Here is a 72,089-nt window from a genome sequence, read left to right as displayed (position 1 = left end):
GAACAGACACACAAGTGGAAAAAAATACTATAGTAATGTTTATTACATATACACTGTTTTACAACCATACTATATTAAAGTACTGGAGTTATCTGATGTGGTGATTCTGCAGTTGCTATGGTAACACAACAACTATAGTAATATAAGCAAATAAATCGGTTGTGGTGATTCTATAGTCGCTATGGTAACACAACAACTATAGTAATGTAAACAAATAAATCTTTTGTGATGATTCTGCAGTTGCTATGGTAACACAACAACTGTAGTAATATAAGCAAATAAATCGGTTGTGGTGATTCTATAGTCGCTATGGTAACACAACAACTATAGTCATGTAAACAAATAAATTTTTTGTGGTGATTCTGCAGTTTCTATGGTAACACAACAACTATAGTAACGTAAACAAATAAATCTGTTATGATTCTATAGTTGCTATGGTAACAACAACTGTAGTAATATAAAAATAAATATGTTGTGACGATTCTACAGTTTCCATGGTAACCAACAACTATAGTAATATAAACAAATGACCAAATACTGTCGTTTTTTTCAACTATACGATATATTATACTACAATACACCACAGTTTACTGTAGTAAAAACTAAAGTATACTACAGAATTTATTACAGTTTGTCAGCTCACTATAGTTAATAAATAATTACGTATTAACTGATTGATAATTAATAAATTATATAATATGTACAGTATAATACGCTTTAGTATGGCTCAAAAACAGTAATATTTACTGTAATTATTATAGTATGTATTTCATGTGGGCACACACAGGATGTACACTAAGTAGCCTACAAATTATTAACTATTTGCAATGCGAATCCCTGTGTTTACATATATAACAATTAATTAACCCTTTATTGGGGAAGAAGAACCATATATGGTAGCTTCATTGACATTGATTACAATATACAATTGTTAAAACAGGAGAGTCCAAACTCAGTCCTGGAGGGCCGGTGTCCTGCATATTTTAGCTCCAACCCCAATTATACATACCTAAACCAGCTAATCAAGCTCTTTCTAGGTATACTAGGTTTGTTGGAGCTAAACTGTGTTGGACACCCCTGTTTGGGCACCCCTGTGTTAAAAGCTTAATTTCTTAATTAAGGGAAAAAATTAATAAAAATAATATATATATATCACATGGATCGTTAATATCATGTGAAAGTCTTAATTTTATGCAAGAAAATGTAAAAGATGCAAATTAGATAACTTTAAATCTTAATTTTATGCAAAAATATCAGCTCAAAAAGCTTTTTAAAAAGTCAAAATTAGACACTAAATTTGAACTTGCAAAAACACATGCACGCTGGAGAAAGCTAAACTGCAAATGTCACACCAAATGTTAATTTCAAAGCCAAATAATAATGAATGAAAAAATGAGACAAATATTACAATTAAACTTAATTTAATGCAAAATATGACCTTTTTAGATGTGATTTCATAATAAAACATTTGCAAAAAAAAACTAAATAAATAAATAAATTCATGCACAGAAATCAAATGAATATTAGTTTATGTGAAAGATGCAAAAAAGAAAAACACATTAAATCCTAATTTAATGCAAAAAGAGTCAGTTGAAACTATAATTTTATGCAAAATAACAAAATTGCTCACATTAAACCTTAATTTTCTACTCAAAAAGCAAAACGGCAAATGTTAAGTTTATGCAAAAAAAAAATATCTCACTACATCTTTACTTCATGCAAAAACACATGCATGCTGGAGAAAGCTAAAGCGAAGACCAAATTAAATCTTAATTTAATGCATAAGAAAGTCCATTGAAGCTTAAATTTTATGCAGACATCATAATTCTGAATAAGTGCAAAGAAAGATCATATTAAATCTTAATTTAATGCAAAAAGTCGACTAAAACCTTAATTTTATGCAAACAACATTTAAAAATGCTCACATTAAACCTTAATTTTCTACAAAAAACAAAACTGCAAATTAATTTAATGAAAAAAGGCATCACACCAACTTCATGCAATCAAATAAAACCCTAATTTAATCCAAAACAACAGCAAAATAAACGTTAAAATCATGCAAAATTAATAGATTTAATAATGCAATTACTAATCAAATCCAAGCAAAACCTTGCAGATGACAGCATTTCTGTCTTTCAGATCTTATGCATGATCATTTGCATGTCTTTATGCCTGTCAAACATACCTTCCAATGGCCAGAAAACTTGGTGCAATGGTGAGTCATCTCGTCTGCTTGAAGAAAAACAAAAAAACTCTCATTAAACACAGAACTACTATCAAAATAAAAAAGAAAAACTGACATTAAACAAATAACTACTATCAAAATATTAAAAACTCTCATTAAACACATAACTAATGTCAATAATAAATCAACAAGCCGATCCGTACATCTCTAAACAGCAACATGCACACTACAAACATCCTCAGTTTGAGCATGTGCAAACTTATCAGAGCATTCTCACATTATCACACCAAACTCAAAGGCTTCTCGGTGTCAGTATGAATAAATGAGGGAGGTTTTTTGGGGACAGAAACAGGGCCCGTAGCGGAGCAGAACTCACCTCGCTTCGATGCCCTTAGGACGTCCTGATGTGAGAGTGAAAGCTGGGCATGTGCATGGTCCCTTTTAAAGCCTCCCCTGGCAAAGGGCCCAGTAAAAGCCCCGGGTCAGCAGCGAGGGAGGAGTCTGCCATTGTCCCACGCACAAAGCAGGGGTTAAATGTATACAGACTGGAGAAGTGCAAACGCCACACTATCAGCTTCTACATCCACAGCCGGACACACATGTACAGTCCTGAGCTCAATACATATCTATAGGGAGGAAGATCTACAGTCAATATCTGAAATATTCTCGTCACTTTTTAATTCGTCTTTTTCATAACCCTTGTGTGCTGTTCAGATTGACTCCCCTTACATTATGTTGGGGGCTGTTTTTGCCCTATTGACTTCCATTATAATCACATTTATTGATTGCAAAGCCATGACAGCATATAATCATGCATTCCTGATCATTGCTGGTTTTCCCCGTTAGGAAGAGGTTTAATTTTCTAAAGCATTTCCCCAAAATATGTGTCAAAATAAGATTTGTGACCAAAAATTATTCCATTTGCTGAAACACAGAGAAAGTTGTGGCCAAATTAAGACTCAAAATCACCCAAGAGTGGATGAAAACATCCCCAACAGCACACACAAGGGTTAAATCTATGTTAAAACTGTCGTCTTTTTAAACATATAACATGTTCAAATTGAAAATGACTGTCAATCTTTAACATTTTAATGCATAGATTAATGCTTGGTCTCATTTTAAAGGGTACCTATGATGAAAAATCTACTTCTCAAGCTGTTTGGCCAGACATATGTGCATGTATAGTGTATACACTGTCATATTGGGTTGAAATAAACACACCCAGTCCTTTTTTTTCAAATTTAACAACATAAAAACGGTGGACCAATTGGATCGGTTTTCAGATCGACCGCAACTTTACGAAGGGGGGCGGCCCCCCCGCCCACCAATATTGATTGACAGCTGCGTGCATTAACATGTCCGGTAGTCACGTGTATAATCATATCAACAGGAGAGGACGAGCGCAAAGCAGCCGGGAATAAAAGGTGTGTTCAGTTCACTAGAGTCATCAATCATCATCAAACGTGATCAAGAGTGAGTTTCACAAGTTTAACATGTTTTAAAACAGAGCATGTGTGTAATGAATTACAGCGATTTAGCTTAGCTTTACTTCATCAGCACAGCCGCGTGTCAGAACAATTATAAAGTAAGACGCTTCAATCGCGGTTTGTGGACGTTAAATCAGGTTTATTTTGTACATTAATATAAGAGATATCCATACAGCAGTGGAGATTAACCGTATCATGTCACATATGCGTGCAAAACGAGTGCAAAGCTTAACACGCTGTCTCTCTCTGTGTGTGTGTGTGTGTGTCTGCGCTAAGTGTGTGTGTACATTGTGTGTGACTCATTGTTGCAACTCCACAAAAAATGCATCAAATACTGATTGTTAAAGTTCTTACTGTAGTATTTCTCACACACGTTACGTGAGATCTGCTTCCTGAGGCAGCCGAGGGCGGCGATTGCTGACAGGCACGTGGGAACGGTGGGAACGGTGGGCGGGGAGGACTAGCCTTAAAGGCCCAGTACAAAAAAACAGCAAAAGCTTTTTTCCAGCTATAATATAGACACTTCAAACAGCTATAATAAATAATCTGATGGGTGTTTTGAGCTGAAACTTTACAGACACATTCTGGGGACACAAAAGACTCATATTAAATCTGAAAAAAGGGCTAACCTAGGTGCCCTTTAAAGAAGACCCTTTTCAGATTGTAGCTGAACTTTAAAAAGTTCTATTAAACAAAAGTTATGTGCATTTGAGTTTATGACAATAATAAAACAGTAAATGTACACTATCTGACAAAAGTCTTCTATCTAAAGTCGCTTACCAAAGTTTTAGGAACATTAAATAAGAACTTGGCTTCTAGTTGATCATTTGGTATCAGAAGTGGCTTATATGAAAGGTAAAGGCCTCTAGATGAAGCTTATTTGAGCACAATAAAATCTGATCATGTCTTGATGTTGACTGATTTGATTAGGACAGTAAGGTCTGACTCTGCTTAGACAAAAGTCTCATCACTGAACCTTCAATAATGTCCAGTATAGAATATGTGGTCATGCTGCAGTGGAAACAGAATGAATATTGTGTCTGACTCCATCATGAGCTTGGAGGACTGCATTTATACATCTCTGTTGATCATCAAGATTCTGTGGGTTCATCTTCATTGCCTCCTCCTTCATCTTACCCCAGACATGCTCAATATTGTTCATATCTGGTGACCGGGCTGGCCAATTCTGCAGCACCTTGACCTTCTTTGCTTTCAGGAGCTTTGATGTGGAGGCTGAAGTATGAGAAGGAGCGCTATCCTGCTGGAGAATTTGCCCTCTCCTGTGGTTTGTAATGTAATGGGCAGCACAAATGTCTTGATACCTCAGGCTGTTGATGTTGATCATCCACTCTGCAGATCTCTCGCACGCCCCCATACTGAATTAAACCCCTAACCATGATTTCTCCTTCACCAAACTTGACTGATTTCTTATGAATCCTGAGTCCATGCAGGTTCCAGTAGGTCTTCTGCAGTATTTGTGATGATTGGGATGCAGAACAGATGATTCAGCAGAGAAATCCACCTTCTGTCACTTTACGAATGATCAACTAGAAGTCAAGTTATTATGTGTTGCTTTTACAAATGAGATCCATGACAAGACCTTTGTCAGATAGTGTATTATTTAGTTAAATGTATACAGACTGGAGAAGTGCAAAAGCCACACTATCAGCTTCTACATCCACAGCCGGATACAAATATACAGTCCTGAGCTCATTGCTCAATATAGGGAGAAAGATCTCATGCATTTAACAGTCCATATCTGAACTATTCTTATCACTTTTTAATTCGTCTTTTCTTCGTCTATATTAGAACTGTCCTCTTTTTAAACATATGACATGTTCAACTTGAAAATTATTGTCAGTCTTCAATGTTTTGCTGCATAGATTCATGCTTGGTCTCCTTTTAAATAAGATCTCTGTCAGATTGTAGCTGAAGTGAAAACCTTTGAAAAAGGTAAATAAAAAATATGTTTGTGCAATTATGTTTTATGAAAGGAATATCACAGTAAATGTATATTGTAATACAAATCAATAAATATATATTTTGTACAAAATTAGTTTCAGCCTAAAATCAAAAGCCAAATATCTGAACTAATTATATTCCAAATTTGAAGTTGATATCTCAAAAAAATTGAGAGGGGTCTGGCTGCAGAGTTGGTGCAGTGCAATCTGAGCTGCATCTAATGCTTTTTAATAGGCTGACCCAATCCCACCCCTAACCCTACCCCTCACAATGACGTCACTCTCTCCATTTGAGTGCATTGTGTCTGACATTGCATCACTGAGTGATGCAATCTCAGCTTGCATCATAAAGGCTGCATCTAGATACTTTTGAAAAAATGAGCTTTCAGTAGCATTTTGTTTGTGTGCAGTGCTAGACATGAACACCAGGTGACATTTGGTTAACATTGGTGACCATATAGGCGCTTCCTAATTATGCGTATGTTTTAAGGCATTCATTCATTTTCTTTTCAGCTTAGTGCCTTTATTAATCAGGGGTCGCCACACCGGAATGAACTGCCAATTCCAGCACGTTTTACGCAGCGGATGCCCTTCCAGCCGCAACAGATCTCTGGGAAACATCCACACACACTCATTCACACTCATACACTACGGACAATTTAGCTTTCCCAATTCACCTGTACCACATGTGTTTGGACTGTGGGGGAAACTGGAGCACCCGGAGGAAACCCACGCAAACGCGGGGAGAACATGCAAACTCCACACAGAAACGCCAACTCTACAACAGAAACGCCAACCGAGGCTCGAACCAGCGACCTTCTTGCTGTGAGGCATAAGCACTATCTACTGCGCCACTGCGTCGTCCTGTTTTAAGGCAAATAAACCATATTTTTTATATAGATACTTTTGGCCATATTAGTAAAGTAGACATCAAATTCTAAAGTTGTATGGGTAATTTGGTGATATTTACATATGGGTAATTTGGTGATATTTGATTTGAATTTATCCTCTAAAAAGTTTACATGTGGATTTCAGTGGAACATGAATGCTTTATGACTCTGATGAGTATTCTTGTTGCAATTTAATAAATAACTTGCTCAGTAATATCTATCAAAATCTAAAAAAATTCCCACCAGATATGAAAACTAGACATATTATGCTTTCAAAGGATATGCAGTTTGTCATGATTGTTTTTTTTTAGACTACAATATTGTGATTTTTAAAATGTAATTGTGGTCCCACATGTTGCAGGGTGACAGTAAATGAGTTAAAAGAAAAAATATGGGCAAATATGTTTTCACAAATCTCAGACCTTTCCAGAAATATAAAGGATTTATATTTATATTAGGATTTAATTGCGATATAGGGACGTAAACGCAGGCGTCCAGCTGGGTCAAGCTGTTTTGACACATCCACTTTGTAAAAAGCTTTATAGAAATAAACAATAAATGAACATTTGGACTGCACAATATATATAATTTCAGCATTAACTGGAGTGTGTGTATTTGCAAGTGTCACAGATGTTCAATGTGGAGTCTGGATTATAGACAAGACAGTTCACAGCTTTATGGTATCACTGCAAAGTTTAACGAATCATTCCTCTATTGGAATTAGGTTAATTGTACAGCTCTCCTAGAGTTAAACAGTTGAGTTCTACCATTCCTGTATCCATTCAACCAATCTCCGGGTGTGGAGAGAGCATTTTTAGCTTAGCATAGCATAAATCATTGAATTAGATTAGACCACATGCGCCTAATAAAATAGTTATTATTTTAAAATGCAGGTACACTCTCAGAAATAAAAGTACAAGAGCTGTCACTGGGGTGGTACCTTTTCAAAAGATACACATTTGTACTTAAAGGGTCCATATTGGTACCTCAAAAGCATATATTTGCACCTAAACATTTTAAAAGGAACAGTTTTGTACTTTTTAGGAACTAATATGTAATCTTTATGTATTAATATGGACCCTTTAGGTACAAATGGGTAGCTTTTGAGAGTGTAAACTGCACACACAAAATTATACAATACATTCAAATTACAAAATACATTACATTAGATTAGATTACATTGTTATATTTTGAAATTGTGAAAGCTGTAATTAAACGATGTAATTAAATGTAATCACAGGCTTTCATTTAGGTCATAGATATTTACCTGAGGGGAAAACTGATTTGGGAACCTCTGATCTTTACAATATCTGAAAAGGATCAATAATGTTTAATAGATGCAAATGTCTTCAATATTTGTATTCTCCAAAGTAATGAGAAAAAGGACCAGGCTATGTTCATTTACTCAATATATTTAACTTTAGATGATCTGGATTATGCATTTATTGCACTGTTGCTTACGGTGAGTTGATTAAGGCCTGCATAATAATGTTTTGTTTTACTCTGAAGACAACATTATTCTTTAATTCCTCCTGTGAAATTTTGTGAAAGTGCTTATTAACAGAGAGATTTTTTCAACACATTTTTTAAACATAAAATCTTTAATATCTCATTTCTTTTGTCTTTGTCCTGATGCCAGTGCTTATTATTATACTAGTTATTTTGTAGGATATTCAGCTTAAAGTGCAATTTAAAGGCTTAAGTAGGTTGATTGGAGTAAGGTTAGGTTAATTAGGCAGGTCATTGGACAACAATGCTTTGTCCTGTAGCCAATTGAATATATATATTTCTTAAAGGGGCTAAAAACATTGACCTTTTACATGTTTTTTAATGTGTATTTTTCATTCCAGCCAAACTAAAAGGCTTCCTCCAGAAAAAATATTTGAATAAACACTGTGGAAATGTCCTTGCTCTATTAAACAGCACTTGGGTATTATTTGAAAAGGAATTAATATTTCACAGGAGGGTGAATAATTTTGTCTTCAACAGTAAATGTGTTATGAATAATATTGCACCAGATGGCATGAATAGCTGTGTTAAAAAAATATTAATTATTGTAAAAGAGCTGGAGCAGTTCATCTGCATAAAATAAAATAAGCAAATTAGCACAGACATGGTATAAAGTGAAATAAACTGCTTTATGGTTTTCTAAGGCGTTGATCACACTGAATGTGCTTTTTTGCGAGCTGCTCGTGCGCCCTGCATGGCTCGAGTTTTAACCGTCTGCTGTGCCTCACCTTTTTGCCATTGCTCTCTGTGCACTTGCAGTTTTCCATTGAGATGGAAGCAGCATTTGTGTTGTCAAGATGACTAAGGACATTTAAAAAAAATGGAGGAGAGACTTGTCACTATTTCAAGTTATCCAGAGCTGTATGACTTCACTAATTGTGAACACAACAATATTATTAGACATGACAGTTATGTCAATATCAACAGTAGTGGTGTAACGAATCACAAATCTCACGGTTTGGATCACACTACGGATAGGACCATTTTTGGCATGGGCAAAAACAGAGGAGACAAATGTAATTTATTGTATTTAAATTAAACTTGAATGTAATTTTTTCATTTATACAAAATATTACTGCAAAAACATTTGGCTTTAACAAACAGAACTCAGAACCTGTAATTTTAATGAAAATAAAAATCAAGAAAGAACAAGCTAAATAAAAGGAAAATATTCAATACAAAAATTATTTTGCTAGTGTTGCTGATAATGCTAAATATAGAAATCTCACATCATGTACAACAGATCATATTTATTTTCAATTAATGATTCAACAATTCACACATCAAACTTCCTGTTTCATAATAGGTGGATCATTTTTGAAAACCGATTCAGTGGCGTGATTTTGATGGTTGGTCGTCGCCACCTGTTGGTTACACAATGTAATTGCTCCAACATTTACCAGCGTCAAGTTCCATTAAACTGTGATATTAATCAGTGTTTATATCTGAATTGTAAACTGTTCTCCCAGTACTTCTGTATTATTTAATTGTTTGTAACCATCTGAAAAAGTGTAAAAACACAATCTCTCTCGATCAAACGCAGATTTGAATGCAGCGGTTGGAAGGATTAATAAACAAATGCAAATCATTATCATTTATCATTCATGTTGCGCGGGTTACACTGAATGCATAAATGCAGGCTAAACAAACCGTGACAGAAAACACCTTTGATAACCTAAGAAAGCATTTAGGTGCCACCACGACTGCTTCGGTCATCATAACATTTTACAGGGAAGCCAAAATGCTTTCATACATGTGATTGTGATTGTGAATGACGTGTGAGACGATCTTTCTGCATAACAACTACAAGTTAAAAAAAGTTATAAATCTGCGGGTCACATGCGTTCCGAACCGTGGGTTGTGATCCATATGGATGAGCCGTGATCCATTACATCCCTAATCAACAGCAGCACTTTCATACAATACACAGCTGATTCTGTGGTAGCAACATAAAAAGCACAGCACACTTCTTTTTTCGTCAACAATTGCGGTGCGCCTTGCGTTCTCAGTTTATTCATTCTTCAAATTTCAAACAAAATGCAACTCTCATCAGAAGATAAAAATCAACAATTTCGACATGAAAACAAAATAGACAAAAACAGTAAATGCCTTCTCTAAAGCTCCACCCACATAACAAATTATAGTAATTTACTCATTTATAGTAAATACTATAATGTTTCTGAACCATACTTTAGTGAAGTATTTAAATACATCTGTTGTGGTGATCCTAGAGTTTATATGGTAACACCACAACAACAGTAATATAAACAAATGACCCAATACTGCTTTATATATCGATAGGGTATATTATAATCAGGGCTCGCAAAATCCCTGGCCCTCGGGCAGCACTCTTCAGTTTTTGTTAGCCTGAATAAAAATTTAAGTAGCCCAAATAAAAGTACATTATTTATTAAATTAACAAAATGTTATAGGTTTTATATTTATTTTTAAAATAACTAAAATGTTATTTAACATTTTTATTTGATTAATATTTTTTTAATCACCAAAGTGAACATTGTTTCAGGTTATTTTTAACTATAAAAAACGTTACAGAATGTTAGAGGGAAGTTTTTTTTTTAATAATAATAAAATATTAAAGGGCACATAGGTTAGACCTTTTTTCATATTTAATATAAGTCTTTTGTGTCCCCAGAATGTGTTTCAGCTCAAAACACCCATCAGATTATGTATTAGAGCTGTTTGAAGTGTCTATATTATAGCTGGAAAAAAGGTTTTGCTGTTTTTTTGTACTGGGCCTTTAAGGCTAGTCCTCCCCGCCCACCGTTCCCACGTGCCTGTCAGCAATCGCCGCCCTCGGCTGCCTCAGGAAGCAGATCTCACGTAACGTGTGTGTGAAATACTACAGTAGGAACTTTAACAATCAGTATTTGATGCATTTTTTGTGGAGTTGCAACAATGAGTCACACACAATGTCATTACAAAGTTCACGCACACACACAGCAAGGACACAAACACATAGCGCACACACATACACACACACACACACAAACGTAGCGCTGACATACACACACACACATAGCTCAGACGCGGACACACACACACACGTAGCTCAGACACGCAGACACACACACACACACACACAGCTCAGACACGAAGACACACACACACACACACACAGCTCAGGCACGAAGACACACACACACACACACACACACACACACACACACACACACAGCTTAGGCACGAAGACACACACACACACACACACACAGCTCAGGCAGGAAGACACACACACACACAGAGAGAGAGAGAGAGAGAGTGCGCGTTAAGCTTTGCACTCGTTTTGCACGCATGTGACATGATACTGGTAATATCCACTGCTGTATGGATATCTCTTATATTAATGTATATTAATAAGCGCGATTGAAGCGTCTTCCTTTATAATTGTTCTGACACGCGGCTGTGCTGATGAAGTGAATCTGAAGTGAATCTCTGTAAATCATTACACACATGCTCTGTTTTAAACACGTGTTAAACATGTACAACTCTCTCTTGATCACGTTTGATGATGATTGATGACTCTAGCGAACTGAACACACCTTTTATTCCCGGCTGCTTTGCGCTCATCCTGTCTTGATGATATGATTATACACGTGACTACCGGACATGTTAATGCGCGCAGCTGTCAATCAATATTGGTGGGCGGGGGGACCGCTCTCCTACGTAAAGTTGCGGTCGATCTGAAAACCGCTCCAATTGGTGTGTTTATATCACCCTAATATGACAGTTTATACACTATACTTACACACATTTCTGTCCAAACAGCTTGTAAAGTAGATTTTTTCACCATAGGTGCCCTTTAATATTCAATATATTTACTCATAGTTATTTTGGGGTTTGTAATATATACATAACTAACTTACTACTACCTGTAAAATCTGAATGAGTTCAGAGCTGCATCAGAAAACACACCTAAATTGATAGTTCACCCAAAACTTTAAATTCAGTTTGTGTTTCTTTCCCTTTTTTGCTGAACACATAAATAGATATTTTTAAAGAAAGCATAAAACATTTCAAAATATCTTTATCTGTGTTCAACAGAAAGCAATTAGAAATGAAAACCGCTTTGAAACAAGTAAGGGAGTAAATAGTGGGCACATTTCATTTTTGGCTAACTGCCCCTTTAACTATTCCTTTAAGTGTAAACGTAAAAATAAATTTAAAAATAAAGGACATTTCCTTTTAAAAGCTGACTGACAATTCTTTGCTGATCTCGTTGAATGATAGGGAAAAGTAGACAAAGCATTAACTTTAACAGTCATTAACTGTATTCTATCTTTCATAACCATGTCCATCAGACCTGCATGCCCTCCAGCACGCTCATAGTTAAAAAATGAACCGTCATTTATTTACTAACTAACTTATATTGATCTTAATATTGAATAATTGCATAAAGATATGGTATTTTAGATTTCGCTCAGTTTAGACAGGCCCCATGACATAATGCTGCTTGTTTACGAATCAAAAGAAAGACGTACCATTAGACTGTTCAGCTCTGGACAATTCTGAGGTAAGAAGTTCATGCATGTTTATTAATTTTTTAATCATCCCTGAATAAATGTCATGTTTTCTAAAACCTTACATACTTTGAGTCATTATCTGGTGCTGAGGAAAAGAAACATCTTGGATTGTGAAAGCTAACAGGACGAATCAGGATGTTCAGTTTAACGTTATGCTGCTGGTATAGACGCATGTTAAATTGATTTTAAATATAACACGCATGATTATTAAATTTAAAGCCTGGCTTAGACTAAATCTGTATTTGAATCTTTGGGTCGCTGCGATCTCAGTGATGGGTATTTGTGTGCTTTAGTGCCGTGCATTGAAACACTGTGTTATTTGAGAGATAATTGTTCATATTGTGGCTTTTCTCAAGTAAAAAAGTGGATTTATTGCTGCCGTATCAGCAGCACATACATAATTATCACATTTTTGAGTGAATGTAAAGGCATTGAGGTGTATTTTTCCGTGCACACAGAGACGTTTTTTGCTCGCGTTTTCTCGTGACTAAATAAAGGGCGTCAATGTGATTGCGCACACCAACGCGCAAAACGCCAGACGTAAAAGCGTCATTTAAAAACAAAAAGCCTCATGCTTGTTTTTTTGTGTTGACGCGCTGCATCAAAACCTTCTCCACCAATCAGGTTGGCACTTTTGTTCACGTGCATAGAGCTGCTGAAGTTACAGTAAACAGCACTTGGAGGCGCTCAAGCGCAAAACTGTCAATGCGAGCGCACATTGAAGAAGATGCCCAGAGGCGATATGAACGTGGAGCTGCTTATTGTTCTGGTAAACAATAATCATTTCTTCATCGCTAGAGCTGGAGCTGCTGCTTGAACTAGTGATGCGACGTTGTGCACCGAGGCTTCGAAGCATGTATCAAAAAAACGATACATCTCGCAGTGAAGCAGTGTGCTGGAGCTTGATTCGTTTTGCCATCATCACGTGATCAGTGACGTCCGAAGCTTCATTTTCGCCTATACCCACGTGACTGCTTCAAATTTTAATTCAAAGGTTTAAACACCCCCATGGGTTAGTAAAGTGTATAGCGAGAGATTAGGCGTCGATTATATACGTTTCTTCTGTTTCAAAGCACTGCACCGGTCCCACACACCAGTAATAAAACTAAAATACAATCGTAATTTATAGTAAAAAGGTTTTGAACCATATTAAAGTGTATTAGCATATTTTTTTACAACTATCTTTAAAGAAAACCAAAGCATATCCTAGTATAATATTTAACAGAAGCCAGCTGCAAGCCAGAAATCTTCACTCACATAGCCTCCTCCTTAGTGCATTCGCCTCCCATGCAGGAATCGCTAGTTCGATCCCCGCTTGGAACTAGTGGGTGGGTGAAGGACTAGTTGGAATAAGATGTCAGTACTTTTGAATACCTTGGATATTACTACAGTAATCTGTGGTGTAATGTAATATACCGTATGTGTAAAAACTACAGTAATTAAATTATTTGTTTATATTACTGTTGTTGTATTACTACATGAATGAGTTGGTCAGTTGTGAACAATTGACATTATTTCAACACAGTGCTTTCCCACACTTTAACCAGAAGAGGTCCTCATTGAGCTCTGATTTAGAAAGCTTCGAGTAACGAATCTTTTTCCGATACAATTAAGTCGAGCGCTTCACTGGTTCAGAAAGCTTCATTTCACCGTCACTAGCTTGAACCATCCATAAAAACAAGCATGTCTTCTTCCTCTGTGTTACCAGCGGGTGTCAGAAGCTTAAAGTTGTGTAGCGCCATCTAACGTCAAGGAGTGATTTTGCATACTCTTCTGCTCGACGCCAGTGAAAATCGCTTGGGTTTGAATCCGGAAAAACATCTTGAAAAGCGCTGACGATAAACGCAAATGAAAAGCGTCCCAGTGTGTACGAGCCTTACGATTGCCCGTCGGGCAGCTGAAGATTTTGGTAAAAGCAAATAGAGCCCTGATATTACAATACACCACAGTTTACTGTAGTAAAACTAAAGTATACTACAATATTTATTACAGTTTATCAGTTCACTATAGTTAAAACTAAAGTATCCTGGAGCATTCATTAACAAAGTTTATCCTATTATTTACAGTATAATATGACAATTTCAATGCGGTGATGTTATTGTCAATGAAACATTATAGTATTTACTAGGGCTGTGCAATTAATCGAAAATTCTGTTTTGATTTTGGCTTCTAACGATTATGAAAAAACAATAATTGAGATAAACGATTACTGCATCATATACCGCCCCCTTTCCAGTTGTACACATTTGTTGCTCTGCAAAGCTCAGTTCCACGTGAACATGACTAAAAGCATGTGCTGTAATTTAACGTCTGCAGCTCGGGATGCGCATCATTCATTGATGAACATTCGAATCATTCATGTTTTTAAAATCGCGAATGAGACCACATGCTGTTATGTGTCTAAAGTCATCTTAACGTGAGCGCTTTAATGGTCAAATAGGTGTCCAAACGTGTTTAGAGATTATTCATATCAACACTCATTTGTGTAATAAACAAACAAGTTGAGAATCAAGACATGTGAAAGAGAAACCATAAATCAGAACCGCGCTGCTCTTAAAGTGACAGCGCACAATATTTCTGCTGCCGCCTGTTTTTATCATTAATCAAACAACAAAAGGAGAAAATCCCTCACTGCTCTTGACTGAAGGACTGCTGGAGCTATAATTAAAGTTTTTTTGCTTACACTGAAGATGCTTAAAGCTTAGTTTGTTTCATATTTTTATTCTATTGTATTTATTTCTCTTTCCTTATTTACAGGGAGGAAAATAACTGTGCATATATCCAGTTAAAGTCAGAATTATTAGCCCTCCTGAATAATTAGCAGCCCTTTTCCCCAATTTCTGTTTAATGGAAAGAAGATTTTCAGGCATTCCTTTTCTTTTCGGCTCAGTCCCTAGTAACCTGGGGTCGCCACAGTGGAATGAACCACCAGCTTATCCAGCATATGTTTTACGCAGCGGATGCCCTTCCAGCTGCAACCCATCTCTGGGAAACATTCATACATACTCATTCACACTCATACACTATGGAAAATTTAGCTTACCCAATTCACCTGTACCGCATGTCTTTGAACTGTGGGGGAAACCACCCACCAACGCAGGGAGAACATGCAAACTCCACACAGAAACGCCAACTGACCCAGCCGAGGCTCGAACCAGCAACCTTCTTACTGTGAGGCGAAAGCACTACCTACTGCGGCACCGCGTCGCCAGAAAGATTTTTTTTTCAACCCATTTCTAAACATAATAGTTTTAATAACTCATATTTAATAACTGATTTGTTTTATCTTTGCTATAATGACAGCACATAATATTTGACTAGATATTTTTCAAGAATTCAGTTTAAAGTGTGATTTAAAGACTTAATTAGGGTAATTAGGCAAGTGATTGTATAACAGTAGTTTCTTCAGCAGACAGGGGGCTAATAATATTGACCGTAAAATAAGTTTCAAAATATTTAAACCTGCTTTTATTCTAGCCAAAATAAAACAAATAAGACTTTCTCCAGAAGACAAAATATTATAGGAAATACTGTGAAAAATGTCTTGCTCTGTTAAACATCATTTGGGAAATATTTATAAAATTAAAATAAATTCACAGGAGGGTGAATAATTTTGACTTCAACTGTAATCGTTTTGAATAATCGTGATTACAATTATGGCCATATTTATTTACTTGTGTAAATGTGTGTAAATTTATATTTATTGAATTTTTAAATTAATATTCGTAACAATATTGTCTAATATAAAATGTTTGTTTGATTTACTTACAATACAGTTTGTACAGTAATATTTTCTGTCTTTTAGTAGATATAATATATAGGAGACTTGTTTTGTTTGCAGATAAGTGGATCTGATTGGATTTGCATTGTAAACATTAAATACAAGTTAAAAAGCTATTATTTTTATTTCATTAATTAAGTTATAAGTTCTGATACTCCTACAATCATTCAACATAAATCTGCAGATTTTTTTACTAAATTCTGCGTAGAAATAGCAATGTCCGCAGATTCTGTCTGGCCCTAGATATTACTAATGATTAAGAGCATCAACAGAGGCCCACAGGGATCCAGTGCAGATCTTACAGGTTATTGCAGTGTTCGTTTCAGGAGATTACAGCTGTAGATCTCACATTTCTCACAGCGCAGGTTCAAAGAGCGTCTGTGAGACTCTGCAGATCCTTCTATTGCATAACACACTCATTCTGCGTCTGCTATACTACATTTAAAGAGACAGTACACCCACAAATGAAAATGCCCTCACCATGTACTCACCCTCAAGTGATTCTAAACTTTCATGAGTTGTTTTCTTCTGTTGAGCACAAAAGAAGATATTTTGAAGAATGTTGGAAAACTATTAGCTATGTTTCCATCTAAAGATGCAAATTAGACTTATGGAAAACTGGAATATTGCATAAAATATTTGCTAATAAAGCAGCATTTCCATTAAGCATATAAGACAGGCAGGGAGGATAAATAGATAGAAATAAACCCAACTAAATAATACAGCGTTTAATTAATCTTTTACTTTATTTGTATAGCGCTTTTACAATGTAGATTGTGTCAAAGCAGCTTCACATAGAAGATCATAGTGAATTGAAACAGTGTCAGTTCAGAGTTTAAGTTCAGTTCAGTTTAGATTAGTTCAGTTCATTTCTTAGATTAGTTCAGTTCGGTTCATGGCAGGCAGACAGACTGACGGACAGACAGATAGATACATATAATGATAGATTATTTTTTGTATTTATCATTATAGAATTATAGATAAATAAATAGATATAATGATAGATAGATAGATAAAAGCATGGATAGAATGATAAATAGATAGAACAATAGCTATAATGATAGAACGATAGAAAAATAAAACAATATATGGATGGATGGATTGATAGATGGATGAATGGATGGACTGATAGATGGACTGATGGATGGATGGATAGACAGACAGATAGAACGATAGAATGATGGATAGATAAATAGAATAATAGATAGAACAAAGGATAGATAGAATGATAGCTATAATGATAGAACAATAGATCAATAGAACGACAGACAGACAGGCAGACAGACAGGCAGACAGACAGACAGATAGATAGATAGATAGATAGACAGATAGATAGATAAAACGACAGACAGACAGACAGACAGACAGACAGACAGACAGACAGACAGACAGACAGACAGACAGACAGACAGACAGACAGACAGACAGACAGACAGACAGACAGACAGACAGACAGACAGACAGACAGACAGACAGACAGACCGACAGACAGACCGACCGACCGACCGACCGACCGACCGACCGACCGACCGACCGACCGACCGACCGACCGACCGACCGACCGACAGACAGACAGATAGATAGATAGATAGATAGATAGAACATTAGATAGATAGACAGACAGACAGATAAAATGATAGATAGACAGACAGACAGAGATAGATAGATAGATAGATAGATAGATAGATAGATAGATAGATAGATAGATAGATAGATAGATAGATAGATAGATAGATAGATAGATAGATAGATAGATAGATAGATAGATAGATAGATAGATAGATAGATAGATAGATAGAACATTAGATAGATAGACAGACAGACAGATAAAATGATAGATAGACAGACAGACAGAGATAGATAGATAGATAGATAGATAGATAGATAGATAGATAGATAGATAGATAGATAGATAGATAGATAGATAGATAGATAGATAGATAGATAGATAGATAGATAGATAGATAGATAGATAGATAGATCATTCGATAGATAGACAGACAGACAGACAGACAGACAGACAGACAGACAGACAGACAGACAGACAGACAGACAGATAGATAGATAGATAGATAGATAGATAGATAGATAGATAGATAGATAGATAGATAGATAGATAGATAGAACATTAGATAGATAGACAGACAGACAGACAGACAGACAGAGATAGATAGATAAATAATTATATACTTTACAAATATTAAATACACACAATATATTGTAGGATGATAAACATAACAAATAATATATAAATTAACATACAAATCTTTTTTTTTTAATTTACTTGTTATTAAAATTATTAACAAAAAATATTGAGTTTTTTTATTTAAAATAAAATAATAATTTAAAAAAATTTAATTAATAAAAATGATAATAATAAAATAAAAGTTAGCATTATATTACAGCATTATAATACTGCTCTAATAATAGCATTATATACTGCTACTCTGGTCATTTGAAGTGCTTCTTTTATCGTCACTTGTAAGTAGCTTTGTATAAAAGTGTCAGCTAAATGAGAAAATATAAACTGCAAATGTAAAAATAAAAATGATTCTACAATATTATACCATTTATATATTATACCATTTATATATAAAATATAAACAATAAAAGATGTTAAATATTAATTTTCATAAAATGTGTAGTTCTTCAATTAAATATTTAATCAATTCATGACCTAATTAATTATTGCACATAGAAAATACTTATCATAACTAATAAATCTTGTAGAGTATTTAGTTTAGTTTAGTACGTAAAACTTTATGAATCCCCTTGGGGCAATTTATTCTGATGTGTGGTCTGACTTGTGCTTCACAAGTATGAAACAAAATGAACACCCTTAACACAATGACACCAGCACTTAACACCAAATAAACATATATACACTATATAGACTTTATACAGTTGAAGTCACATTATTCGCCCTCCTGTGATTTTTTTTATTATCAAATATTTCCCAAATGATGTTGAACAGATTCAGGAAATTTTCACAGTATTTCCTATAATATTTTTTCTTCTGGAGAAAGTCTGATTTGTTTTATTTCAGCTAGAATGAAAGCAGTTTTTAATTGTTTTAAACCCATTTTAGGGTGATGCAGTGGCGCAGTAGGTAGTGCTGTCGCCTCACAGCAAGAAGGTCGCTGGTTCGAGCCTCGGCTGGGTCAGTTGGCATTTCTCTGTGGAGTTTGCATGTTCTCCCTGCATTTGAGTGGGTTTCATCCAGGTGCTCCGGTTTCCCCCACAGCTCAAAGACATGAGGTACAGGTGAATTGGGTAGGCTAAATTGTCTGTAGTGTATGAGTGTGAATGGATGTTTCCCAGAGATCCGTTGCGGCTGGAAGGGCATCCGCTGCATAAAACGTGCTGGATAAGTTGGCGGTTCATTCCGCTGTGGTGACCCCGGATTAATAAAGGGACTAAGCCGAACGGAAAATGAATGAATGAATAAACCCATTTTAAGGTCAATATTATTAGCTTAATTATTATATTATTAATTATTATAATAATTCTTCATCTGTAAATACATATAATATAATAATAATAATAAATAATACATTTATATACCATCTAAGTATATTTACCATCTTAATACCATCTAATATATCTCATGCTACATTATTAACTTCAGAAATCTCCATGAAATCCACTCTGCTCTGGAGTGCATCAGTGAGGTGCTCCTCTGCTCAGATTATCATCACGTGACCTCTGACCTGAACACAGACCTCTCTCAGCCATAGGTATACAGCCTATAGCATAGAGCTCTGGCTAAGAGGGAAAGTGCCGCCGTCAGGGCTTTCCATTGACAGTAAAATGCTTACGGCCTTCTGGGCGATGCGATGACCCTGCGCTTCGGCACGCCTGAACTCTGATGACGACGTGTTTCTATTGTCCGCCGCGCGCCGCTGTGCTGCTCTTGCCAGCGTATAAAAGCTGCGGCAGTGGTGAGGAAGGCCAGAGCGAGCCAGCCTTCTCAGCACAGCTGTACTCAAGCAGGTAAGAGCGCACAGCAAGGGGATTTCACCTACAGCTATTGGTCAAAAAATAAATGTAGTCAACTAAATTAACATTTCTAAATGAAACTAATAACATTCATTGAAAATAACTGAATTAAAATAATTATTAGCAAAAATAAATCATCATTTTCGAAATCTGACCTGCTGCTGTTTAGAGCGACACCAGTAGATGGCGCTTATACAAGCAAACATTTGCTTAATTTGCCAAAAACAAAATTATTTGGCATGTTTAACTACAAATGACCTTAAATATGAAGAAGTTTGTCTGAAATCTTCCTAAATTTGTACTTTCATTTGTTTACGTTGCATTTGTATGGCTTTGGCTTCAGTGCTTTGTTCAAACTCTTGTTGTATTTTTAAGGGTTTACTAAATTAACACTAAATATAACAGCTAAATAAAAATGTGTTCACAAACTAAAACCATTAATGAAATTAAAGCTAAACTGCTTGTCTTATTTATCGTTTTAGCCTCGTTTCCAGTCCAAATATCTACAAACTCTTAAATCAAGAAGCATTTACTAGTTTTGCAGTGTAAAAGGCACTTAGTTACTTAATTATTGAACACATCGCCTTTAAATAGACAAGCTATCTTTACTTAAAAGTGAGTAAACAGTAAACTTAAAACTGTTAAGCTGATTTAACTTAATATTTATAATTATGCACATTTACCTAAAATGTTTAAGGCAACAGGTTTACCCACTTATTTTAAGCCAAGTCAACTAATCCTTTTTTAAAGTGTAGTATCAAACTATTTATATATTTAAATGCTAAACTATAATAACCTTAGTGCCTAGATTCTGGAACCATCCAAATACATCAATCCCTACCATACCAGTTCTGCTCCAAACACCAGCCTGCCACTTTATTATACACCAGTTTGCTTGTTTTTTTTTCTCCCACAGACGTTCTTGAACCCCTTCACCATGTCTCAGACCGCCAAATCCGCCACCAACCAGGGCACCGATGCCAAGGAGAAGGGAGCTCCTGCCCCCGCTGCCACCAGCAAGGCTTCCAAGACCGGAGACCCCGGATTCATGGGTAACTACAAAGTAAGTACCCGACAAAATACACTGGAATACATGTTTTTCTTAGTGTTTTAGTGTCTAGTCTGAATATTTACAAAATGAATTGCAAACATGCTTGTCTTATTTAGCATTTAGTCTCATAGTCCAAATATCTAAAAAAATACACTGCTTTTCTTATTTAGTGTTTTAGTCTTGTTTCTAGTCCAAATATCTATGAAATGCATGCTGGTCTTATTTAGCATTTAGTCTTGTTTCCAGTCCAAATATCTATGAAATACACTCCAAACCATGCAGTTTATATTTAGCATTCAGTCTCATAGTCCAAATATCTAAAAAAAAAATACACTGCTTTTCTTATTTAATTATTTTCTTATTTTCTTGTCTTATTTAGCATTTAGTCTCGTTTGTAGTCCAAATATCTACAAACTCTTCAATCAAGAAGCATTTACTAGTTTTGCAGTGTAAAATGTACTTAAAAATAATAATTAGCAAAAATAAATCATCATTTTCGAAATCTGACCTGCCTCTGTTTAGAGCGACACCAGTAGATGGCGCTTATACAAGCGAACATTTGCTTAATTTGCCAAAAACAAAATTATTTGGCATGTTTAACTACAAATGACCTTAAATATGAAGAAGTTTGTCTGAAATCTATTTGTTTACGTTGCATTTGTATGGCTTTGGCTTCAGTGCTTTGTTCAAACTCTTGTTTTATTTTTACCACTAAGAGTTTTTCATTAAGGGTTTACTAAAATTAAAACTAAATATAACAACTAAATAAAAATGTGTTCACAAACTAAAACCATTAATGAAATTAACTAAAGCTAAACTGCTTGTCTTATTTATCGTTTTAGCCTTGTTTGTAGTCCAAATATCTACAAACTCTTAAATCAAGAAGCATTTACTAGTTTTGCAGTGTAAAATGTACTTAGTTACTTAAATATTAAACACATCGCATTTAAATAGACAAGCTATCTTTACTTAAAAGTGAGTAAACCAGTTGTAACTTGGAGCTGTTAAGTTGACCCTAACTTTTCTAATTATGCACATTGTTTATTTACTAAATCAGTTTAAGGCAATAGGCTTCACTCACTTTAAAGTAAAGTCAACATGCTAGATAGAAGTAAACTAACCTGCCCTAGTTAAGCCTTTACATGGCACTTTAAGCTGAATACTCGTATCTAGAAAAATATCTAGTCAGATATTATGTGCTGTCATCATGGCAAAGAGAAGTAATTAGTTAATAGAAATGAGTTAATATGCTTTTTAAATGGGTTTAAATCTCTGTTGAATGTATAATATATATTGCTCACCCTTTATTAGTTATTTGGTTAAGGTTATTTAGGAAAGCAAAATTCATTTTTCATAATAATAATCAGTCTAAAGCACAACATGACTGTTCTAGGATCTTAATCATCCCCCTCAAAAGTACTTTATATCTTAAAATGGCTCTACAGGGTTTATTTTACCAATTCTGACATAACACAATTCATAATATATAATTCCAATGCTTGAATAAATCGGTGGAATAAACATTAAATCACTGAAAGATGTTGTAAACCTGCTCATGCTCATGGTCTTGTCCTCCTGCAGATCTTCCTGTTCGACCAGGAGAACTTCCAGGGCAGGATGATGGAGGTCCAGAATGAGTGCATGAACGTTTGTGAGCGCGGAATGGACAGAGTCCGCAGTATCATTGTTGAGTGCGGCCCGTAAGTCACCAGATTTCATCTAAAACATAAAGGAAAAAGCATTAGGGCTGCTTAAAGTTTGGGAGAGTGCTTTACATTCTGTACATCAAGATAAAACCAAAGTAATCCCTAGTAAGTCTAGACAGTTGTTGGCACACTGTAAATAATTGTTACTGCCTTCAATTTGACAGTTTTACTAGACTCCTAATGCCTTAAAGAGATGCATTCCGGAGTCTAGTAAACTCCTGACTGATTCAGATGATCCATTCAGAGTGAGTCACTAGTAAATGATTCACAGATTCAAATGATCCAATCAGAGTGAGTCTCCGGTAAACTTCTGATGGATTCAAAGGATCTGTTCATATTGAGTCAACTCACTGATTCAAATGATTCAGTTAGAGTGAGTCTGCAATAACAACTCACTGATTCAAATGATTCATTCGGAGAGAGTCTCTGTTAAACAACTCACTGATTCAAATAATTCATTTAGAGTGAGTCTCCAATAACAACTCCCTGATTCAAATGATCCTTTTAGAGCGAGTCTTAATTAAATAATTCTCTGATTCTAATTATATGATCATAGTGAGTCTCTGTTAAACAATTCACTGATTCGATGATTCAAATGACCTATTTAGAGTGAGTCTTTGTTAAACAATTCACTGATTCAAATGATCCATTCAGAGTGAGTCCCCAATAACCAACTCCCTGATTCAAATGATCCATTCAGAGTCAACTTACAGCAATTACACAGAATTAAAAACCCTGATTCACCTATTACTATTAGATAAAGTAACTTAAAACACATGTTGTCATGATTTTGATCCAGTTTCCTCTATACTCATGCTGTTGTTTCTCCATTCCTCTTTTCCCTCCTTCTCCTCCTCTTCATGTTGCCATCTGGTTGGCATCTCTTTCTGCCGTCCACGTCTTCAGCTTTGTTGCCTTCGAGCAGACTAACTTCCGTGGTGAGATGTTCATCCTGGAGAAGGGCGAGTATCCTCGCTGGGACACCTGGTCAAACAGCTACCGCAGTGATTGTCTCATGTCCCTCAGACCCATCCGCATGGTATGACACTCATCCTAATTGACACTTAACGACCCCTAATGCTTGTCGTTTTGACTTTATTACATTTCATAAATGGAGCCGAGTAAAAAACAAATCAACACCATATTTACTAGAGTGAATCCATAGCAAACAACTCACTGATTCAAAAGATCTGTTCAGTAAACTTCTGACTGATTCAAAGGATCAGTTCAGTGCAAATGTTTGAACAACTGCTTCAAATGATTCATTCAGAGAGAGTGAATCTCTAGTAAACAACTCACTTATTCAAATGATTTGTTCAGAATGAGTTTGCACTAAAGAACTCATTGATTTAAATGATTCGTTCAGAGTGAGTCTCTCGTAAACAACTCACTGATTCAAATTATATATTAAGAGCAAGCCTGCAGTAAACAACTCACAGATTCAAATGATCTATTCAGAGTGAGTCTCTAGTAAACGACTCACTGATTCAAATCATCCATTCAGACTGAGTCTCCATTTAACATCTGAAAGATTCAAATGATTCGTTCAGAGTAAGTCTCTAGTAAACAACTCACTGATTCAAATGATTAAGTCAGAGTGAGTCTTCTTTAAATAACTCACTGATTTAAGTGATTCTTTCAGATAGAGTCTCCTGTAAACCACCGATTCAAATGATCCAGTCATAGTGAATCTCTAGTAAACAACTCACTGATTCATATGATCCATATAGAGTGAGTCTGCAGTAAACAACTCACTTATTCAAATGATCCATTCAGACTAAGTCTACATATAACATCTGACAGATTTAACTGATAAATTCAGAGTAAGTCTCTAGTAAACAACTCACTGATTTAAATGATTAAGTCAGAGTGAGTCTTCTTTAAATATCTCACTGATTCAAGTGATTCTTTCAGAGAGTCTCCTGTAAACATCTCACCAATCCAAATGATCTAGTCAAAGTTAGTCTCCAGTAAACAACTCACTGATTCAAATGATTAATTCAGAGTGAGTCTCCAGTAAACAACTCACTGATTCAAATGATTAATTCAGAGTGAGTCTCTAGTAAACAACTTACTGATTCAAATGATTCATTCTTAGTGAATCTCCAGTTAACATTTAACAAATACAAATGATTCGTTCACAGTGATTCTCTAGTAAACAACTCACTGATTCGAATGATCTATTCAAAGTGAGCCTCTTGTAAACAACTCTTTGAAATTAGTCACTGATTCAAATGATCCGATCAAGAGTGAGTGTCCTGTAAGTGATTCACTGATTCACACAATAGCTATAAAACCAGCATGGCTAAATAGCGCTGTTTTTAAAACGTTAGCTAACACATATTTTACTGTTGATATAGTGTGTGTAATTTATCCGCCTGTCTTCATGCCCACAGGACCCCATGGAGCACAAGATCTGCCTGTTTGAGCTTTCCGACTTCAAGGGCAACAAGATGGAGATCCAGGAGGATGATGTGCCAACCCTGTGGGCGCACGGTTTCTGCGACAGAGTGGGCAGCGTGAGGGTCCCTGGTGGAGCGTAAGTGCCAAATCACAATCTCAAACAACTGATAATGTACCAATGATGATGAAAATACTCTTGCTGCCTTAAGTTAAAAATCTTCTGGCTGATTCAAATGATCTGTTCAGAGTGAACAACTCACTGATTCACATGATTTATTCAGAGTGAGTCTGAAGTAAACTACTCACTGATCCTTCAATGACTCACTTATTCAGATAATCTATTCAGAGTGAGTCTCTGGTGAACAGCTCACTGATTCAAGCGATTTGTTCAGTAAACTTCAGACTGATTCTAATGATTCATTCAGCGATAATCTGCAGTAAACAACTATCTGATTCAATTGATCTGTTCAGACTGAGTCTACAGTAAACAACTCACTGATTCAAAATGATCCTTTGAATGAATCATTTAAATCAGGTAGTTTTTTAGAGTGAGCCTGTTAAACAACTTACAGATTCAAATGATCCATTCAGAGTGAATCCATAGCAAACAGCTCACTGATTCAAATAATCTGTTCAGTAAACTTCTGACTAATTTACATGATTCATCCAGAGTGAATCTCCTGTAAACAACTCACAGATTCAAATGATTTGTTCAGTAAACTTCTGACTGATTCAAATTATTTATTCCGAATGAATCTCTAATAAATAACCAACTGATTCAAATGATCCATTCAGAGTGAATCTACAGTAAACAACTCACTGATTCAAATGATCATTTAAACAACTCACAGATTCAAATGATCTGTTCAGTAAACTTCGGACTGATTCAAATGATTCATTCAGAGTGAATCTCCAGTAAACCACTCACAGATTCAAATGATCTGTTCAGTAAACTTCTGACTGATTCAAATGATTCATTCAGAGTGAATCTCCAATAAACAACTCACAGATTCAAAAGATCTGTTCAGTAAACTTCTGACTAATTGAAATGATTCATTAAGAGTGAATCGCCAGTAAACAACTCACAGATTCAAAAGATCTGTTCAGTAAACTTCTGACTGATTCAAATGATTCATTCAGAGTGAATCTCCAGTAAGAAACTCATAGCGTTTATTTAAAACTGCACATAATGCTAATGTTCCACACTTGTAGCCCAAATAGATATGAAGCTAGTATGATTGAAAAGTGCTCTTCTCTTCATTTAAGTGATGTTCGTTCATTCACACATCTCCTCCTCTGTTTGCAGTTGGGTGGGATACCAGTACCCCGGCTACAGAGGATACCAGTATCTGTTTGAGTGTGGCGACTACAGACACTACAACGAGTTTTGTGCCTTCCAGCCTCAGATCCAGTCCGTGCGCCGTGTGCGGGACATGCAGTTCCACCAGCGCGGATGCTTCAACATGACCGCCGCTAAACAGTGAATTTAGCTCTTGTAGCATAGCACCTCGCCTTCTCATGGCGCTTTTTATCCCCGTACCGCCCCCTTTTTTCTCTGACTCCTCCCCCCACCACAGAATAGGTTAATTTAAATTGTCCCGGATCATCTCACTGCCTTTTTATGATGCCAATAATAAACATGTTTTGGAAAAACAAAGACGCTGACTTGTGTTGTTGTTTCTTTCTGAACTTTATGATCATGTAAACATTTTATTACTGTAGGCTTAAAAATAAAAACTTAAATAATATATATTAATAAATACTTGAAATAAATACTAATAAATGCTAATAAAAAATTAAATACTTGAAAAAATACTAATAAAAAATACTAAAATAATAAATACTTGAAATAAACACTAATAAATTATTAAAAAACTGATAATAAATACTTGAAATAAACATTACTAAATTATAAAAATACTAATAAAAAATTAATACTTGAAATAAATGATAAAAAACACTAATAAAAATAATAAATACTTGAAATAATTACTAACAAATACTAATGAAAAATAAATACTTGAAAGATGTAACAATGTAAAATGCTAATAAAATAAATACTAATAAATAATAAAAATACTAATAATAAATACTTAAAATAAATATTAAAAATACTAATAATAAATACTTAAAATAAATACTAATAAATAGTAAAAATACTAATAATAAATACATAATAAATACTAATAAATAATAAAATACTTATAATAAATACTTGAAATAAATATTGATAAATATTAAAAAATACTAATAATAAATAGTAAAAATACTAATAATAAATACTTGAAATAAATACTAATAAATAGTAAAAATACTAATAATAAATACTTGAAATAAATACTAATAAATAGTAAAAATACTAATAATAAATACCAATAAATAATAAAAATACTAATAATAAATACTTGAAATAAATACTAATAAATAGTAAAATAATAAAAATACTAATAATAAATACTTGAAATAAATACCAATAAATAATAAAAATACTAATAATAAATACTTGAAATAAATGATAAAAAAACACTAATAAAAATAATAAATACTTGAAATAATTACTAACAAATACTAATGAAAAATAAATACTTGAAAGATGTAACAATGTAAAATGCTAATAAAATAAATACTAATAAATAATAAAAATACTAATAATAAATACTTGAAATAAATATTAAAAATACTAATAATAAATACTTAAAATAAATACTAATAAATAGTAAAAATACTAATAATAAATACATAATAAATACTAATAAATAATAAAAATACTTATAATAAATACTTGAAATAAATATTAATAAATATTAAAAAATACTAATAATAAATAGTAAAAATACTAATAATAAATACTTGAAATAAATACTTATAAATAGTAAAAATACTAATAATAAATACCAATAAATAATAAAAATACTAATAATAAATACTTGAAATAAATACTAATAAATAGTAAAATAATAAAAATACTAATAATAAATACTTGAAATAAATACCAATAAATAATAAAAATACTAATAATAAATACTTGAAATAAATACTAATAAATAGTAAAAATACTAATAATAAATACTTGAAATAAATACTAATAAATAGTAAAAATACTAATAATAAATACTAATAAATAGTAAAATAATAAAAATACTAATAATAAATACTAATAAATAGTAAAAATACTACTAATAAATACTTGAAATAAATACTAATAAATAGTAAAAATACTAATAATAAATACTTGAAATAAATACTAATAAATAGTAAAAATACTAATAATAAATACCAATAAATAATAAAAATACTAATAATAAATACTTGAAATAAATACTAATAAATAGTAAAATAATAAAAATACTAATAATAAATACTTGAAATAAATACCAATAATAAAAATACTAATAATAAATACTTGAAATAAATACTAATAAATAGTAAAAATACTAATAATAAATACTTGAAATAAATACTAATAAATAGTAAAAATACTAATAATAAATACTAATAAATAGTAAAATAATAAAAATACTAATAATAAATACTAATAAATAGTAAAAATACTACTAATAAATACTTGAAATAAATACTAATAAATAGTAAAAATACTAATAATAAATACTTGAAATAAATACTAATAAATAGTAAAAATACTAATAATAAATACTTGAAATAAATACTAATAAATAGTAAAAATACTAATAATAACTACTTGAAATAAATACTAATAAATAATAAAAAATACTAATAATAAATACTAATAAATAGTAAAAATACTACCAATAAATACTTGAAATAAATACTAATAAATAGTAAAATAATAAAAATACTAATAATAAATACTTGAAATAAATACTAATAAATAGTAAAATAATAAAAATACTAATAATAAATACTTGAAATAAATACCAATAAATAATAAAAATACTAATAATAAATACTTGAAATAAATACCAATAAATAATAAAAATACTAATAATAAATACTTGAAATAAATACTAATAAATAGTAAAATAATAAAAATACTAATAATAAATAGTAAAAATGCTAATAATAAATACTTGAAATAAATACTAATAAATAGTAAAAATACTAATAATAAATACTTGAAATAAATACTAATAAATAGTAAAAATACTAATAATAAATACTTGAAATAAATACTAATAAATAGTAAAAATACTAATAATAAATACTTGAAATAAATACTAATAAATAGTAAAAATACTAATAATAAATACTTGAAATAAATACTAATAAATAATAAAAATACTAATAAATACTCTAAATAAATGCTAATAAATAATAAAAAATACTAATAATAAATACTTGAAATAAATACTAATAAACAATAAAAATACTAATAACAAATACTTGAAATAAATACTAAGTAATAAAAAAAATCCTAATAAAAATACTAAAATGATAAATACTTGAAATAAACACTAAAAATTATTTAAAAACTAAAAGTAAATACTTGAAATAAACATTACACATTACTAAATTATAAAAATACTAATAAAAACTTAAATAAATAAATACTTGAAAAAAAGACTTATAAATAATTAATACTTGAAATAAATACTAAGTAATAAAAAAACTAATAAAAATAATAAATACTTGAAAAATACTAATAAACAATAAAAAATGCTATTAAAAATAATAAATACTTGGAAAAAATAGTAATAAACAATAAAATGCTAATAAAAATAAATACTTGAAATAAATACTAATAAATAATAAAAATACTAACAATAAATACTTGAAATACTAATAAATAAAAATTGCCAATAAAATTAAATAAATACTTGAAATAAATACTAATAAATAATAATAAAAATAATACTAATAACTAATAAACATTACTAATAAAACTAAATAAATACTTGAAATACTAATAAATCATTAAATACTAATAATAAATACTTGAAATAAATACTAATAAATAAAAGTAGCTAACAACAATAAATAAATAGTTGAAATAAATACTACTAATAAAAAATACCAATACTAATAAAATAAATGCTTAAAATAAATACTAATAAATAATAAAACAATAAATACTTGAAATAAATGATAAATACCTATAAATAATAATAAAAAAAAATTTAAATAAATACTTATAAATAATTAAAAATACTAATAAATATAATAAATACCTGATATTATTAAACTATTTTTGCTACTTGAGCTAGTTCACATAATAAAACAAAACAAATACCCCCAAAAATGACAGCTGTGAAATGAATAATATAAACACACAGTAAACATAAACAAACCAATCTTAGAGGAAAACAAATTCCATCATTCAGATGGTACACCTGAAATGCATATATTAATAACTATATATTTATATAGAAGACAATATAGTTTTATAAATATTTATAAAAATAAACTATATAAAAACTTTATTGCTTACTATTAATTAATGTACAACTTAAACTAAAAATATTAAAAACAAACTGTATTTATAACCGTATTCATCTTAAGTATAAAATACAGGTGTGTATACTGTTATTTACTATTATTATTTAACAGGTATAATAACCACTTAGTTTCCTCTTTGTCCATATGGTTATCATTAAAATAATCAAATAAAAACTTAGAGTTTAGCTGAGTTTATAGTGCTGTCAGGAATACAATTCATTTAAAGACATCATAGTGCACATTAAAGGGTTAACCACAAATAAAACGTGATCACATGACACGAGCGCTCGCGCCGCTTCCTGTTTGCTGTTGCGAAACCAAACCCACCAGAGCCAAGATGGCGGCGCTTTTCAAAGCCCAGAGAGGTCAGTAGTGTTGCTGATTATTACTGCATGTTTTCAGCGGTGTCATTCACAGACCAGCAGCGACTCTCGCTGATCCACCGTCGCTAGATGCATCTGCAGGTCGTCATTAAACAGACCACTGCGGAAACCTTTTATCATTTATGCATAGTACACACATATTTGCACGACTGTCTAATACTTTTCTGTTGTTAAAAATGTAATGCACATTAATATAGAGCATGCTTGTTTATTTGTGCATGACGCTGTTCGGGTTGGCTTCAATTTCAGACAAATAATCAACAGGATAACAGGAATTCTGCATCTCTAATGGAGTTGATTGGACACTCGGAGCGGATTCTCGGTATAAACTCGCGAACTGAGAGATTAAATGAGGTTAACTATGAGGATTGAGCTGCTCGTGTGGTTTCGGGGGGGATTATTATCCTGTGTGTGGTAATCTTGACCCTCACAGCAGGACTGGTTTATTCAAAACAAATCACTCATGGTGAATTAAAGTGAAACTATTCAGGCTTAAATAAAAATACACGCCTTGTAAAGTTTGATTTGTTTAATATAACTAATTAGACGAACATATTTCTATGACTGAATGCTTTTTGTTGTTATATTATTGGTATTATAGCGCACAGACTCACTGTGACCTTTTACCTAGTTTACCCTGCTGGTTCTGCGCATGCGCATAAACTTAATACTCAGTTGATATTGTGAAAAAAGCTATTTATTTTTTGTAAAATGCTCTTTTAACAGATTTAATAGATTAATTAAGTGTGGATTTGAGTAATATTGTTTACTTTTTCTATAAAGGTCTGCAGCAATAAACAAGTCGAATGAATGAATAAATGAAATAAATATGGATTCTTAATTATCTGTATTGTTTTTACTAATAAATAAATTTAAATACGTTTTGACAAATGTGTTATAAAAATAAAATGCAATTCTCAACATTTCAGCTAAACGATTCAGTAAAATATAAGTTGGATATTTGTTAGGGACATTTAACATGTTTCTGTGTGTTGTTTCTTGTTCTCGGGATCTTTAATATATACTCAGGGCTGCTTCTGGCCAAAAGAGTGCCCCCTACAGAGGGAAATTTTACTGTGGTGCCCCCTACAGAGAAAAAAAAACACACAGTTGTAGTCAGAATTATTAGACCCCCTTTAATTAGTTTTTTCTTTTTAAATATTTCCCAAATGTTGAACAGAGCAACGACATTTCCTGAGAATATTTGTTCTTCTAGAGAAAGTCTTATTTGTTTTATTTCAGCTAGAATAAAAGCAGTTTGACATTTTTAAACACTATTTTAAAGTCAATATTATTAGCCCCTTTAAGCTGTATATTTTTGTTTCGATAGTCTACAGCAGTGTTTCCCAACCCTGTTCCTGAAGGCACACCAACAGTCCACATTTTCAACCTCTCCCTAATCAAACACACCTGAATCAGCTCAGCAGAACATTAGAAAAGACCCCAAAACCTGACACGAAGGGGTCAGATAATGGAGACATCCAAAATATGTACTGTTGGTGTGCCTCCAGGAACAGGGTTGGGAAACACTGGTCTACAGAACAAACCATCATTATACAATAACCTGCCTAATTACCCTAACCTGCCTAGTAAACCTAATTAACCTAGTTAAGCCTTTAAATGTCTCTTTAAGCTGAATAGAAGTGTCTTGAAGAATATCTAGTCTAATATTATTTACTGTCATCATGACAAAGAGAAAATAAATCAGTTATTAGAGATGAATTATTAAAACTATTATGATTAGAAATGTGCTGAAGAAATCTGCTCTTTGTTAAACAGAAATTGGGGGAAAAATAAACAGGGGGGCTAATAATTCTGACTTCAACTGTATATATTTAAACATTAATTTATTTTTATGTAAATATGCATGCAAATACTTCTAATTATAATTAAACATTGAAATATTTACAATAAATAACAATTAACATAAAAAACGCTGACATGTTTACAAAAGGTAAAGAATAAAACCCTCGCTCACTGAAAGAAGTGTTGCATGCAAAACTGTTGCAAACTATTTATTTGTGTTGAATTTAAACAAACAAATTCAATGTAATAATGTTCAACTTAATTTGTTTGTTTAAATTCAGCCCAAATAAATCGTTTACAACCACTTAACTTAAAAAAAATGAAGTAAATCCAAGGAATCATCTTTGAGTAATTGTTTTCAGTGTACCCTGTGTCTATATCAGTGCGGTGCTGGATCAGGCCACCTCATCTTCTTCTGTGACAAATTTCAGTATTAAACCTCCATGAACAATACAGAAGAAATTAGTAATTAAAAGTGAAACTCATTAAAACACTGGGCAAGTCCAGCTCTCTTCATAATGTGTCTAAACTACAGCCAACATGTGGATTTACTTTACACTATAATCTATGGTGACAAACACGGACCCTTACTTTCAATCAAAGACATTTTAAAGAATTAATGAGTGCATTTTTAAACAAAATCTGCCTGTTTAATACAGAAAATAAATTAAACATTAAAGAATTCTTGCAAGTAAATGGATAATGGCCTGTGACTTACAGTATTTTGACTCATTTTATATTATTGTTCTTTCAGAAATCACTGATTGAGTCTGTTTTCTTATTTCCTATTGTAATGTACAAAAATGAAAACAACTGGCCTGTTAAAAACAGACCAATCCACCGATGTGGAGACTAGAGAGACTTTATTGCGGTGATACAAGCAATAACAGCAGCAGTGGCGATTGAGCAAGAGGGGCACCTCAGCCAATGAGGGCAAAGGGGCAGTGGCTCTAACCACCAGGCCACGCCCTCTGTGCACGGCCCTGCCCCAGTATGTTTAATGGAGCTTCTGCGCTAGCCTGCTGATCCACAGGTGTGTGCGACTAGACGGCTTTTCATCTCGAGCAACTAAATGACCGCTGACGTCTATTTAATTAATTACATTACTGTAAAAGGAACCGTATAAAATGGAAAACAGTCACATAAACCGTTCACCGGAAGTTTATCAGCATGGGAAGAAACACTAGCTCCGCATGTTCCCTACTACTGATGCATTTCGTGTAACCTTTCAAAGAGCTCTGTTGCGGCATGCGTTACGTCCCTGCTGTTAAACGCCTAGGAGTGGGAGTAACAGTGAAAAGTTTTAAATGTTGGTTGGGGTGAGTGTGGATCAGTCCCCTGCCTTCACGATAACACACCAAATTCAAGAGAAATAATTAACAGAAATGTACAATAGTAAAACTAAACTGGGAAGGAAAAATAGACTTCAGGAGGGGGAAAGGACCAAAACAACAAACAAAAGTACCCTCTAGCTAGTTAGCGAGTAAAACTGTCTAAACTAGGGATGGCTGACGTGAAACTGACGTTTTGACACAGTGTCGAGATCCCAAAGTGCAAGTGTTTCGAAACACTGTACCGAAGCATGATCCGAAACACCCAGGTCACGTGACTAAAGTGTTTCGAAACACCTGGTCACGTGACTAAAGTGTTTCGAAACACCTGGTCACGTGACTAAAGTGTTTCGAAACACCTGGTCACGTGACTAAAGTGTTTCGAAACACCCGGTCACGTGACTAAAGTGTTTCGAAACACCCAGGTCACGTGACTAAAGTGTTTCGAAACACCCGGTCACGTGACTAAAGTGTTTCGAAACACCCGGTCACGTGACTAAAGTGTTTCGAAACACCCAGGTCACGTGACTAAAGTGTTTCGAAACACCTGGTCACGTGACTAAAGTGTTTCGAAACACCTGGTCACGTGACTAAAGTGTTTCGAAACACCCAGGTCACGTGACTAAAGTGTTTCGAAACACCCAGGTCACGTGACTAAAGTGTTTCGAAACACCCAGGTCACGTGACTAAAGTGTTTCGAAACACCCAGGTCACGTGACTAAAGTGTTTCGAAACACCCTGGTCACGTGACTAAAGTGTTTCGAAACACCTGGTCACGTGACTAAAGTGTTTCGAAACACCTGGTCACGTGACTAAAGTGTTTCGAAACACCTGGTCACGTGACTAAAGTGTTTCGAAACACCTGGTCACGTGACTAAAGTGTTTCGAAACACCCAGGTCACGTGACTAAAGTGTTTCGAAACACCTGGTCACGTGACTAAAGCGATTCAAAGCATCGATCAGTTCAGAAGCGATTCGAGACCTGAGAATCTGCATTTGACTGACAGGGTCAGTTGAAAATTTCTGTCTCGTATGGTCTAGCGGACCGTCCATGTGCGTGTTGTTACAGGCTTCAAATGACTTTTGGGTTCGATTCCTGACTTGTACAAATACTCCAAAATCATGATTTTATGTATTTTAATCATGCTACTGTTTATGGTGTAGTCTAGATAGGATACAGCTGCAGATACACCATCAATTTAGAGCGTCATTTTTGTAACTGTAAAACAATAATTAATATTTTACAGTACGGTGATGGTTGGGTTTAGGGTTGGGGTAGACGTTCATAAAATACAATAAATGGGAAATTTAATGAATAATATAAATAATTCTTGTTAACTTCTGTCCACAGCTGTATCTGATCTAACAACAGCCCTGTTTTATCACCAAAACAAGCCCTATTTATTCACAAAATGTTTATTCGGATGTCAGACCAATGTTGAAACAGAACGATGCACGAACAAAGCATCTCAAACTGATATTAAAGCATTTCAAAACAGCTACATCAGCCTGGATTCGAACCAACAATCCCCGTATGGTAGTCAGGAACCCTAACCACTCCACTATATCACTTGAGGATTCAATCTTACAAAGTGGGGTTTAATACCTCAATCTGCTCAATTGTTCTTTGCTGAAGCTGCTCCAGTGCAACACATAAAAATGACCACTAGGTGTCACCGTAAAGTGGGGTTTTGAAACATTTCGAAGCTTCAATACATTTGCTTCGTCTGTTTAAGTGTTTAATGAAGCCTCGCTTTGCCCACCACAAGTCTAAACCGACAAAGTAAAATTAAATCAACAACAGAAATGTACGCTAACTCCCTAACTAAACAGAAACAAGAGAAAAAGGGTTTTAGAAACAAAATGGCACCCACCTCCCTGCAGCTTCCAAACACAAAGTTCTTGTGGTTTCAATAGCTTTTACAGCAGATTTTCAACTTCAACAAGTTAAGCACAACAGCGATGATAATTTCTCAACAAAAACCACCAAGCAGGAGAGAGACCACACTCTGGAAGCAAGCTTCCATGTGGCTTGCAACTGGCAGGCTTTTAAGCTTGCCAGGCAACGAGTAGCAGGTGCAACCAATCAACTTCCTCTCTTCCACACCTAGCTGAGAAACAGGAAGAGAGAGAGAGAGAGAGAGAGAGAGAGAGACAGAGAGACAGAGAGAGACAGAGAGAGAGACCAAACACAATAATACATTCAAACACCATAGAATGTAACATGACAGCGGAAAATGAAACCGAATGCGTGCTGTCTGGCCCGGTTTGGCATGAAACGGAACGGTTCAGCATGATAGTGGAGAAACAGCTCTACTTATGTGTAGTTTTTTTTTTTTTTCAGGGTTTTCACCTTTAATTGATAGGACAGTAGAGAGTATTGACAGGAAAGTGTGGGGAGCAAAGACAGGGGAAGGATCAGCATAGGACCACGAGGCGGGAATCGAACTCGGGTCGCCGTAAGCACCGGAGTGCATGTGTCGATGCACTAACCACTACACCACTGGCGCCGACTTTATATATAGGTTTAAAAAAGCTCTTACATCCAGTGTTGTCCATATATATGATTGTTTATTTATGTAGCACCGTCGTCAGTGTACGAATTCTACATTGACCACCAGGGGGTGCACTTTTTTAGTAACGTCACTGCAGTTACAAGCTTCTGTCATTTATATATTTATTTAAAAGGTCGTGAACCCCCCCTATCTCAGCTTTTCAGTGTTTTGAGAGTTATTTAGTATATTCTGACCTATAGTATCCTCCGATTAACTATTTCATGTTCAACTATACATCTAATGTTACTTTATTTTAGGCTATTTGTAGAAACAAACACCTTGTTTAATGAAAAAATAGTCTTGTGAACACTTAAAACGTCCATCAGTGCTCTAAATCTGCCGGCTTCAGACTGATGAATGGATTTTTTATGCGTTCCCTATGGTATGATCCGTTATAGGGGTGGTCAAATGCATATTTATATTACTATTATTTTAATTATTAACAATATTGTTATGAAGTGAGGTATTTCTCAGTATTAAAGGGTTGTTCCCCGATATATCTTGTTTTGATTTCCTTCAGCAGGGACAAAGCATTAAATAGTGGGGTCAATTCCTCCCCAAACCTCCCTGTAATTCGCACCCTGACTGTGGTAGTGCTAAACACGACATCTTATTGCACTGTATATCCACACATGTAGCGCAGTGACAATAAAGCTCGTCTCGACTCGAGTCTTTTACCAATTTCTATAAGCTTTCTTGAGCTCTGACTTAATAAAAGTGCTGTCAGATGTAGACATACAGTGAGCAAGTTTAACCCAGCACACAGCATGGTTTTACATATTCAATAATTATAAAATATACATCATAAAAGCTGTTTGTTGTTTGTGCATCTTTAGGTTTGGTCTGAAACTTGACCACTAAGTGACGCAGGCATAAATCTAGAGGAATGACAATTAAGCTCAACTACACTTGAAGATGTAAGCGTGCTAATGTTGTCTTGTTTCTGTGTGTCTGAGCAGTGGTGATGGCGTTGGGTCGAGGCGTTCGGTGTTTAACCCAGCTGGCAGAGCTGCCGGAGCTGCATCAGATGATGAGGCAGACGTGTCGAGATTACGCACTAAAGGAGCTCGCGCCAATCGCTGCCCAGCTGGACAAAGAGCACAGGTTTCCAGCCAAACAGGTGAAAGAGCCACCACCGCTAGCTGTGTTTCCGTACACCTATATTTATGTGCATTTTGATAAGATGTGGCTCAGTGGTTAGCACTGTTGTCTGACAGCAAGAAGATTGCTGGTTTGAGTCCCGGCTGGGTCAGTTGGCGTTTCTGTGTGGAGTTTGCATGTTCTTCTCGTGATAGTGTGGGTTTCCTCCGGGTGCTCTGGTTTCCCCCACAGTCCAAACACATGCGCTATAGGGGAATTGATGAACCAAATATGGTCGTAGTGTATGGGTGTTTCCCAGTACTGGGTTGCAGCTTGAAGGGCATCCACTGCGTAAAACATATGTTGGAATAGTTGCTGGTTCATTCCACTGTGGCGACCCCTGATTAATTACTGGACTAAGCAGAAGGAAAATGAATGAATGAATGAAAAACAAATATATTTTTGAAAATGCACATGATAAAACACAACTGAGTAGGATAAACATGAAAAAATTTGCATAAACTATAAGGATAAAGGGTAATCTAGGATGGTTTTGTGCCCTGAGGAAGCTTGTCAGCTGAAAAGTGTTGGCATTTAATTTACTTCATTACATTTTCTCCTTTATCAGATGTTGCTGGAGTTTTTTTTTTAAACTACACTCACTGGCCACTTTATTAGGTACACCTGTCCAACTGTTTGTTAACACAAATTTCTAATCAGCCAATCACATGGCAGCAACTCAATGCATTTAGGCATGTAGACATGATCAAGACGATCTGCTGCAGTTCAAAGCGAGCATCAGAATGGGGAAGAAGGGATTTCAGTGACTTTGAACGTGGCATGGTTGTTGGTGCCAGACGGGCTGCTCTGAGTATTTCAGAAACTGCTGATCTACTGGGATTTTCACGCACAACCATCTCTAGGGTTTACAGAGAATGGTCCGACAAAGAGGAAATATCCAGTGAGCGGCAGTTCTGTGGGCGCAAATGCCTTGTTGATGCCAGAGACCAGAGGAGAATGGCCAGACTGGTTCCAGCTGATAGAAAGGCAACAGTTACTCAAATAAGCACTCGTTACAACCGAGGTCTGCAGAAGAGCATCTCTGAACACACAACACGTCCAACCTTGAGGCGGATGGGCTACAGCAGCAGAAGACCACACCGGGTGCCGCTCCTGTCAGCTAAGAACAGGAAACTGAGGCTACAATTCACACAGGCTCACCAAAACTGGACAATAGAAGATTGGAGAAACGTTGCCTGGTCTGATGAGTCTCCATTTCTGCTGCCACATTCGGATGGTCGGATCAGAATTTGGCCTCAACAACATGAAAGCATGGATCCATCCTGCCTTGTATCAGCGGTTCAGGCTGGTGGTGGTGTAATGGTGTGGGGGATATTTTCTTGGCACACTTTGGGTCCATTAGTACCAATTGAGCATGGTGTCAACACCACAGCCTACCTGAGTATTGTTGCTGACCATGTCCATCCCTTTATGAGCACAGTGTCTCCATCTTCTGATGGCTACTTCCAGCAGGATAACGCACCATGTCATAAAGCGTGAATCATCTCAGACTGGTTTCTTGATCATGACAATGAGTTCACTGTACTCAAATGGCCTCCACAGTCACCAGAGCTCAATCCAATAGAGCACTTTTGGGATGTGGTGGAACGAGAGATTGGCATCATGGATGTGCAGCCGACAAATCTGCAGCAACTGTGTGATGCTATCATGTCAATATGGAGCAAAATCTCTGAGGAATATTTCCAGTAGCTTGTTGAATCTCTGCCATGAAGGATTAAGGCAGCTCAGAAGGCCAAAAAGGGTCCAACTCGGTACTAGTAAGGTGTACCTAATAAAGTGGCCGGTGAGTGTCTATTTGCAATTCATCCATGCACCTTGTATGGTGGTTAAGTGCTCCAGACCTTCCCTTTACCATACAATATGAGAGAAACACATTTACTCTGTGCGTCAGTAAAGTGATGTGATTCAGTTTAAACATGCTAAAAATGTGCTTGATGTTTCCAGCACACTGTAAAACGTTGCGTCAGACTATTAGCTAACATTCATTCATTCATTCATTTTCGTTCGGCTTAGTCCCTTATTCATCAAGGGTCACCACAGCGGAATGAACCGTCAACTATTCCAGCATATGTTTTACGCCGTGGACGCCCTTCCAGCTGCAACCCAGTATTGGGAAACACCCATACACACTCATTCACACACACACACATACACTACAACCAATGTAGTTCATCAATTCCCCTATAGCACATGTGTTTGGACTGTGGGAAAAGCCGGAGCACCCGGAGGAAACCCACACCAACATGGGGAGAACATGCAAACTCTACACAGAAACGCCAACTGACCCAGCCGGGACTCGAACCAGCGAACTTCTTGCTGTGTTAACAGTGCTAACCAATGCTGCCATGAGAACCAGAGCTGTGTGTTGATAATGTGTGTTTGTCCTCATGGGTGTAGGTTCATGAGCTGGGAGCGCTGGGTGTGATGGCTGTGGAGGTGCCAGAGAGTCTGGGTGGAGCAGGAATGGATTATCTGGCCTACTGTCTGGCTGTGGAGGAGCTCAGCAGAGGATGTGCATCCACCGGCGTCATCGTCAGTGTTAATAATGTGAGTCGCTTTTTATTCTGTTAAAGTGCGCATGAACTGGAAGCTGCGACTGTTATTTTTTCCATATTGTGATGCAGTTCCTAGAGAAGTGGAATATTACATGAGAAAACAGTGGGCGTGGCTTGTTTTTTTTCTACTGTGAGCTGATTGGATGTAGTAAAGTGGGCGTTTCATTCACAAAGATGGGGAAAGGGGTTTGGGGAGAGTTATTACAACCTGACAGACTCCTCCCCCTCACCATTTCTGTTGTCATAGTGATGTCAAAACTGACTGTTGTACATGTTGTAGTCGCTGTACATTGGTCCAATTCTGAAGTTTGGCTCAGAGGAGCAGAAGAAGCAGTGGATTACACCCTTCACAACGGGGGAGAAAGTGGGATGTTTCGCTCTGAGTGAACCAGGTAAACACGACTGCATTTCCATCAGCTCTGGCTGTTATACACTATAAAGCTGGGCCGACCCTGTACATTTGGGAACCCTAAGCAGAATAATTTTGGGGCTCTACCTTGCTCTAAATAGTGGAGTATTACCATTGCAAACCGCTCCACAATGATTATTCAATTGACCTTTATTTGTATAGCGCTTATACAATGTAGATTGTGTCAAAGCAGCTTCACATAGAAGGTCACAGTAAATAGGAACAGTGTAGTTCAGTTTGTAGTGTTTAAGTTCAGTTCAGTTTAGCTCAGTTCAGTGTGGTTTAATAATCACTACTGAGAGTCCAAATACTGAAGAGCAAATCCAACGATGCGCAGCTCTACAGATCCTGAACCATGCAAGCCAGTGGTGACAGCAGAGAGGGAAAAAAAACTTCACTTATTATATTGCTTATTAAATACAATCAATGAAACAGAAAAGTAAAGCCTGAATAATTTTGGGGCTCTACCTTGCTCTAAATAGTAGAGTATTGCCATTGCAAACCGCCCGACAATGATTATATTGCTTATTAAATACAATCCATGAAACAGAAAAGTAAAGCCTGATTTCTTCCACTTAATAACTCTCTGAATGATTTGCACATTGTAAAACAGCACTGTTTCTGTCAACTAGCAGCTTCAAACATGAAGAATTAAACTATCTTTAATGAAGGGACCAGAGATTCCTACTCTGCGCCGTTCTGGAGTGTTTAAAACATATTTTATTAATTTAGCAAACATAAAAGGAAGATTTTTATAAAAGATTCAAGGTTGAGTTTTTTTGTTTGTTTGTTTTAATAAATTCCAAAAGGGAAATCCCTGCAATGAAACGACACTAAACAGTAATTAGCCAAAAGTAAAAATGCACTACTTCGTAATACTGAGCTCATTAAAACAACAACAACAACAACATGATTAACAATAATGCAAAGATTGATTCATAAATAGGAAAATCAATAAGGAAAATAATATAAAGTAAGCATGAAAAATATTCATATAAAAAAAAACCAGAAAAAGGGAGTCAGCAAATACTGGGGTAATGTTAATACCCAAACACAGACTTTATTATTCCCTTCAGTCTCCTGATCCGTACATTTGAGCTTATATTAAACTATGATTATTGAATTAGGACTTTTATAAACATGTCTCAGGAAAGAAACATTACCTGTGTGCAAAATATGTCAGTGACAGACACTTTCAAGAAACCAGGAAAAAAATCGAATATTTCGTGTAAGAAGACGACGTTTACTAATCTGCAATTGCCTATTATTAATAAATGTGCTAGTAGATTATGTCTTTAACATCATTATTTAGCACTTAAAATTGATGCTAAAAATGAATTGGTGGTCATCTCTTCTTGTCGTCATTTTCCCTCCTCAGTTTTTTCTACGTCTGAAGAATAACGTTAGTTTCGTTTAGTTTTCGCAGTCTAATTTACAAAATAAATCAGGTATATAATTGCAGGCAATGAAGCAAAGGCCATGGTTGAGTCTGTGCACAGGCTCACGTTCTTATGGCGACCGGTCGGTCTTGCAGGTTACCTTAGAAGAACAAACTCGAGCCACGAGAACACAACGCATATGAGAAATAAGATGCTGCGAGCTTCCTGTTGATCACATGACTTTTACACGAAAACAATTTCAACTTTAATAAAATTATATTTTTTATCTTTTCAGTGAAAATGTATAAATATTCAAGTACTTAATCACTGTCAATGAGGACAGTTTGTAAAATGCAAATAAAAAGGATTTCAGCAAGGACGAGGCTCGTGGCTTGGTTGAGGGGGCCCCCTAGTGGTGGCGGGGCCCTAAGCAGCCGCTTAGTTCGCTTATAGGGAGGGTCGGCTATGCTATTGACCTTATTCTACAATGCGGAAGTGCGCTCGTTTTTGCGATTGTTTTAGGACTTCTGATTCAGTTGCCTATGGGAGAAATGACTAGAAATAATAAACGGCAGAAAACGGTCAAACTACTCGCTCTACAAACAAGTGTTTGCATGACTATACATAAAAAGTAGAATAATATAATAAGAAAAGATCAGTTTGCAACATAAAGCAGCATTACGAGCTGTTTTTAACCTCTAAAAATGGATGGAAGTGAATGAGACCGGAAGTCTCGAGCCAAAAAGATTCAAATGGCTGCGCACGCTTGTACGCGGTGAATAGAGAACTGCGTTCATGGCTACATCTGCGACTTTAAAGGTCCCATGAAATTAAAATCAAGTTTTTTTTTTAGATGTTTAGTATCAGTGTTATTCGTTTTTAGGATATCTATAAGCTAGTGTGCCACAAATGTTGCATTTAGAAGATATAAAACTGATATAAACATGTAAAGCTTGTAGTTTGTCACTTCAGCTGAAATGGATCAACGGTAGAGCTGTGCCATTTGGGGAAAATATCTAATTGTGATTTTTCTGACAGATATTGCGATTGCGATTTAATTTTGTAGTCAAGCTTCGGGTCAATAATCTATCGTGGCAACAATTGTGCGACAGCTCTTAAAAATGACCTGTTTTTATTTAATGTCTGTGACTTTGAATTTAGCTAAATATTCCCGTATTACTGATGTCATGCTTTCTTTGATATTATTTCGTCTACTCATGCTTCTAAAGCAGCAGATGCCATTATCCCAAATGTCCGCGCATAGTTTGGTTGCGCAATTCTGATTGGGCAGAACAAAAGAGTGCTCACTCAATTGGTTAGTGAGACTGTCACACATAAACGGCAGACACACGTTTACTCTGGGCGTGTAAAATTAAATAATACATAAATATTTCATATCGCAGCCTCTTGTTATTAGCGTTTGCAATTCGATTACGATTAATCGCACAGCCCTAATCAACGGTTTATTCATGTCACCTCACACTACAGTCTCTTATTAAAGAGCCCATATTATGGCTTTTTGAAAATGCCCTTCCATGTAGTGTGTCACACAGCTCTAAGTGAAGTGAAATGTCCAGCTAAGGCTTAAATCTGTAAGTGTACAGTGTTTAAAACTATTGATTCATCTATAAAAGAGTCGACTCATAGTGCTTCAAACGAGTCGTCTTGATAACGAGTTATTAGGTGTTTCGCGATGACGCAGCCACGAAACACAAGTAGTTGCACGCGCAAGCCCGGGAGATTTGAAACCTGCGGCTCCGCCCACTAACAGAAAAAAGTCACACACACACACACAGAGACACACACAGACACCGGTAGAATGAAGTCACGCTGTGCAGATGGAGATTATTGACAGTTCACCCAAAGATGAAACCTTAGCATATAGCCTAGCCTTGAGCAGATCGAGAGCCTCTGGAAACTACCTGCTTACAAAGAAGACTTCATCAGTTTGTTAAAGGAAGGATCGGTAAAGACTGTCAGAACAAGGATCAGTGGATCATGAATCAGTTTCTTCCCCCATTTCACCAGTGTAAGTACGTGCGATTAAAATTGTTGCCTCGTTTACTCTAGCTTGCAAATTATGCATTTAGTTGTGTTTTGTTACTTGTAACCGCGTGTGCTGTATCAGGTTAACTCTTTATATTCTCATATCGCGTGTAAAGCCACGTTGAAAACGCGACGCGTTCAGCTTTGTTTATGGATAGTCAGCTATGTGTGTGTGTGTAATGTGTGTGTGTGTGGCTCCTCTGAGGACGGTCGTTTGTGTGAGTGTCTCCTCTTAGGAGGTTGATGTGTGTGTGTGCGTGTCTCTGAATAGGGTAAAGCTCTAGGCAAAGGGTGATCAAAGGGACCCGTTTGTAAAGTGAGGACTTTAGGGGGTGTCGCGGTTGAAATCTTAGGGTTGTAATCGCGGATGTAACTGAGGACGCGGAGGGGGAGGGAGGTGTCGCCGCCGCGCCGTCTCTATTCTGGACGCGCCGGCCCTGTGTGTGTAAAAAGAGCAAGTAAACTGCTAGGACATATCCTCGCCAGTTCTTGGACTTTTTGCTTGATAAAATAGTTAGTCGTCAGTATTTTCTAGTCCATCGTCTGTACATTCACCCACTGGCAGCCAAAATCCACTATGAAGCGTGTGTACACTGTGACTACTTTTATATTGTTGATAATCTGCTGGGCATTTCACTCTGTCTCGCCCTGAAGCCTGTCAGTGTCGTCGACCAATCGCAGCAGCCTGTCATTGGTCCAATCAGCGCAGATTAGCTTCGCGCTGAGGACGGGTTTGGGTACAAATGAATCGCTGAACGATTCATATGGGAGTCACTGGGATAACTAGGTAAAAATAAATGCATATTATAAGACCATCAAAGTGTTGTTTGACCTTGCATGCATATTAGACTGTTGTTGGAGACCCTTACAACCTAAATATGACCCTATTTCATCTATAATATGGGCTCTTTAAATCTTGACCAATCAAGCCCCGCCCCCTTCAAGACACTTCTCATTTGCTTTTTATTTGATTCGCTTGAGCTCAACCACTCTCGCTGGCACATTATTGGCTGTTTTTAAAAAGGGGAGGAGCTACACTATATCCCTCCCTCTCTTTATGAAATGTTTCAAAGCACTTCACGTGACCAATTTATACTTCTGCATCGAGTGCATGTAGTAGGTCTGGTGAAGTGTTGTCAAAAATATCAATATAGTGATGAATATCCACATTTTTACAACAATACAATCTTGCTATTGGTAAGAACCTATACTGGCTTTACATTGATTTTTAAATGTAAACGCTGGCTGCAGAGCCAAGTGCTTAGCATAACATGTGGCGCTTAAAATTGACAGCAACAGAAAATACATTAAGCTGGCGTTTCTGCCACGCGAAAACACTTCGGTGGACATGCAGCCTAAATGCTCACAACGGCATTGGCTACATGCAAGCGATACGCCACGTGGTACGGCAGTCACTCAACACTGAAGTATAAATTAGCCTTTAGTGAGTGTTTCTGTTTTTGTGTGGTGTTAAATGCTCTGCTGAAGATGTGTGTTTGCTATGAAGGAAACGGCAGTGACGCGGGGGCGGCGTCGACATTAGCGCGGCAGGAGGGAAACGAGTGGGTTCTCAATGGAACCAAAGCCTGGATCACCAACTGCTGGGACGCTTCTGCCACTGTCGTCTTCGCCACTACAGACAAAAGCCTCAAACACAAGGTGAAAATAATTAGTTTTATACTTTCTATACAGTTTAATTGTAATTAAAGGCTTTACATCTCAGAAAAAATGTGATCAGCTGACATTATTTGATTTTAGGTGTTCATTATGGGTGCAATAGCACACGAAATTCACAGTTTAAGACACTTTTACTATGGTTAAGGGAGAAAAAGTGCAAAAACTGGTTGTCATTTCTGTTATTTTAAAGTTAAAACAAATTTACATTAAAAAAATATATAAAGAAATGTTGTTTTTTAATAAATAAAATAAATATTTGTAAAAAATCTGAAAATTTAAATGAAATCTCCTTTTAATAAGTCAGTCATTCATTTTCCTTCGGCTTAGTTCCTTTATTAATCAGGGGTCGCCACAGCAGAATGAACCGCCGACTTATACAGCATAAGTTTTACACAGCGGATGCCCTTCCAGCCACAACCCAACACTGGGAAACACCCATGAACTCTTGCATTCACACACATACACTAGGGCCAAACATGCAAGCTCCACACAAAAATGCCAACTGACCCAGCCGGACTTGTGTGTGAGGCGATTGTGCTACCCACTGCGCCACCTAGATGCCAAATCCCTTTAATAATATATTACAATCAGGGATGGGTTATTTAGGCATATGTAGATATGGACAATATTTCGGTCATTTAAAAAACCCCAATTTTAAGCGTTTGCTGCATGAATTAAAAACATACACACCATTTTTAGAAACTGTGGCAATTAGGTTTATATAGATAATGGTGGGCTGCGATGTCAAGCAATTATCAATGATTGTATGACTCAATCACATGTCTTTATAATGTGCAAAAAGCTTAAAATGCTCTGAGATTTTGCTCATGCAGACAAGTGTAAGCACTTAATATGTGTGTGTAGGAATTAAGGATGAGCATCCTGGACGAGCTCTGATTCCAATGCTTTCAGTTTACCTATACATGTCTCTTTCAGTTTAAACTGATTTGAGCTATATTTGTATTTAGCACACAATGTTAATAATGTGAACACCCCTAGTATTCACAGAATAGTCCTAGATAATACATTTAAACATTTGCATTTATATTCATTCATTGCTCAGATGCTAATTGTTTTGTTATTGTTGTAATTCAGGGGATTAGTGCCTTCCTAGTGCCGATGCCTCATCCGGGGCTGTCTTTAGGGAAGAAAGAAGACAAACTGGGAATTCGAGCTTCATCCACTGCCAACATTATTCTGGAGGACTGTCGCATCCCGCTCGGAAACATGCTGGGGGAGCGAGGAATGGGCTTTAAGATTGCAATGGTGCTTTTCTCTAATATGTCAACAGCATTCATTCTAGGGTTGCACGATATATTTGCTTTCAGCATCGATATCGCATTGTGTGAATCTGCAATATTCACAATGCTGTATGACAAGCAGCTTCACGTGAATTTAAACCATTTAAATAAATACACAGTACATTTGGGCACAAGAAATTAATTAAAGATTAGTTGTGTTTATTTATTTATACAATAAAGACTATAATGTGTTGCTTTACATTTGATTATTGAATTTCTTTAACTCAATACTGTTAGACTCCACCGAAAACCATTAAGCGATGTTTATTACGTTTGTTTTCATCTGTGCTTTAATTGATTTTATTTTGTATCTATATTTTTGTACATTTTATGCAGATGCACGCTAGTAAAAAATCATCTCTATTAATGTAAAATTATTAATTCTTTCATATCGCAAAATATTTAGGATAAAACTAAATATTCCAATGTCAGATTTTTCCAATATCATGCAGCCCTTAAAATGTTTTCATTAAATATTTCATTCACTCTTAAAATGCATGTTATTTTATTATATTTCTTTATTTAACCAGATAAAAAACCCATTGAGATCAAGATCTCATTTACAAGGGTGACCTGGCCAAGAGGTCTGCAACACACGACTTATGAAAAAACTAAAAATTAAATATAATAATAATATTATTATTAATAATAAATAGAAAATCAATATAGTGTAAAAACAGATCAGTTGTTCAGCTTTACCACATTTCAATAAATTAAACACACATACATTGAGAAATGGACTGTTGTTGTTTATTAAAAAGGATCAAGCGAAACGATGTCATTGGGATGAGCTCAGATATTTTTAGTTCAGACTAGTTCAGAGTATTCCAGGATGAGGAGGCGGCTTGACTAAAGGCTTGCCTCTCTATTTCAGTTCGAACCCGGAGGACAGTATTTACTGCTAATTTAATTAGGGATGGGCGATATTAACTTTAAATTGACCAAATTTTCTGTTTGTTTATTGCAATAAATAATATCAATGATGATAATTCAAGTGCATCCACAGAGAGTCAAAAAACAACTTGTGTATCTGAATTCAGCCTAAAACGAGAGACTTTTTATGCGTTTGGTCAGTGTGTTCATTATGTTCTTTTATATTTAGAAATGTGTTGAGTACAAATCTACTTTCCGTTAAATAGATATTGGGAAAACAAATATACAGGGGGCTAATAATTCTTGACTATATCACTGTTGTGTAAATGTAGCCTTAGAGAGAAGTATTATCTTTTCCATTTTAATTGTTTTCCAAAAACTGGATGTTGTGAACACACAATGTAATATCTGTTTCGCTTATATTGGATGCTAGAGGGCGCCCTCGTGCATAACTAATACACGATTGCACCAGTTATCTGTGTTGTCCAGTCGAGACTAAAGACTGTTTATTGCTGTGCTAATAGATTTATCACTGTAAAGAAGGCTATTTGATTTGGAAACCATGTCTGCTCATGAAAAGGCGTGATTTTAAACGCTTGACTGATGTTATGAGGTGAATAGTAAAAGTATGCCAGTAAATTGTACAAAATTTGCACAGGCACTACTATAGTACATTTATTTATTTATTCTCCAGGTTGATTTGTTTTGTACAGCCCTGACCAAGCCGGTCCCAAATGGTTTGATTTATTGATATTAATCACTGGAAGACAAATTCTTATTGTGGGGAGAATATTTACTAGTATATCTCATCGCCCATTCCTAGTTTTAATTGAGTTCTACAATTACAGCATGTTTACATTTGTGTTGTGTGTTCATCTACTACTTGTAATACTTGTAAATAATTAATGGTTTTCCGCTCAGCAAACTTTGGACAGCGGGCGGCTCGGGATCGCTGCACAAGCTCTGGGTATCGCACAGGCGGCGCTGGACTGTGCTGCCGATTACGCTCATAAACGAACAGCTTTCGGGGCTCCTATTGGGAAACTGCAGGCAATCCAGGTAATACACTGACTGGAACTCAATACAAACACATTTGTGTGACATTTACTAACAAGTTTATTATTTTTATCTGGGCTGATTCACATTAAAGCACACCTATTATGCAAAAATCACTTTTATAAGGGGTTTAAACACAATTGTGCATCAGAAGTGTGTGAATATAATCCGCTTCTAATGGTAAAACAATTATTAATTGTATTTGCTATAATCAGACTTGATGAAAACAGTCTGCAGATACACTTTGATCGACATTTTCCCTTTGTACGTGTCATCAAAGAGAGAAAGCCCCGCCCACTAGTGCCCATCTCTCCCTGAATAGCATAGTGAGTCTTTTGAATCTGCCACTATGCTGACACACAGGCATTTGTAGCTCCGCCCTCTTCTTAAAAGAGCACAATCTCATTTGAATTTAAAGTGACAGTCAAAAGCCTATAAAAGGGAGTTTCAGAGATTTAGAAAACATTTTGTGTGTGCTATTTTGAGCTGAAACTTTACTACACACACTAGGGGCATCAGAGACGCATTTTACATCTTGTAAAAAGGAGCAGAATAGGTGCCCTTTAAAGTCAGAGTGAACTAAGTTGCTGATGCTTTTACGTCAGTATGATGATGCATGTCTAACTGAAACACTATTGAGTAGGTGGCGGGGTTTTATTTTTTAGCTCCTCCTCTTATCTTTCACTTGCAGCAAACTAACAGTTTGAGGGGTGTGGCTAAGCAAATTTCGGCCAATCAAAGACGCACTGCCTTTCCAGAGTAGAAGCAGATTTTAATTAAAGAAAACCAAATCGTTAATCAGTGGAATAGCTTGCACAGATTAATTATTCACCTTAGAACCAACAAAGTGCGCTAGCAAAATAAACATGGTGGATTTAGATTTCATGCAGACTTTAAGCCTTGTCATGTGAACGTCCTTTGGAAATCTTTGTTGTTGTTTTGTGTAAATGTTGTTTATTTAGAAGCAAAATTTAAAATGTTTACATTTTAATAATAAATTAATACAGTAAGAGTCTGTGAGTTTCTCATTTGTTGTAATTCCTCTATGAACATCTCTCTCTGTCCTGGATGAGCATTAAGTTTGTCTATAAATGTATCTTTCAGTTTAAACTGGCAGACATGGCCGTGGCTATAGAGAGCGCTCGACTGCTCACCTGGAAAGCTGCACTGCTGCGCGATGCAAAAAAAACATTTACTAAGGTTAGTGTGTTTTCTCATTGCAGACTGTTGGAAACTGCTTGGTAAATCCAGTTTGTTCATATTCAAGGCTAGTGTACTTCAGTGGTACAGTGAACGTCATTATATCTCAACAAAAACACTAAATATTTGGAGCACAATAAACATTTGGTACACTTTAGTAACTGCCTGGAGACACACAAAAATGGAACAAACATTTGGAACATAGCAACTGCATGGCAACACAATAAAACCATGTGGAACATAGAAACTGCATAGCAACACAATAAAAGCATCTGGAATATAGCAACTAAACAAAAACATTTGGAACATGACAAATGTATAACAGCAAAAGCATTTGGAACAGCAACTGCATAGCAGCATACTACAAACATTTGGAACGCATATTGGAATATAGCAACACAATAAAAATGTCTTTAACAAAGCAACACAACAAAAACATTTGTTACATAGCAATTGCATAGCATAAATGCATTTGTTACATAGCAATTGCACAGCAACATACTTTAGATATTTGGAACAGCACCTGCATAGCAACTAGGGTAGAGCGATGTCGATTGGTCAAAAAAACTGCATAGCAACACACAAGATATTTGGAATAGCAACTGCATAGCAACAAACTAAAGACATTTGAAACATATTTGGAACATAGCAACACAATAAAAACATTAGGTACACAGCGGCACAACAAAATCATGTGGAACATACCTATAATAACTGAATAGCAACACACTAAAGAGATTTACAACTGGAACTGCTTTGGAACAAACTAAAGACATTTGGAACATATTTGAACACAGCAACACAACAAAAGCATTTGGAACATAGCAACTGCATAACAACACACTAAAAACATTTGGAACACAGCAACTGCATAGCAACATACTGAAGACGTTTGGAACGTATTTGGAACATAATAACTGCATAGCAACACAATAAAAGCATTTTGAACATAGCAACTGCATGGCAACACAATAAAAGCATTTGGAACATAGCAACTGCATAGCAACACACTAAAGACATTTGGAACGTATTTGGAACATAGCAACTGCATAGCAACACCATGAAAGCATTTGGAACATAGCAACTGCATAGCAACATACTAAAGACATTTGGAACGTATTTGGAACATAGCAACTGCATAGCAACATACTAAAGACATTTGAAATGTATCTGGAACATACTACATAGTAACACAATAAAAGCATTTTGAACATAGCAACTGCATGGCAACACAATAAAAGCATTTGGAACATAGCAACTGCATAGCAACACAATAAAAACATTAGGTACATGGCAACACTAAAAGCATGTGGTGCATAGCAACACACTAACGAGATTTGAAACAGCAACTGCATATAAACACACTAAAGACATTTGGAACGTATTTGGAACATAGCAACTGCACAGCAACACCATGAAAGCATTTGGAACATAGCAACTGCACAGCAACACCATGAAAGCATTTGGAACATAGCAACTGCATGGCAACACAATAAAAGCATTTGTTACATAGCAACTGCATAGCAACATACTAAAGACATTTGAAATGTATTTGGAACATTGCAACTACATAGCAACACAATAAAAGCATTTTGAACATAGCAACTGCATAGAAACACATTAAAGACATTTGAAACAGCAACTGCATAGAAACACATTAAAGACATTTGGAATGTATTTGGAACATAGCAACTGCATAGCAACACTATGAAAGCATTTGGAACATAGCAACATACTAAAGGCATTTGGAACGTATTTGGAACATAGCAACTGCATAGCAACACAATAAAATCATTTTGAACATAGCAACTGCATGGCAACACAATAAAAGCATTTTGAACATAGCAACTGCATGGCAACACAATAAAAGCATTTGTTCCATAGCAACTGCATAGAAACATACTAAAGACATTTGGAACGTATTTGGAACATAGCAACTGTATAGCAACACCATGAAGGCATTTGGAACATAGCAACTGCATGGCAACACAATAAAAGCATTTGTTACATAGCAAATGCATAGCAAAATACTAAAGACATATGAAATGTATTTGGAACATAGCAACTACATAGTAACACAATAAAAGCATTTTGAACATAGCAACTGCATGGCAACACAATAAAAGCATTTGGAACATAGCAACTGCATAGCAACACAATAAAAACATTAGGTACATGGCAACACAATAAAAGCATGTGGAACATAGCAACTGCATAGCAACACACTAAAGAGATTTGAAACAGCAACTGCATAGCAACACACTAAAGACATTTAGAATGTATTTGGAACATAGCAACTGCATAGCAACACCATGAAAGCATTTGGATCATAGCAACTACATAGCTACATACTGAAGGCATTTGGAATGTATTTGGAACATAGCAACTGCATAGCAACACAATAAAAGCATTTTGAACATAGCAACTGCATGGCAACACAATAAAGTCATTTGTTACATAGCAACTGCATAGCAACATACTAAAGACATTTGGAATGTATTTGGAACATAGCAACTACATAGCAACACAATAAAAGCATTTTAAACATACAGTAGCAACTGCATGGCAACACAATAAAAGCATTTGTAACATAGCAACGCAGTAAAAACATTAGGTACATGGCAACACAATAAAAGCATGTGGAACATAGCAACTGCATAGCAACACACTAAAGAGATTTGAAACAGCAACTGCATAGCAACCCACTAAAGCCATTTGGAACGTATTTGGAACATAGCAACTGCATAGCAACACCATGAAAGCATTTGGAACATAGCAACTGCATAGCAACACAATAAAAACATTAGGTACATGGCAACACAATAAAAGCATGTGGAACATAGCAACTGCATAGCAACACACTAAAGAGATTTGAAACAGCAACTGCATAGCAACACACTAAAGACATTTAGAATGTATTTGGAACATAGCAACTGCATAGCAACACCATGAAAGCATTTGGAACATAGCAACTGCATAGCAACACAATAAAAACATTAGGTACATGGCAACACAATAAAAGCATGTGGAACATAGCAACTGCATAGCAACACACTAAAGAGATTTGAAACAGCAACTGCATAGCAACACACTAAAGACATTTAGAATGTATTTGGAACATAGCAACTGCATAGCAACACCATGAAAGCATTTGGATCATAGCAACTACATAGCTACATACTGAAGGCATTTGGAATGTATTTGGAACATAGCAACTGCATAGCAACACAATAAAAGCATTTTGAACATAGCAACTGCATGGCAACACAATAAAGTCATTTGTTACATAGCAACTGCATAGCAACATACTAAAGACATTTGGAATGTATTTGGAACATAGCAACTACATAGCAACACAATAAAAGCATTTTAAACATACAGTAGCAACTGCATGGCAACACAATAAAAGCATTTGTAACATAGCAACGCAGTAAAAACATTAGGTACATGGCAACACAATAAAAGCATGTGGAACATAGCAACTGCATAGCAACACACTAAAGAGATTTGAAACAGCAACTGCATAGCAACCCACTAAAGCCATTTGGAACGTATTTGGAACATAGCAACTGCATAGCAACACCATGAAAGCATTTGGAACATAGCAACTACATAGCAACATACTAAAGACATTTGGAACGTATTTGGAACATAGCAACTGCATGGCAACACAACAAAAGCATTTGTTACATAGCAACTGCATAGCAAAATACTAAAGACATTTGAAATGTATTTGGAACATAGCAACTACATAGTAACACAATAAAAGCATTTTGAACATAGCAACTGCATGGCAACACAATAAAAGCATTTGTTACATAGCAACTGCATAGCAACACAATAAAAACATTAGGTACATGGCAACAAAATAAAAGCATGTGGAACATAGCAACTGCATAGCAACACACTAAAGAGATTTAAAACAGCAACTGCATAGCAACACACTAAAGAGATTTAAAACAGCAACTGCATAGCAACACACTAAAGAGATTTAAAACAGCAACTGCATAGCAACACACTAAAGACATTTGGAACGTATTTGGAACATAGCAACTGCATAGCAACACCATGAAAGCATTTGGAACATAGCAACCACATAGCAACACACTAAAGAGATTTGGAACAGCAACTGCATAGCAACACACTAAACTCGGAATATACTAGAAACTGCATAGCACCATAATAAAAACACATTTGAAACACATTGCAATGATTTGGAACACCAAAAGCTTTTGGGTCATCTTAGCAATTCCCTATACACATTAGTAATATGTTGCATGTGCCTAACAACACAAAAACTGAAACAGTCTAAAAAGTTCTGCATAGCGACATACCATAAAACACATCTTTTCTTCTGCATATGCAACGTCCCAACAAGGAGCTTTAAATCTGTATAATAAATATTATTTATATGTGTTTTGATTTGTTCTCCAGGAAGCTGCCATGGCCAAACTGGCAGCATCTGAAGCTGCTACTTTTGCCTCTCATCAGGTAAGGCATCGTGAACATTCTTAATGGTTAATATATATATTTATAGGTCATCGGGGAACTAAAATCAGTATTGTGTTTGATTATGAAGGCTATCCAAGTGCTTGGAGGAATGGGTTACGTGACAGATATGCCTGCTGAGAGACACTACAGAGACGCCCGCATCACTGAGATCTACGAGGGAACCAGCGAGATCCAGAGGCTGGTCATCGCAAACAACATCCTTAAAGAGTACCAGCAATAGGAGAGCTGATGTTTAACCTGTCACTGTGCCTGGATTGGCTGATGGGGTCGGTCACATGATCTCAGGACTGTATCATTGTGACTGGTCAGTGCTGAATGAAGATGTTTTTGAAGTGCATTTGCTTATTTGTGCCACAAGAGTGCAGTAGAGCGTCCGGATCTTCTGTATGGGTCAGAAGGACTAACCACAGTTCAACTGAAAGAACCTTACTTGCTGATTTCACTGGGAATGTAAATGCATATCTGACTGTACATAATGAGTGCTATGTATTTCTTATGCATTTTAAAATAAATAAATGATGTCAAATTTAGTGCTGCAAATCACTTGACGTGTTATTTAAATGCCATATTCTTAATATCATTCTAACAGGATTAATCTGCAGCAAATGCAGTTGATATATCATTTTTATATATGTTCATTTTTTTTTTGTATGGTTATACTTCAATTTTGCACATTTAAAAATGTATTAACCACATAAATATTGAGTTGAAAAATGTACATGAATGTCTTCATGTTTTCTCTTATTAATGAAGAGAATGATTCACTTATTTTGCTTATTGCTTACTATAGTAAAACTTTTTATTTCTGGATTTCGGTAAAAACGTTTGTTTGCATATGGTTATAAATAAAAATTACTTTAAGCCCCTGAAATGGCAAGTTGGATGTAAGAAATGAAGTAAAAATCTGAACTAATAACCCCCCCCCCCCCCCCCCCCCCCCCCCGCCGGTTGATCTGTGATTCGTACATATCACAACCCATGGTTCGGAACACACATGACCCATAGATCAATACTTTTTTTTAACTTGCAGATTAATCCTAAATTTGTAAAGATCACAGAGAGATCGTCTCTCACGTCATTTAAATGTATGAAAGCATTTCGCCTTTCCTGTAAAATATAATGATGACAGAAGAAGTTGTGGTGGGTTATTCAGGATGTGGTGGGTTTCTTAGGTTATTAAAGGTGTTTTTTGTCACTACTTGTTCAGCCGCCATTAATGCATTCAGTGCAAGCTGCACGATTAAGCATTAACAGATCAGGATCTCAACACCCATGCAACATCAACAATAAATGATGGAGATTTGCATATGTTTATTAATCCTAAGAGATTCAGTATTTAGTGTTTTGAGTTAGTTATGAATTTACAAACAGTCAAATAACACAGAAGAACTGGGAGAACAGTGTATAGTTTAGATAAAACCACTGATGTTTATGGTGAAGATTAAAATCACCGTCATATGCATTTAACGACGCTCAAAAATGAAAGTTGTAGGCAGCAGTTACATTATTTCACCAATAGGTGACCATCAAAAATACACCACTGAATAATTCTTTAGAAATGATCATCTAGCAATGAAACAGGTTTATGAGTGAAGAACTGAATCATTTATTGAAGATGAGACTAAAAATAAATATGGGTTGTACAGATGATAATGTTAGATTTCTACATTTAGCGTTATCAGCAACAGTACTGAATATTTTACAGTTTATTTTTAATCAACTGATTATTTCTTAATTTGTAATAAAATGACAGATTTTCAGTTCTGTTTGCTGAAGCCAAAAGTGTCTTGCAGTGCTGTTTCTGTAATAAATGGAAAGCAAATTAAATTTGTCTCCTCCCCTTTTTGGCTGATCAGAAAAATGGTCCGATCCATGACTAACTAACATAATGTGATCCGAACCGGGAGATTTGTGATCTGTTACACCAGTGTTTCCCAACCCTGTTCCTGAAGACACACCATCAGTCCACATTTTCGACCTCTCCCTAATCAAACACACCTGAATCATCTTATCATAACATCAGAAGAGACTCCAAAACCTGAAATGAATGGGTCAGATAATGGAGACATCCAAAATATGTACTGTTGGTGTGCCTCCAGGAACAGGGTTGGGAAACACTGTTACACCACTGCCCCATAATCATCTTAGCAACATCATAGCAACACACTTAAAACAAAACAAACAAAAAAATCTTAAATCCTGCATAGCAACACACTAACAACATTACGAACTGCATAGCAACACACTAACAACATTACGAACTGCATAGCAACACTCTAAAAAAACCCACAAAATCTTAGAAACTGCATAACAACAAACTAAAAACAACCCCAACAAAACCTGCATAGCAACACTGAGCACCCTAGCATCTGCAGTGTTTCCTCTAGGATTGTTTCCAGCTGTGGTGGCAGGCCTTTTACACAGATGTACCAACTAACTATGGTGTTATTTCAATGACAAATGGTGTGAGCACAGTATTACAAGTCCAGATCGCATTTATGTAATATGAGCATGCGAATCTCTTCCCTTGCGCACCGATTTCCTCTGTTTTCCAACTTCTTGCACACCCTCAAATATAGTTACACTGCTGAAGTGTGATTTAGTGCGTTTATGTAGTGAGTATGTCTCCAACATTTATTATATTTGCTAGGCATATTTGTGAATGTCTCCAATAGACCTACAGAGCGGCATTAATGCGTCCTGAAGGAAAGTAAAGCGGCCATAGTGTCATTGTGTGCAGAACCACAGACCTTTATCTGTAAATCAAGTATAATTATGGAAATTGTGTTCATCATAACTGAAGGCTACGCCGTGTTTGCTGGCCTCAACACATCACACAGCCCTATCAGTCCGTCAGTCTGTCAGTCAGTCACTGTGTCACCTTAAAGGGTTAAACAAATAATGCACAGCACTACAACGGTTACAGAAAAGTTCCTGTTGCTATAATTCACAAACATTTGAATAGGTTTTGGTGTGATTATAACCCGCTATAAAAAAACAACAGCGACTGAATGTTTTGAATGAGAAGCTGTAATGTAGCCGTGGCGGGATGAATTTTGGTGTGGCGCCCAACTACAGAAGAATGAATATAGCGGAAACCATGCATCTGCATAACAACACACTTAGAATAACCAATAAAATTCTTATAAACACACTATAATAACACACTTATAAAATATTATAATATCTTATAATAACACTATGAACACCACAGCAACTGCATAGCAACACACTAAAAGCACTATAAAAATTCAAATGAGATTGTGCCCTTTTCAAAAGAGGGCGGAGCTACAAATGCCTGTGCGTCAGCATAGTGGCAGATTCAAAAACAAGACTAACGTCCTATGCTAATGAGGGAGAGATGGGCTTTAGTGGGCGGGGCTTTCAAAGTGGGCATGTCAATCAAAGTGTTTCTGCATCAAGTCTGATTATAATAAATACAATTAGTTCATGTTTACCATTAGAAGTCGGTTATATTCACACACTACTGACACACAACTGTGTTTAACCCCTTATTAAAGTGATTTTTCATAATTGTTCCCCTTTAAATATATACATTATATTAAAATAGATTTTATAGTCCAAACATTCTTACACAAGTCACAATTTTCTTTCTATAAATATTGAGTGAGTAAATTCTTGAGTGAGCTAAGATAAGATAGAGTCTCAGAAGGCTGTTTGTTCAATCAGTGTTTAATGCATGTGCATCTGCTTCTTCCTGCGCTCACGGGGAAATGACGCTTGACCAGATTTGGCTTTCGTTCAGTTAATCTACGGCCACATCAGGAGAGACGAGGCGCCATCGTTTCTCCAGTGTGGTTTTTCTGTCATGACAGAGCGTGAGCTTTTCCCACAGGACTCAGAACTGGGTCAAAGTTCCAGGATTCCTGAGAGCTCAGATGATGCTCGTGGGTTTTATGAGAATAAAGGTTATGGCTCTTGACTTTCCTTGTCCTTGCTTTAACAATGCATATTCCTAACCTGCACTGATTACAGCGACATGCTAGCATTAATAAAGGGGTCAGAGATGAAACAAAAATAATAAAAGTGCAATAAAGCTATGCATTTTCTCCCTTACATTAGAATGTATACTGTTTAATAGAACAGTTCATGAGCAGAAGGAAAATACTCATATTAATTTAACTATGCTTTACTAAAGTCAACCACTAAAATATCACTCTAACAATATTACGATTATTATGCTAAACAATATTGCCATGCATATTTATTAAAATAGAAAGGTTTTAATTTAAAGGGCACATAGTTTACCTCTTTTTTATGATTTAATATTAATATTCTGGCTCTTCTGCGTGTGCCAGTTTAGGTTCAGTTTAAAACACAATTCAGATTGTTTTATTATAATGTGTTAAAAAGTGTCATGTTGGGGGCGTGTCCACAGTTCACTGATTTAGGGGTGTGTTGCTTCACATGTAGATTAGTTTCGGCTTCCCGCCAACGTAACAAGGGGGCGGGGCTATGAGCTCACCCGCTCTGCGTTTGCAACAGAGTCTGACAGGCAGACTCAGAGAAGGAGCAGGAGAGGATCCGCATTCAGTCGTACATGTACGACTCTGACACAGACCAAGCAGAGAGTACAAAATCATTTGTGTCTTTGTACAGTTTTACAGCCAACTGTGTGCTAGTTTCAAGTGACGAGCTTGTACACAGAAACTAATAACCACACACACTGAATTAACTTTGACTGAGGCACCGGATGCGCCGCTCGAAGCCGCGACACGGCACACCAGACACTCTCTGTGGCACGGCAGAAACATGAAGTGTCCCGAATCGTCGCGCCACGCATTTTTGAGTTCTAAACATAGGTTTCTGCAGCGGTCCGCGGCGCCCAGCCGTCGACTTCAGTGTACCCTGATAGAAACCGATGTTTAGAATTCTAAAACGCATGCTAGTTAAGATCACAGGGAGCTTCTGGGATCGCGAGAAATGCAAACGGCTGAAGTATAAGGTAGACTCAATGAGAAGTACACATGTTTGCAAACCTACCTAAAGATACAACCAATAATTCCGATTAGAGCGATAATGTGGAGAATATTGATCTTGTGTTGAGCCCAATGAGCCTTGCATCTAAAGATAGAGCTAGCGTGTTCCTTTAGTGATATCGCTTCGACTCACGCTGAAAATGGCGGACGTGAATCAACAAACTGAGGATATGATGACGCGCCTGTCAATCAATATTGGTGGGCGGGGGGACCGCTCTCCTACGTAAAGTTGCGGTCGGTCTGAAAACCGCTCCAATTGGTCCACCGTTTTTTATGTTGTTAAATTAAAAAAAGCACTGGGTGTGTTTATATCACCCCAATATGACGGTCTATACACCATACATGCACATATGGCTGTCCAAACAGCTTGAAAAGTAGATTTTTTACCATAGGTGCCCTTTAAGAATTACAGGTTTGGCTCCAAAATACGCATTAGTTGGCAGCTAATTGCTTTTTATAATGGCATTTGTAGCATATAAAATGTCCCAAACACTATTTTAACTGTGCAAAATGGGCAAAAAGAATCTTGTTTTTACTGATAGTCAAAACATGCTAAAAAAATGTGTGCATGTGTTAATTAACCACGAGTGCACATATATGGACATAATTTTTCTCTGAAAGTACATCATATCAAATGATGATACTTCGGTTTTATTCTAAATTGGTTCCAATAAACCCAAATAGCAAAGAAAAATAAAAAATGCATGTAAAAAACCCCCAGCTTGGGCCTTAAGAGGTCAAGAGAACTATATATCTCCTTTAATCAATACAAATACAGTTGTTAATGAAAAGAAAAATATAAATAAAAATAAATTCCTTTTCATAACTATATATATATATATATATAATTTATTAGAAAAACCACTTTATATTTATTTTATTCATTCATTCATTCATTTTCTTTCGGCTTAGTCCCTTAATTAATCTGGGGTCGCAACAGCGGAATGAACCGCCAACTTATCAAGCATAAGTTTTACGCAGCGGATGCCCTTCCATCTCTGGGAAACATCCATACACACTCATTCACTAGGGACAATTTAGCCTACCCAATTCACCTTTAGTGCATGACTTTGGACTGTGTGGGAAACCGGAGCACCCGGAGGAAACCCACACCAACACAGGGAGAACATGCAAACTCCACACAGAAACGCCAACTGACCCAGCCGAGGCTCGAACCAGCGACTGCACTACCTACTGTGTCACTGCATCGCCCAATTACATTTACTGATTATAAAATAATTATTAATCCTTTTTATTATTATTATACATTTTTATCACTATGATTCAAACTTTAGTTTTACACAAGTTTGTTTTTCTTTTCATATAAAGAATCAAATCCAGTATGAAAACATTAACTTTTATATGTTTTAACTACACTCTGAATGCTGATGGGACATTATAGCTTACATTTAAACATTTTATGTTCACTAAAACAAATGAATTAAGCAGTAAACTAGACTTTAACCTGTATTTATATGCATTATATATATATATATATATATATATATATATATATATATATATATATATATATATATATATATATATATATATATATATATTAATTGTTTTATAATTAATCTAGAAAAGGCTGATTTATTTTAGAAAGAGATGTAGATGTCATACGTGTAAAAGAAAATCACATTGCTGCAAATACATCTGTTTTATTATTAAAGCGTACGCTTAATTATGCACCAGGGCACATCATTAAACATTAGAGACACATTAACAAAAAAAAAAAAGTTTATTTATTACTTTGTAAATGCACAAATTTACTAAAAAGTTTCATACAGTTATGTACAATCAGGAAGTTTAGATGATCAAACCAGCCTGCCTGCACGTTTACAGGCAGAACAATAGACATTATTCAGTGTCTCGTTGAAGCACAGACCGTGTCTAATTAGTGAAGCAGGACAAAAACAAGAAATATGGACCCTCCCTTCACCCCCCTTGAGCCACAGTGATAAAAATCTAACGCAAACAAGTGGGTCGCTGACCCTAATATCATTAACGAAGAGCAAAAATACCCGTGTGCATCCAATTCATTATTACCGCAACCTTCTGTTCTTAGAGCATTTTAAATAGCTTTCAAATGCATGTTTGCAATGCTGAATTATCAAAATGGATCTACAGTACATTGGAATTGGATTAAAAAACTATATCCACTCTTGTCTTGGGTCAATGTTGATCCACTTAAAATGTTGACTAGTTCACTACAAGACTTCTTGCATGCAATAAATGACATTTTTATCAATATGACCTGCAATATTTGCACTTTAAAAATATTCCTTACACTGTACAGTCATATAAAAGAATTGAAGATCAGTACAGATGTGTACAAAACATAAAAAACATGGTTATCGCTGAGCTACCCTTATGCTGATGATACACAGGGCAACCTTTTGAGCAGTTTTGCAAAGCAATGTTGTTAAGTTGCTTTTCCATTAAGAATGGGCCACAATATTGTATCTGTGTCTCATTGCTGTAATTAGTTACACCTAGTTGCCTATTTATGGGATCATTTCCCAAAGTAGGTCCACAGTGTATCATCAGCAGTAGTTTTAAAAGTCCATTTGGACCTGCAAAAGTCCACATAGTTAACTCTTAAGCTGATCAGACGTAGTTTCGTTTATCATAGTCCCCATTGATCGATGTGCTTTTTGTAGGCGGAGGGATATATTTAAGTGGATATGTGGATTTCTCATCATGTGGACGGGAGAAACACAGAATCGCTCCTCCGACAAGAAGCATTGCAGATGCTGCCCATCCGATGTACAGCGCCGCTCCGATTTCTCTCTTCTTTGCGTAGGGAACTAGAGGATCATAGAAGTCTGAGATGATGTTATTGGCCATCCAGCACAGAGGAACCAGCACAAACAAGCCTGCGACGATGTACATCACGCCTCCAGCGTTGACCACTTTGGATTTGATGGACTCCGTGTTGATGCAATTGGTGCATTGAGCACCGGCGATGGTTATCATGAGAGCCAGGACCCCCAAAACCGCAGAGATGACAGTCAGAGCCCGAGCTGTCTGGAGGTCAGTGGTCAGCGCCAGGACAGAGTCGTGCGTTTTGCATTGCATCTGACCTGTGCTTTGAACAACACAGGACATCCACAGCCCGTCCCAGATGTTTTGCGCCACCACAATGTTGCCCTCAATGAAGGCGGACACTTTCCACATGGGCAATCCGCAGGCTACCATCACCAAAAGAGTCCCGGTGATGGTCAAGCAGAGTCCAACAATCTCCAGACATGCAGAAATCATATTTGCCATTGTTTTTTTTTTTCTCCAAACTCTAGATCTGTCAGAAGCAGAAGAAGTGTCTCTACATCTCAGATGAAGTGCTTCAGGAGTTTCTGCTCTGCAATGAGGGGTGGATGCTGTTATAGTGCGCCCGCAACAAAGAGGAGCGGCTCCAGCCAATCAGAGCGCGGCGCGTCTGCCAGCAGCCAATCACAAGTGAGAGGAGCCGAACAAAAAAATTTGCATCCCGCAGTCGGAGTTTTTCAAAAGTGACGGTAGTTGCTACTGGAAGTGTGATTTCCTGGTATTCTTTAGGAAGAAAAGCCCCCCTTTACACAAAGAGGGGCAAGTGTCAATGCAGGCACACGGATGTGTAACACAACAGAGAATTAGGTGATCTTGTAAGGCAGGTCAGGAATAGTTTGTCACGGACGCTAATAATAAACGCACACCTGAGGTAAAGTTAAAGCGGCCACGACTAGAATAACGCTTAATAACTTAGTTTAAATAGAGCCCATCATACTGATTAAGGTGAAGTTAGTTTAATATTAGCACATTCATTCAGTGACAACTTGTGACACGGTTCCAATACTGTTTAACACTCTACCTTGAATATTCGGTCTGAACTCGCACGCAAGTGTTACTTCAAAACAACATTAGCATTATTTGACTGCAAACAACATTGTACTTTTAATAATTCTTTCATAAAGTGCAATAAATTATGTGTAACGTTATGTTTGTGAGGGAGAACGAGCTCTTACCTGTGTTTGTTTCGCCTCACAGTCGAAGCAGACTGGTAACTATAATAATATAAGATTAATATACATTGTTTCTCTCATTTTATTTCCTAAAATTGGTCAGAATTGTTTTCTTAACCTGAATGTTTAATAAAGTTATGGTTTGGGAATGTAACAAGCAACTACAATGCGATAAACAAGCCTGCTGAAATTAACGTTACTTCTAGTAGGTCAGGAATATCATAACAACGCAAAATAGCCAACCGGAACATCATAGCAACACCCAACAACCAATCAAAACAGCTTAGCAACGCCTTGCGACCAACCAGAATACTTAAAAGGGAGTTCACAAAGTTCACCTCAAAGTTAAATTTTATTCACCATTTACTCTTTGTTCCAAACATTTATAAGTTTCTTTATTTTGTTGAAAACAAAAGAAGATAGTTTGAAGAAAGCTTAAAACCTGTAACCATTGACTTCCATAGCGGAATAAACAAATATTATAGGAGTCAATGGTTACAGGGCTCCAGCTGTCTTCAAAATAGCTTCTTTTGCTGTTGTCTGCAAAGGTTGTGATCTACAAAAAACAAACTTGACAATCGTTGAAATAAATAATCATTATTCATTAATAAATAAATAAAAAAGTATTACATCATATGTTCATCTTAAGGGTTCTATGCAGTTTTTAATAAACGTTTATCCTCATTTCTAGAAGACACCCACTGAAATCTCCTCCAGTGTAACAGCTTTTATAGAATAATAATAATAAAGAGAAATCTTCAGGCATATTTAGAGCAAATTAAAAGTGCTGTCAAAAATGGAAATTAACTGTCCTCTAGGCCAGTGGTTCCCAAAGTGGGGGTCAGGACCAGTGGTGTAGTCCTAAAAAAAAAGGTAGTGTACTATTACCAACCCAATCCAAATTTTAAAAGTATAGGCAAAGAAACGATTCATTAGCTATATATATATACATCCTAAAGATCAGTTACCTGTAACTATTGACTTTCAAAAAAGTCAATGGTTACAGTTTTCCAACTTTCTTCGAAATATCTTCTTTTGTGTTCAACAGAATAAAAAAGATAAACCAGTTTGGAACAAGTAAAGGTCGAGTAAATGATGACAATTTTAATTTTTTGGGGTGAACTATTCATTTAAAAGGGACATATATTTAAACAAATTTATTCATTTTAATCCCAATTCAATGATTTATGCTTAGGTAATAGTGACCCCAGCAGACCCGGAGATTGTATTTAAATGTATATGAGCCTATATATATATATATATATATATATATATATATATATATATATATATATATATATATATATATATATATATGAATGGAAATATAGGAGGGCTAAAGCGACGCCCATGCTGTTTTATAATTTTACTTGAATGTTTCAATGAGACATCATTCAGCTGATTTGTTGTGATCTTCGAAAAACTCACGAATTGTTCTCACAGCTGCTGCGGTTGTCAGGGGGCGGGGAATGGCGCAAGTTAAACAAAAGTGCACCAACTGCAACCAATTAAGATGCGAGTTAAAAAACATTTGGTATACCGTTAAAGGAGACGCGAATAATAAATTAGGGACGTTTAATCACCAAAACAAGTGAGTATACCGAGGGTATGATCATCAGAAGTCGTAATACCCAAACAGCTCGTGGAAAAAAGTAGGCATACTGAGTATACGTGAGTATAGCAAGGACTACACCACTGGTCAGGACCCCCTGAGGGTCGCGGTACAATGACAAAGGGTCGCTTGGGAATTTCCAAAAATCTAAGTAATTTTATGACCATTAAAATTACCATATTTTATTTTTATCCATAACCTACTGAAGATAAAACAGTAGTTTATAGTTACTATATAGTTACTATAGTAGCTTATAGTTACTAGTTCTATTGGATTGTGACCCCTCGGGTGATTACACTATATTAAAGAGACAGCAATAGTGTTAGATGCAGCAGGTTGATTTTTTGACACCAGGTTAAACTTTCTGGCACATTTACAGCACTAACATACATTAAAAAAATTAAATGACGAATAGACTTTGGCCTATTAGTGTGTGCGCCACTGCACGAAAGGTTTCTGTATTCATAACCACCTGGGTCACAAGTCACTGGCATTGTTATTTTGGGGGTCGTGGGCTAAAAAGTCTGGGAACCCCTTGTAACGACCTGCGTCCGGAGCAATATGGATAGCCCTCAAAATGAACAAAGTTTGCTAAGATGATTTTCCCTTAGTAGTAGTTTATTGTCCAGAAAATAAGTATACTGTCCTTTACAAACTAAATGCCGCACACAGGGTTACTGAAGAAAAGGAAAATAAACAGAGCAAAGAGTACATTACCCTCACATACATGCAGGGGCTCGTGTCTAATGCAACCTATGCAACAACATTAAAAAAAGGTGCGCGCTCTTAAAGGGGCCACGCACCTTACTCGTTACACCCTGCTCTAGGCAGTGCCGGCCCGTAGGGTTGAGGGGCCCTAGGCAAGATTTAAAAAAAGGGCCCACTGGTGTAAAAACAGTGAGAAAAAAGCACAAAGAAATCAATTTTAATATTTAAGTGTGTACATTTTTATTAACTGTAACATATTTAACCTATCATACATATGTAAAAATACTTACTCAGATTTAAACAAATAAGTTTGCAAGCCAGAAAACACTCATTTAAAAAAAATAAAGTATATAAGTATGACATTTGAATAACATGCAAATGAATATGAATATGAATATGAATAACATGCAAATATATGCATGAATAACTAGAAACGCAGTAGACATTCGAGATCGCTTTTACACAGATTTACACAAACTAACTTAGCATTAGATGTTGGACAGTGGGTAATATTAGATTTTGATAAAATGAGGGGCAAATCTGTTTTTTGAGCAGGGTGAATTAGTGGGCAAGATAATTAAATGATTATTTAATAAAACATGCTGAATGTGGCCTATTTTTACATCACACAAGTATTTCTGTGATCATGGGCATCGTTGTGTTTATTAAAACAAGTCCTAATACTGCACTACTAAACAATGCATTATGCATAGCAGAACATACCTTTAATTTGAGCTTGCTTTTCTTCCTCTGCCTTTCTTCCTTTTTTCGGCTCCGGAAAGATGCCGTTTGGATGCCATTTAATTTCAAATTAAAATTTCATTAAGATCGATTAAAAATAGCAACAACACTTGTGACGTTACATCACTTTAGACTTTTTTTGGTTTATATCTGACGTGAGGAATTTGGAGAGATCTGGAGTCTGTGTAGGAATACGTTACGTCAATCTAGTTCACCCAATAGCCGAGCACGGGTAGTGTTCTGCAAAATAAAGTGTGGTGCTGCAGGGTATATTTCTAATATTTTCTGCTTTTATTCATACTGTTGTTGTGTATTTATTATCGTTTTCGGCTATTTGTCATGTAGGAATTGTACAGAGCTATTCTTTAATTGTAATGTGGAGGTTATTTTTTATTTCTAACTGTTGTTGTGAATTGGTTTCCCAGAGATGGGTTGCAGCTGGAAGGGCATCCGCTGCGTAAAACATTCTAGATACGTTGGCGGTTCATTCCACTGTGGAGACCCCAGATTAATAAAAGGACTAAGCCGAAAAGAAAATGAATGAATGAATGCTGTGAATTGTATCACGTTAATGGGGATTGTGCATTGCACAAAGTTTCTGATTTACACGTACGTGCTCGTCCTCACGCTTATGTTCACAGTAAATAAATATACAAAAGCAGCGTTCGAGGGGCCCTCCAAGATTTTTATATTGCCTATTTGACGGGCCGGCGCTGCTTCTAGGTTTATAAGAAATGGTTAGTAAAAACGTTGGTTATTATGTCTCATATTTCATGTTTTATAAATGCTATGAATTACTATATATGTGGCATGGTCGCTCAGTGGTTAGCACTCACAGCAAGGAGGTCGCTGGTTCGAGTCCCACTGGGTCAGATGGCGTTTCTGTGTGGAGTTTGCATGTTCTCCCCATGTTAGTGTGGGTTTCCTCCGGGTGCTCCGGTTTCCCCCACAGTCCAAACACATGTGCTACAGGGGAATTGATGAACTAAACTGGCTTTAGTGTGAATATCTGTGTATGGATGTTTCCCAATGCTGGGTTGCAGCTGGAAGGGCATCCGCTGCATAAAACATATGCTGGATAAGTTGGCAGTTCATTCCGCTGTGGCGACCCCTGATTAATAAAGGGACTAAGCCGAAAAGAAAATGAAGGAATGAATGAATGAATTCTCGTTAACTTCCGGTCGCAACCGTATCTTATCTAGCAAATGACTGTGTGTGTGAATGTGAGAGTGTGTGCATGTTTCCCAGTACTGGGTTGCAGCTGGAAGGACATCTGCTGTGTAAAACATATGCTGGAATAGTTGGCGGTTCATTCCGCTGTGTCGACCACTGATAAATAAAGGGACTAAGCCGAAAAGAAAATGAATGAATGAATTCTCGTTAACTTCCTGTCGCAACCATATCTTATCTAGCAAATGACTGTGTGTGTGAATGTGAGAGTGTGTGTGTTTCCCAGGACTGGGTTGCAACTGGAAGGGCATCCTCTGCATAAAACCTATGCTGGATAAGTTGGCGGTTCATTCCACTGTGGCGACCCCTGATTAATAAAGGGACTAAGCCGAAAAGAAAATGAAGGAATGAATGAATGAATTCTCGTTAACTTCCGGTCGCAACCGTATCTTATCTAGCAAATGACTGTGTGTGTGAATGTGAGAGTGTGTGCATGTTTCCCAGTACTGGGTTGCAGCTGGAAGGACATCCGCTGTGTAAAACATATGTTGGAATAGTTGGCGGTTCATTCCACTGTGGCGACCACTGATAAACAAGAGACTAAGCTGAAGGAAAATTAATTAATGAATTACTATATGTGAAAAACCCTTAAAGGGATAGTTCACTCACAGTTTAAATGATGCCATATTTACTCACCCTTTACCTGTTGTCAACCCAGTTGAGTTTCTTTCTTCTGATGAACACAAAATAAAAATGCTGGTGGATATCAATGAGCATTCCTCAAAATATCTTCTTTTGTGTTTAACATATGATGGAAACTTATAACGGTTTAAACGATAAGAAAACTTTAATTTTGGGGATGAACGATGCCTTTAATGTCGAGATAATGGTTTCATCTACGTGCATCTACGTGTGTGTCATGTATACAATCATAATGTATGCTTAGATTTGTTACTTCCTCTGCTAAAGCATGCTGAGGAGTGGCGCAGGAAAAACAGGAAGCGGGGTGAACTGTCTCATATTTGTGATTGTGAGCATGCAGCTGCGAAGAAAATGCCGATTTGTCCTGCCTTGTCAGATTGTCCTACATTATAGAGCAAAATAATTTCACTCTCACTCACTTTCCTTCGACCTTGTCCCTGATTTGGAAATCAACAGTAACAAAGTTGACAAGAATGTAGAGACAGGCACATAATATATTGTTTTGTTTTAGAACTGAATATAAAAGTAATACAGAAAAATAGACGTTTTACGCAAATGTTTATTTGCTTAGCAGAGTAAACACAAAAAGACTAAAGTTTTATACTTGATTATGTCATGATATTTAAAGCTGAAGGTATGATTTAGTGGGCGGAGTCAAAAATAGGTATAGTGGTAGATTTTAGGATGATAGGTGTCATATCAGACAACAATTTAACTTTTGAAAATCATATATGCCACAAAAACAGCCTACTTTCATCTGAGAAATATTGCTAAGTTATGAAGTATGCTATCCATCTAAGATGCAAAAAAGCTAGTCCATGCTTTTATGACCTCTAGGGTGGATTACTGTAATGCTCTGTTTGCTGGATGCCCAGCATCCTCTATTAACAAACTTCAGCTAGTACAAATTACAGCTGCCAGAGTTCTTACCAGGTCTAGAAAATTTGATCACATCACCCCAATGTTATCCTCCTTACACTGGCTGCCTGTTAAGTTTTGTATTGAATTTAAAATATTGCTTCTTACATATAAAGCTTTAAATAATCTAGCTCCTGTTTATCTAACCAACCTTCTGTCTCGCTACAACCCCCCAAGCCTTCTTATTTGTGGCTCTTAAACTCTGGAATAGCCTTCCTGATAACGTCCGAGGCTCAGACACACTCTCGCAGTTCAAAACTAGATCTTATTAGCAAAGAATACACTCATTGCATCACTTAGCGGTATGATACATGAATGTGCTCCACACAGGTTTCTGCATCTTGTTTATATACACTATGAACAGCAGCTATGCTAATTATTCTCTTTATTCTCCATTTCCACCTGGGGATACTCATTCCGAGGCCCTCAGACTATGCAGCGCCACTGATTCAATCCAAGACCAGCGATGAGATGATCCCAAGGTTTCCATAATCCTGGACTAGGCTGTATCCTGAGCAGCTACTGTGGTGGTCATGGAGGAGTGGAGAACATGAGACTGATTCCTGTGACGCTCCAGGGACAGAACTGAACTTAAATACTAAAAACTGACCTACACTGTTTCAATTCACTATAATCTTCTATGTGAAGCTGCTTTGACACAATCTACATTGTATAAGCACTATACAAATAAAGGGGAATTGAATTGAATTGAAAAATGTAATAATTATAAGACAAAATGGCCCTAATTATACATACAAACATTATTTTTTGGAGATAACTTCACATAATGTTTTATCGTTGGAAACGCTTTAATTTAAGTTTTTATTTATGAAAAATAATATAAGGTTTTATTAGGAGATGCTAAATTTACCTTCAATTCTAGAATCAGCAGCATTCATTCATTCATTCATTAAATTTCCTTTGGTTTAGTCCCTTATTTATCAGGGGGTTGCCACAGTGGAATGAACCCCCAACTTATCCAGCATATGTTTTACACAGCGGATGCACTTTCAGCTGCAACCCAGTAGTGGGAAACACCCATACAGAATCACACACACTCATACACTACAGCCAATTTAGTTCATCAATTCCCCTATAGCGCATGTGTTTGGACTGTGGGGGACACTGGAGCACCCGGAGGAAACCCACGCCAACACGGGGAGAACATGCAAACTCCACACAGAAACACCAACTAACCCAACTGGGACTTGAACCAGCAACCTTCTTGCTGTGAGGGGACAGTGCTAACCACTGAGCCACCGTGCCACATAGAATCAGCAATATAAAAGATAAATAAAAACACCTTACATTAAGAAATCCATGCGACAGTAGTAAAAAAAGATTTAAAAACCAAAAGCCGATGACATCCATTGTAGGAACAAAATCCACAATGCAAGTCAATGGCATTCTTCAGAATATCCTCATCAGTGCTCAACAGAAATAAGAAACTGAAACCTAAATGATGACAGGACTTTCATTTTGGGGTGAACTGTGCCTTTAATTCCATGGAAAGCTACACTGGAGAGACTTACAGTAACTTACAGGTTTATCATGATAAAATGTCCTGTTTAAATTCCAGTTATTCCGATTGTAAAAAATAAGTGTACACCGTACTTAATGGACCACAAATAAGAGTGTTATCAGCAGTAACTTCACCATTTCTCAAAAGTGCAATAAAAATGCTGAGCAACAGTTTCAGTGGAATCAGGGCTAGTCTCAAGCGAGACTGAAGCAGGAAGCTCAGAGGAAAAGCTGTGTTGATTCAGGCTTCTGTTACTCTGGGTGGAAATCTTCAGCGTGCACCAGCTTCCACCTCTTCTGTCTGGACTGATACGTTTGTGTTTGAGATGCAGGTGCGTGTCTGACTTACAAAATCTGCATCTCAGAACTCTTTGTTAGTCATTTTGACTGATAAGTCAGTCTCAGTGGAACAACTCAAGAAGAGAGTGTTTTCCCTAGTGTAATCAGGCGGCCATATTGGAGAGCGGAATGTAAACAATGCCACTGATCCCAACAAAACTTGCATATGTTGCTAATTACTGCTGCAGAACTGGGTCATGCA

At 36.0% G+C, this 72,089-nt stretch overlaps 4 protein-coding genes across 4 annotated transcripts in view; 2 read left to right on the top strand and 2 right to left on the bottom strand.

The window, feature by feature from the left end:
* Positions 1 to 2,793, bottom strand: part of cryba4 (crystallin, beta A4) — an 11,373-nt gene extending 8,580 nt beyond the window's left edge. The window contains exons 1-2 of the mRNA XM_056467097.1: positions 2,562 to 2,793; positions 2,186 to 2,229 (exon numbers count right to left, since the gene is read on the bottom strand). Of these exons, the coding sequence (XP_056323072.1) occupies positions 2,186 to 2,224 (39 nt within the window). The 5' untranslated portion in view covers positions 2,225 to 2,229; positions 2,562 to 2,793. The remainder of the gene's footprint in view (positions 1 to 2,185; positions 2,230 to 2,561) is intronic.
* Positions 2,794 to 21,290: 18,497 nt separating this feature from the next.
* crybb1 (crystallin, beta B1) lies at positions 21,291 to 26,997 on the top strand. Its single transcript, XM_056466995.1, has 5 exons — positions 21,291 to 21,416; positions 22,986 to 23,104; positions 24,017 to 24,149; positions 25,507 to 25,649; positions 26,820 to 26,997. The coding sequence occupies exons 1-5, from the start codon at positions 21,291 to 21,293 to the stop codon at positions 26,995 to 26,997; spliced, it is 699 nt and encodes a 232-aa protein (XP_056322970.1).
* A 4,215-nt stretch (positions 26,998 to 31,212) lies between these two features.
* On the top strand, positions 31,213 to 55,702 carry acads (acyl-CoA dehydrogenase short chain). Its single transcript, XM_056466675.1, has 10 exons — positions 31,213 to 31,293; positions 37,963 to 38,123; positions 40,562 to 40,711; positions 41,000 to 41,111; positions 46,061 to 46,212; positions 47,326 to 47,496; positions 49,326 to 49,463; positions 50,565 to 50,660; positions 55,095 to 55,151; positions 55,240 to 55,702. Exons 1-10 carry the CDS (start codon positions 31,266 to 31,268, stop codon positions 55,390 to 55,392), a joined length of 1,218 nt encoding a protein of 405 aa, XP_056322650.1. The 5' UTR covers positions 31,213 to 31,265; the 3' UTR covers positions 55,393 to 55,702.
* A 6,114-nt stretch (positions 55,703 to 61,816) lies between these two features.
* cldn5b (claudin 5b) lies at positions 61,817 to 63,520 on the bottom strand. The gene has a single exon (XM_056467107.1). The coding sequence runs from the start codon at positions 63,446 to 63,448 to the stop codon at positions 62,786 to 62,788; it is 663 nt and encodes a 220-aa protein (XP_056323082.1). The 5' UTR covers positions 63,449 to 63,520; the 3' UTR covers positions 61,817 to 62,785.
* Positions 63,521 to 72,089: the final 8,569 nt, after the last annotated feature.

The sequence above is a fragment of the Danio aesculapii genome, chromosome 10 (genome assembly GCF_903798145.1).
Source record: "Danio aesculapii chromosome 10, fDanAes4.1, whole genome shotgun sequence".
Taxonomy (NCBI): Eukaryota; Metazoa; Chordata; class Actinopteri; order Cypriniformes; family Danionidae; genus Danio; species Danio aesculapii.
This window is presented reverse-complemented; position numbering and strand designations above follow the sequence as displayed.

Excerpts from the sequence above, each read along its gene's own strand:
- acads (XM_056466675.1), top strand. The coding sequence starts at position 31,266 with ATGGCGGCGCTTTTCAAAGCCCAGAGAG. Across the intron at positions 41,112-46,060 it reads TTTCGCTCTGAGTGAACCAG|GAAACGGCAGTGACGCGGGG; the intron begins GTAAACACGACT and ends TTTGCTATGAAG. Across the intron at positions 55,152-55,239 it reads CTACTTTTGCCTCTCATCAG|GCTATCCAAGTGCTTGGAGG; the intron begins GTAAGGCATCGT and ends TTGATTATGAAG.
- cldn5b (XM_056467107.1), bottom strand. The coding sequence starts at position 63,448 with ATGGCAAATATGATTTCTGCATGTCTGGAGATTGTTGGACTCTGCTTG.
- crybb1 (XM_056466995.1), top strand. The coding sequence starts at position 21,291 with ATGTCTCAGACCGCCAAATCCGCCACCAACCAGGGCACCGATGCCAAG. Across the intron at positions 23,105-24,016 it reads ATCATTGTTGAGTGCGGCCC|CTTTGTTGCCTTCGAGCAGA; the intron begins GTAAGTCACCAG and ends CCACGTCTTCAG. Across the intron at positions 25,650-26,819 it reads GTGAGGGTCCCTGGTGGAGC|TTGGGTGGGATACCAGTACC; the intron begins GTAAGTGCCAAA and ends CTCTGTTTGCAG.